The 72,089-nt window shown below is 40.2% G+C and overlaps 1 long non-coding RNA gene across 2 annotated transcripts; it reads left to right on the top strand.

Moving 5' to 3' along the window:
* The first annotated feature begins 20,995 nt into the window (after positions 1-20,995).
* LOC129151007 (uncharacterized) lies at positions 20,996-59,690 on the top strand. Of its 2 annotated transcripts, none has more exons than XR_008557808.1 (3): positions 20,996-21,081; positions 26,631-26,712; positions 59,681-59,690. It is a non-coding gene; the product is annotated as an uncharacterized LOC129151007 (long non-coding RNA). The 2 variants fall into 2 exon arrangements; XR_008557809.1 differs by lacking the exon at positions 59,681-59,690 and adding an exon at positions 27,863-28,003.
* Positions 59,691-72,089: the final 12,399 nt, after the last annotated feature.

The following is a 72,089-nucleotide window of genomic DNA, read 5'->3' as shown; positions in this document are numbered from 1 at the left end:
CCAAATTTTCCTACATAGCATTTTGTATTTCTACTAGCAGGTATGAAACTGCCTTGTTGTCCAACTTGCGAATTATTGCTATATAATGAATAAAAGCATATCTCACTATAGTTTTAATTTACATTTTAGTTTTCATGAGAACATGTATACAAATACCTAGTTTAAAGACCACTTCCAGTTCTTTTATTCTGTGAACTATTATTTATCTGTTCATATCTTTGACTACTTTTCTGTTAATTGCTAGCTTTTATTTTTTATTTTTTTATTTATTTCAGAGAGAGGAAAGGAAACGGAGAGGGAGATAGAAACATCAATTATGAGAATCATGGATGGATTGCTTCCTGCATGCCCCCTACTGGGGATAGAGCCCATAACTCGGGCATGTGCCCTGACCAGGAATTGAACCATGACATCCGGGTTCATGGGTCAGTGCTCAACAACTGAGCCATGCAGGCTGGGTTGGATTGTTAAATAAGTTAAATAAGTTTTTATAAGTTTTTATAATATCTTTATATATTCAGATATAAATTCTTTATCTTCTTTATGAGTTATTTTTATATTTTTAAAATATATTTTTATTGGTTTCAGAGAGAAAGGGAGAGATAGAAACAACAATGATGAGAGAGAATTATTGATTGGCTGCCTCCTGATGCCCCCTACTGGGGATTGAGCCCACAACCTGGGCATGTGCCCTGACCAGGAATCAACCGCGATTCTCACATATATTTATGGGAGGTCTCATAGAAGGCCAAAGTCACATGTTGGCAGGAGTCAGTAAATCTTGAGTTGTTCCCACTTAAGAGACAAGTGCCTTAGTACACAGGCTGGTATTGGGGCTCATAAAAAGAGCCCACAACCTGTTTACATTTTGGCATTAATTTTCTTTGAAACTAGTACATAACTTTTTATAAATAATTCATAGATATTTGGAGAAAATGTAACCTCATTTCTTTTTACTCAAGTCATCTATATCCTTGCGTATTTTAGTGTCAGAAACTGTCAAAAGTTAGAGAAGTATAATAAATCCTCCCAAATCTATTGTTTCTATGTGTACCTCTGCTTCCTCAGTTGAGGCTATATCTATTTTGATGTCTTCTTTTCCAGCAAATATAGCCTCATGGGAATTATAACTTATATAAAACAACTCTTCTTGTGCTGTTTTTATGCTTTCTGTCTTGAATTTGACTTTGTCTAATACTAACATTGTCATCCCTACCTTAACTTAGATTCTATTTTCCTCATTAACTTTGCACATGACCTTTTTTGAATCTTTTTTATTATTATTATTATTTTTTTATTAGTTGTAGGGGGGAAGAAGTTGGGTTTTTGCTTTATGGTCTACCTCTGAATGTCTTCATTTTAATATAGGAGCTTGATCATTTGTGTTTATTGTCAAAATTGATACATGTATTATATTTGAAAGTTTTTTTTTCTACTTATTTTTATGCTTCATTATGGTTTCATTTGTTTTCTCTTGTTTGCTATATGGCAATGTTTTGTTTGATTTTATCTTTTATTTTTCTTTCAAATATGCATCTATATGATATCCTTCTGGTTACATTTCAAATTTTCAAAAATGCTTTTAAATTTAAATTCTTTGTGCATCAAAGTTAATAACAAAATAATAAACTCTGATTTCCTTTTATGCAAGAAAAGGAATTTCACACTTTTACAATTGTCTGCTTGCTTTCTCTCAAATTCATGTGACAAATTCAAAATTGACATTCAACTTTGTGTCCACATTTTTTTACAACTTTATAAGCAATGTCATTTTAACTTAGCTCATGCTCATCACCTGTAAGTGTATACCACGACTTCTCCATGTGTGTGTTGTTTATCCTTATTTCTCTCCCAGCTATTTGGAGCCATATTCAAGTCGTTTTTTTTAAGAAGGGCACATAGGCATTATGGTATCTGAACCCTTGAAAAAGTAAGAACATCTTTTTTTTAAATAAATTTTTATTGATTTCAGAGAGGAAGGGAGAGGGAAGAGAGATAGAAACATCAATTGAGAGAGGATCATTGATTGGTTGCCTCCTACACGCCCCCTACTGGGGATCGAGCCTGCAACCCAGGCATGTGCCCTTGACCGAAATTGAACCTGGGACCCTTCAGTCCGCAGGCTGACTCTCTATCCACTAAGCAAAACCAGCTAGGGCAAGAACATCTTTTTGTGTGTCTTATATGCATTAAATAGAGTAGCTGTCAAATATAAATTGGATAACAAACCTTCCCCCACAAAACTTGATAGATGTGAATTCATTTTTTGTCATTAAGTGTTGCACAAAAGGAAGTCCATCTAGCCTGGTATTTGTTTCTTTGTAGGAAACTGTTATTTCTGTTTGGATGTCAGTAAAAATATTTTTCATAGAATTTAGTTAATTTTTCTGTTTTTATCAACATTGACCTAAAATATCTCAACATATTGCAATGTTTTTAAAGCAAGTTTGTTTTGTGGTCAGGGAAGATTTTTTAATATATTATAGGGTGTCTCCCCCAAAACACATACACTCTTTAACAGCTAATAGCTCAATTTAGAAAATGAAAAGTATTTTAATAAACATTGCCTTCATAATTATTCAAAATGTGTGTATAATTTTAGAAACATCTACTTGTATTTTAATTGGTATGGTTTTATCCTCAGTGACACCTTAAAGTCTTAGGCTTATTATCCTAAATTCTGTCACTTTTTTGTCTTTACATTGTAATCTATTTTTCCTCTACCTTAAAAAGAATTTCAAGTTTATTTTCCATATTACTAGGTTTTTACATTTTAGTCTGCATTGAAGTTATTTGTGAAATGATTTAAAATTGTGATGTCTACTGACATCCTGAAAACAAGAAATGTAAAATACACCCAATATTCTAATTCAGCCACAAGCCCTTTCATCTCCAACATATTCTGTATCCCATAGCAACAGGTAGAGACATAATCAGAAAAAGTAAATGAGAAGAGCTTTCATGTTTATTTGGGGGAATTTTGTACTAAATATGGACAGTGCTCTCCCCCTTGACTATTATTTGCTTTCCGCAGGTTAAGTTATCCTTAGCAAACCTCAGTCAGGAAACATTACATAAAAATGCCAGAAATAAGCAATTAATTAAGTTTTAAATTGCATGCCGTTCTGAGTAGCATGATGAAGTCTCCTGATGTCCTGCTGTTCTGCCCGGGATAAGAATCATGCCTTTGTCCAGTGTCTCCACCCTGTAGGTTCTACCTGCCCCTTAATCACTTAGCAGCTGTCTGGGTTATCAGATTGACTGTCATGGTATCACAGTGCTTGTGTTCAAGTAACTTACTTTTTAACCCCAAAGTGCAAGAGTAGTAATGTGGCAATTAGGATATGCAAACAGAAGCCATATAGTTCTTCCTTTTCTAATAAGGAAAGAAAAAAAAATTGTATACTGAGGTTGCTGACATCTATGGTAGGAAAAAAATGTTTTGAAATAGCCTAATTTATAAATTATACTTCCTTATAGTATATATTGGGTCCAGTATTATCTGAGGTTTCAGGTACCCACTAAGGGTCTTGGAATGTATCCCCCTGGAAAAGAAGTGACTACTGTATACCTTTGAGTCACCCAACATCTTGTAATATATGCACCTGAACACAGATCCTTAGCAACCACACAGCACACTTGGCTGTATCCGACATTTAGTCTAATATAACATTATCCATGAATCCTCCGTGAACCAGCACTCACACTTCAATGAAAGATAGGCACCGGTATTGCACGCCTTTAGATAGCAGAGTAGAGTGTAAGTGGCAGATCCCATTGTCCATTAAGCAAATCTCAGTCACAAAAGCACCACAAGGCAGGGGCGCAGAGAGTATCTTCAGAGTCCTATCTCTAAGTGAGAAAATGCAATACCAGTACATGACAAAAGATGCTGTCTACGACAAAGCTGTCAGGACTCTCCATACCATCTTGGTCCTTACTCCTACACACCAAAGGCAGCTTGCAGTGAACACCTGTGACTTTTTGCCTGCCTGACTGCAGGAGCACACTTGACCCAAACGCTAGGCAAGCCTTGTATGGCTTTAAGAATTGACCCCACAAGTAGTCTTTCACCAATGATGGATGAGGATTTGGTGGATAAATAACCCAGCTTCCTCACCCTTGGGAAAGAAACCCAGTTCGTGGACACTTCACTGTCTCCCAGGCAGGGCTCCCCAGAAGGATGGATGATATTAAGGTTCCTCAGTGGTAAAGTCTTTGCTGATCCCTTGATATGGATTGTTTGGGAAAATAATTAAATTTTTGTGATTTTGAAGTTTTATATTCAGGAACATGGTACAAATTTGATTTATTAATTCTTCTTAAATATCTATACTAATAAAAAGGTAATATGCTAATTAGACCAGATGTCTTCCAGATGTCCTTCTGGACAAAGCCACAATGGTGGGGGGTCGAGGCAGAGGTGGTTAGGGGCGATCAGGTCAGCAGGGGAGGGAAGTTAGGAGTAATCAGGCTGGCAAGGGAGGGCAGTTAGGGGCATCAGGCTGGCAGGCAGAGGCGGTCAGGGGTGATCAGGCCAGCAGACATGCGAGCAGTTAGGAGCCAGCGGTCCTAGATTGCGAGAGGGATGTCTGAGGGGTCCCGGATTAGAGAGGGTGCAGGCCAGGCTGAGGACCCTGCCCCCCATCCTTCCCCCATGTATGAATTTCATGCACCAGGCCTCTAGTTTCTTAATAAAGATTTATAGTTCACCACAATCAAAGCCTTACACATATTTTGTTAGATTTATTATCAGGTACTTTATATTTTCTTCTACTAATTATTTATTATATCTTTTACAAATTATAACCTTCAACAGTTTGTTTCTGGTGAATAGAAATGCAATTGTCTTTTGTGTAATGATGCATATTGATTTTGTAGCCAGAGAATTTGCTAAACTGACTTATTAATTTTAATAAGTCAACTATATCATTTATATTTTCTAAATTCACATATCAACTATGAGTAATGATTGCTCTGTTTCTTCCTTATCTAATCTACATACAATTGTAATATATTTTACTTGTTTTAGAGAACAAACTGGGATCTCCAGAACAATATAAAAAAAAGTAATGATAAAGTCCATCTCCCTTCCGTTGTAAAAGGAAATGCTGTAAATTTTCAATATTAACTAATGTGTGTGATAGATATTTTGTAGGTAAACCTAACAGATTAAGGAGTTCTCTTCTGGAACTCATTTACAATAATTTTTTTTTATCATGAATAGATATGAAAATTTAGCAGAAATATTTCCTGTGTCTGTTGAAATTTCATCAGGCTTTTTAATATTATCTTTTAATTTGTCAATGAGTAGAATTGGGGGAGAGGTTGTTTATTCATTTCATTTTTGTTCTCTTCACTAGGTTGGAAGGTAAAGCATTTATTTATATCCTTTTAGTAGGTACCCTAGGTATTTTATCATGGTTATCTTAAGAATTTCTAAAATTAATCAATATTTTTACCCAGTTCTCAAAAACATAAAGACCTTGGAATATTTTAATTTGAATGAGCCATCATTTCAACTTATATGCTATTGTCAGAACTAAAATATTGAATGACTTATTTTGTGTTTTTATAGATTGAGGTATAGTCATTAGTATTTTTGACATATAGTATTTGATTATACTTATCACATCTGGAACTATTTATTGGCTCATCACTTCTTGCATGTTCTTTTGTCCTAAAGGTAATCTTTTAAAAAATTCTTTAGTTCAGGTCTTTTAGTAATATATTCAATATTTGTTGGCTTTTCAAATGTCTTTATTTTTCCATTATTCTTAAAAAGGTAATTTCACCATGTACAGAATTCATAGTTATTTTTCTCTCACAATGATGTCTTAAAAATACTATAATTCACTCTATCTGGCTTCCACTGTTAATGTTGAACAATTAGCTGCCACTTAATATCTATTACTTACCTTTTTTCTGAAATTGCTCTTTATTATTTTTCTCTTTTTTCCCCCTGCAATTTTAATGTTACAGATCCAGGTGACAATGTGTTTTGTTTTTAATTACTCATTTTACTTGGGATTCACTGTGTCTTAAATTTAAGACTACTGGGCTTCTATTAATTCTGGAAAATTGTCTGATATATCCTAAATATAATATTCCACTATACTATAGTCTCTTCTTTTTTTAAAAATATATTCTCACCATATCCTCTATATTGACTTACTGCTTAACTTCTCTGAATCTCTGCTGTTTTCTGGAAATTTTTTTCAGAGCTACATTCTAATTCAACAATCCCTATTCAGCAGTATCTAAATCTATGGTTTCCAAATTGAGGAACCCTGTGACACCGACTTACCTCATTGAATTCACAGGTCACAGAATATTTTAAATATTTGAGGAGCACCCAGCAAAACAACATTGTGTGGTAGTAACACATTGTGCTGTTACCTTGAAATAGCTCAGTGTCAATATTCTTTTTGATGAGGTCATGTCTTTTGTGGTTACTGTGATCAAAAGCAAACAGCACACACACTCAATGTGAAATAGGAAATGCGGTTGGTCATAACCAATCTGAATCAACAGTTTGAACAGTTATGCAATGCCCATCAGGTGCACATATTTTGTTTGTTACAAATGGCTTTTTAAGAATGAAATAAAATTGTTACTTTTTATTTAACTTATTCTTATTAATTTTCAAGTGGCTCCTAAGTTTATATGACAAATACTTATTGTTTGAACCTAACCTAACTACTCCATAGATGGAACTGTAGGGCATGTCATTGGGCCTAGAAGAAACTTGGATAAATCACTGAGCTAAAGTCACCATGAAATACGGAAGTTTGAAAATCTCTTGTTTAATAGGCTGTTTAACCTTTAGCTTTCAAGCATTATATCTTTCTTTACATCGGTATAAGTTTGATTAGGTTATTTTATTCAAACTATTTGGCCATTTATATAGTCTCTTGCTTCTTCTCATATTTATTCATTCTTTTATTTTTAATAAATTATATGTATACATGCCAATATGTGTGTGTGTATGTGTGTGTGTGTGTGTGTGTGTGTATATATATATATATATATATATATATATATATATACACATATATATATTTTTTTTTTTTTATTTTTTTCTAATAATTGCATTTTTAGGTAGTTATTATGTGTTTGGGAGTGTATTTTAAAAACTGGTTCTCAAGCATAGTGCCCCATTTCCTGAGTGTGGTTGAGTTTGCTTCACTATAAATCAATGGCTTGGGATTTTTTTCTGTGATAGTTGTTTGAGGCCTGGTTTTATTCCTGCCTGGCTCAAAGGAGAATTACCACCCCTGTATCCTATTAAAGTAAATTCTTAGCTTGATATTTTTTCAGACAACATAGAGAGTATGAGTTTGGCCCACAAACTAGTGAGGAATAGCATATAGTTAGGCTTTCTCAGATTTATTTTATTTTTTTTTAACTTGGAAACAAGTTTAAAACAGGCGAATTGCCAGTACTTTATATGGAAATATTTTAATAATAATAATAATTCAGTCTTCAAATGATGGCAGAGGTCTTTGGAGTTCTGGCCTTATTCTGGTGTGGGTGGTCTTTAGGTATATCCTCATTCCCATGTTGACATTAAAATGAAAACTTGAGGTAAGTGGGGGGTCAGGTTAAAACTTCAGAGCACTCATGCGCACCACTCCTCACTTATCCCTTAGGATTTCTACTTTTATTGTCTTGGCCAATAAGGATTTCCCTTATTTCCTTCATAACATAGAAATACATCTTTAACTTTTTAAACTGGCTTTGCATGAGAAGACATTCATTGTATGAATAAATTTTGGTCACCATACTCCTGGGAGAACAAGTTGACTCTTCCTTGAATGAAGAGAGATCCAACGTGCACTGGTGATGTTTAGATTCCCTTTGCTAATCTCTACATTCCACACGGGAGTGGATAGACTGCCACTGGCAGTTCCTACATTTCCCTATGCATAATTCGTAGCCAAATTCCAGAATCTAGTAGGCATTCACCTGGGCTGGTATTGCTGGACTCCTGGCAATCTCAGGAAGCAATTGCATGTAATAGGGGTGACAATCACATGTCCACAAATCATATATATGCACCCTGCTTCTCTAAGCTCAAGATGGGAAAAGGTACAGATGGAGATTCTTGTTAAGTCAACCACTGGTAATTTTTAAACTGAATTACATTTAACTCTTTCCTCAGTTAGTGGAATCCCCCAACACTGGAAAAATATCAGAATCTTGTAATGCAACTGTAATTTTATTCCATTTTTTTTTTCCTTTGGGAAGGGCTATTCTAAAGATGTTTGATAAAGAATTCTGGAGAGAACCCATAAAGGACTTGACATAAACTCAGGAGTGTTTGAATGCTAGTCAATGGGGCAAAAAGAGAGCTGACATTAGTCTCTTAGTACATTTCTCTCTTGGCCAAGAATTTGGACCTTGTGAATTGTTGGTGCTGACAGACAGTGTTCTAGCACCATGAGGCTTGGTATGAGAGATGGTCTTTAGTCCCATGTTTTTCTACATACACCAAGCCAGAGCATGAAAGAGACCAGCTTCAGAAATTATTTTTCCTCCCATTCCTAGTGCAACTGGATTGCCCATGTAATAGGACACTAATTCCTGCTGAAATAATGGCCTGCCAGAGTGACCCGAATCCCTGTGGATCTGGGGCATATCAATTGGCAAATAGTTTCAATTTCCCCTAAACAGCTGAGCTTAACTAAATGTGAAACAACTGGAGTATATTAAGTAAGTCTATTATTGCAGAAAAATAAATGATAAATAACTGTGAAGGTTGCTATCTAGTACAAATTTCCTCCAAAGGATTATTAGATACAACACTCCCACCCACAAAGGTTAATATTAATCATAAATGCTGCATTCTCATTATTATTAAGACATAGATAAAGCAAGAAAAAATTATATCCAAGGTTAGGTTGAAGGAATAACAAAGTTTTAGCAAAATAATGGTTTAAGATTTTACCCATCTGCAGAAAAATATTCAGATTGCAAAAAAGACACTGTGTATGAAAAAGCCAAACTAAACAAGTATATTTCAGGCAGCTTGAGTTGGGAAGAAGGACAAAAGGCTCTATTACAGGAGGAAAGCTGACATATATGTGAAGGATAGGATTTAACCCACAGTATGACCATATTTATGGTATGGTGTAAAATCACTGAATGTTAGGTTTAGCACCCATTTTCAGAAGAGGAATTTGAGGTCCATAGCTATTATGTGTTTTCTCCAATTCTATCACATGTCAAGGCACTTTAAAGAATGGTTGTGAATCCTTCTGCTAGAAACTAAGATGATTCAGATGACAGTGCTTGATTGGCCCACTCTTTCTATGCCTCCTGGTGAATAATCAAGAAATTAGCTTGTTGGCTAATCATGAGCTTGTTTTCTCTAATGAATTCGATTTGGTACAATGAAATGCTCTCTTGGGAAGGAAGCCAGTTCTGAAGCAGCTAAAGTTGGGTGTGAAATAATAAAATAATATGAGAGTCATTTTGAAGGCTATATAGCCAAGGCTCCAGATGATTTATTTGCTGGAAAAAGCAAGAAGGAAGGGCACACAGGGGAATGGTTCACACCCAATACAGATCCCAGTTCTGAACCGAATTCTCCCAAAAAGATACATATTTAGAATTTGGATAACACATATTTGAACAAATGCTATTAGTGCCCTCAAAAACCTTATATTCTAGTCTAATTGATACTAAATTCTTAATAAACTTGAATAGTTTCCCATTTGTATGAGTTGGATAATACTTCTAAAATGTTTTAAAGACAGCTGAGACAGTTGTGCCTCAGGAAGTAAGAATAGCAATTTGAAAATAGCTCCACATCACATCATTTCCTATATGTCTTTGTACTTTTGCAGGGCTAGACACATGGTAAATGACTTCTTTCTTCCTCAGTGGCTAAAGGGAGAACAGCCAAATACAAATTCAATGAAGCTAAACAACTAATTTTACCTCATATTCTTACACCTACTTCGTTTTACTCTCAAGTGATAATGGAACTTATCACTTCCCACCTAAGTGCTTTGACAAGCACTCTATCTAAATATTTAGATCAGTGTGAGAACACACACACACACACATACATAGTTAGGATGGAAGATTTCTTATCATACCACTCTATTTTATTCTCTGCAATTATATGGCAAAAAATGAATTATAAATAAAAGTTATAGGATAAAGAAGGAGAAAGACTTTTTTTTCTCTTGCTGGGGGTGGAGGTGGGGTAATGGAGAAGATATTCACTACACTTCTAGCTGCAATTTCTCTTTGCCATTGGGATTTTAATTCCCTGACTAATGGCAATAAGAATTACTTAATTCCTCAAGGCCCATTCATATTCTGCCTCATCAATAAAGCTTTACCCAAGTCATTCTCACCCTTACTCATCTCTCATTCTTTGAACCCCCTTATTAACAACAGCAACGACAAAACCTATGCCAACCACTTTATTAAAGTTCAAATTCTGTTCTTCTCCATTCTTTTTTTTAAAAAAAACATTTTATTGATTTTTTTACGGAGAGGACGGGAGAGGGATAGAGAGTTAGAAACATCGATGAGACAGAAACATCGATCAGCTGCCTCCTATACACCCCTTACTGGGGATATGCCCGCAACCAAGGTACATGCCCTTGACCGGAATCAAACCTGGGACTCTTCAGTCCACAGGCCAATGCTCTATCCACTGAGCAAAACCGGTTAGGGGTCCATTCTTTTTTATTTAGTTTTTTTCACATTATCTGCAACATGGACCACATATTTGTTTGAATACCAACATTTCTTTGGTCACATAGCCAAGCCAAAATCCAAGGGTCAGGAAAGTCAATTCTCCTTGGGGGTTGGGGAGGGGGCGGGGACTGCAAAGTCACATGGAAAAGTGTTGAGTGCAGGGAAGAGTGAAGAATTCCAGCCTTTTCATTCAAGCCTCTATATTCACCCCTAGTCACATTACCTTGGACAGGTCACTTAATCTCTCCAATTTTCAAATTATTTGTTCATGAAATAAAGTGAACACTACCTCCTTTTTTAGTCACAAGTTTTGCTCAAATAAGATAATGAGATAAAGCACTGAGGCCTGGCTCTTTCCTCTACTGACACCACCTAATATGTAAAGTATATGATTAGTGCTATATTGGACTTCGCGAGACTGAGAGCTCTCCAGCCAAAGAACAAGTGCTTCATGAAGTGTGGAAACAGGAGCTAGAAATATTGAATTGGAGGCTGGGCAGTAGGAGAGGAAAACTGACCTTTGCCACCTCTGTGATGATATGATTCTTTCCATGTCGATTCTGAGCCGCCTCCTATCCTGGGAAGTCAACACATCAGATGTTTATTTTCCCTTTCCCCCTTGAAGCTGGGACTTAGATTTATTAAGAGGCCATGCCAGTCAATCCCACCCCCACCCCCAGTAGGTCTTTGACTATAGAGCTAAAAGGAAGGACCACAAAAAGGTCTCTATAGAAATCCATAGCATCTGTAGCCATTACTAAATCAGCACTGACAGCAATGAGAGCCATGGAAGTGGATGCAAGAAAGTCAAGTTCCTGGGGTTAGCAACAGTAGCTGCCCTGATTGCAGCAGAACATGTATCCATGTCCAGGGCATGGCAGTAGCTGTGTGTTACATAGCTATGTGGTTTGGGTATCATCCTCATCTTCACTGCTTTAAGTGTGATTCTTCATTGTTTCACAAGCTATTCAGCATTCTCTTTAAAATGTATTTTCTACCGTACTAATCCAGATTTTAGCATAGCATGCAACTAAGAACACTTATTGATATGGAAATTAGCAGCAAAAGTAGGCAAGTAGCAGAAATAGGTGGTCAACAGACCCTCTAAGAAATTTGAAACAGATTGTTATTTGGCTTTGCTGGGGCTCTCTGGGGCTCTCAGTTAACATTAAGAAATAGGCTCTGACAGAGCATGAAAAAATTAATTTAATGTTCATACATGGTTACTAGGGATGAATGCATAGCTTTGAGAAATCAGCTGTCTACTTTCCTAAAATAGTATCAATATCTTCAAAGACCAAAGGGTAAAGTATTGCATCTAATGGTATTGGCCTTGAGAAAAAAAGATCAACAAGATCAATTCTTAATTTTCACCTAAAGACGTAAGCTGAAAACCAGGGCTTTCTTTCACTGATAGAATCACTATCACTTTCTATGATTTATTTTCACCTCCTATCTCTTGTAGTCCCAGGTCTTAAAACTAAACAAAAGGTTTGATCTTTGTGGTTCTATGACAATGCCCACTATCTTTGTGATCTCATCAGATCCTTTAGAGCACTGACCAAGGAATATGAGAACTGGAGTGGCAAAATTTAGGAAACTAAGTAATCTTCAAGTTACCAAAAGTTACCAAATCCTCACCCCCAGTTCAGCCTCCCTTGCTGACAGAAAGAACCTTTCACTTCTGTCTGAAAAAGTTATTTAAACAGATTGAAACCCTCCACTGAGGAAGGGTCCTTGCAAGGAGAAATTAGTTCTCCTAACACCTCACCCTACCTTCTCTCATCCTCTCTAGATTTCAGGAAGTGTCAGATTCTCAGGGGCCATTTATGAAGCCAAATATTGAAAGGGATGGCTACCTAATGAAAAAGGTGTAACATTATGCTAATTTACAGCAACAAAATCCGGCTAATGGATGTAAGAATTTATTTTAATGATGTGAGATTAAAGAGAAATAAAAACAATTTGTGGCCTGCCTGCTTTGATCACCATCCATGTTCTGGAGATGCTAGTTCACTGTGCTTATTTAGCTTCCACGGGTGCCCGCAGTGTAAGTGACAGAAATCTGGACTCAAAAGTTAAAGCAGTCCTTGTGGTATGTCTCAGTTGTTTGGAACACACACCCAAAGGTGGTGGGTTCAATTCCAGGTCAGGGCATATACCCAGGTTTGGGGTTCAATTCTTTCCCCCCACCTCCCCAATCAGGGCTTGTGCAGGAGGCAGCAGATTGATGTTTCTCTCTCTCTCTTTTCCTTCCTCTCTCTCTAAAATCATTTTTTTTTAAAAAGTTGAAGCAGATTTATCATATGTGGCCTTTTGAACTTCCCCAAATGATGCCCCTCAAGAGAAGCCTAGAAAGTTTTCCGTTCATTAAAGCTTTGAAACACATTCATGAGGAAAAGAACTACAGTGAATGATCTTGGAGACAGTAAGCTTGTGGAAGTTGCTGCTGTTAAAATAGATTTCCTTTATTCTAATGGAAAAGCCAGGATCCTAGGTGGCAGAGTCTAACTGAGGGACCTGATGGATCAAAAGTCAAATGATTACGCTGGCCGGTGGCCCACCTGCCAGTGGCCTGGGTATCCCTCTGCGGGGCCCCTGACCTATTGCATTGCTCCCGCCTGGCACCAGTGGGTGTCATAGTGTGGTCTTCTGGATGGTCGTTCCACTGTTCAGCTGTTATGTCAATTTGCATTTTACACTTTTATTATATAGGATTTTTGAGAGAGAGAGAGGGAGAGAGAGAGAGAAAGCTAGCTATTAAACAGAATATTTATTTGATCCACTTAAATTCTGAATAAGAAATAGTGTATTTACATTAGTCTTATTGAACTGAGCTTCATTTAACTTAATAAAATCAAATTATCAAAAATCTTTCTCTCCTTCAGATTTCTATCAGTTCAAAGTGAGACCTCACAGTACTTCATCATAGAAACTAGGTTTATAAAGTAGATTCTCTAATTATTTTCCCTTGATAAGCTGTATTTATTCATTTTTTCTTTTTTTAAATTTATATTTCAACTAGAGGCCCGGTGCACGAAATTCATGCACTGGAGGGGGGGTGTCCCTCAGCCCAGCCTGCACCCTCTTCAATCTGGGACCCCTCGGGGGATGTCTGACTGCCCACAGGGGATTGGGCCTAAACCAGCAGTCAGACATCCCTCTCACAATCTGGGACTGCTGGCTCCCAATCACTCGCCTGCATGCCAGCCTGATCACACCTTAACCACTCCCCTGCCAGCCTGATCAATGCCTAACTGCTCCCCTGCTGGCCCAATTGCCCCCAACTACCCTCCCCTGCCAGCCTGATCTCGCCTCCAACTACCCTCCCCTGCCAGCCTGATCTCACCCCCAACTGCCCTCCCCTACTGGCCTGATCTTGCCCCCAACTGCCCTCCCCAGCAGGCCTGGTTGTCCCCAGATTTGGTTCTGATTGGTCGGTTTCTATGCCAGTCAGAATCAAAAGCTTTGCCTCCTAGGCAGCCATTGGTTCCTCACACTTCACCCAGATTTGGTTCTGATTGGTCGGTTTCTATGTTAGTCAGCATCTCTGGGCCTATCAATGGGGCCTGATCAGAAAGGTGGGAGTGATCAGCAGCCCCAGTGGAGGCCTGGAGAGAAATGGAGGCATGGCTGCTGGCTAGACTGGAAGAGAAAGAGAGAGGCAAGTGCGGATCAAAAGCTGCCACAGAGGCAATGGATCAGTCCCTGCCTCTCTTCAGGCCTCTCTCTGGCCCTGATTCACATCCCCCTCAGCAGTCAGTGCTGGGGCACTGCGTCTGCAGCAGAAGCAGTCAGCGCTGGGTTGCCACGGCAACCCAGCACTAACTGCAGGACTGACTTCCGGTTGGTCGAGCCTCCATTGTTACTGGTCATTACAACCCAGGGTTTTTATATATTAGGATGATATAACTCAGGGACAGACAAATGGAAGAGATGCATAGGGCAAGGTATAGGAAAAGGGCAAGTAAGGAGCTTCCATTCCTCTGAGACACCATCCTCCCTAAATTTCCATGTGTTCACCAATTCCAAAACTCTCTGAACCTTCCCCTTTGGGGTTTTTGTGGAGACTTTATTACATGGGCATAGCTGATTAAATTATTGACCATTAGTGATTGAACTCAATAGGCAGCCATTTTCTCCTACCTGAAGGTGGAGGTGGGGTAGGGATAGAAACTGGACCTTTCAACCCTCTAATCATCTGAGTGGTTGTCCAGGCAACCATCCTTCATCCTAGGTTGATTTCCAAAACACACCTAATTAACATGACAAAAGACATCTTTCTGTCTCCCATCACTTAGGAAATTCCAAGGGTTTTAGGAGCTCTGTGCCTGAATCCAGATAAAAACAAACAAAAATATATTTTTTATAAATCACAATATTTCACATGTGGTCTCTGCTGGAGTCCAGCCTGATCACACAAGGAGCTCTAGGTTCCACTCTTGAAGGCAAGAAGGTCATCAGTCTCTGCAGCTGTAATTCCATCAGTCACTGGCTGCAGGGTATCCCAGAGGAGGGTGTTACCTTCAAGCAACAAAGTTCCTATCAGCTAAAGGCAGTTCTCAGCTCCTGAGGCCAGGTCTAAGTCACTGGCAGCCAAAGTTCCCTCAAGCTAGGGAATAGGAGCAGCAGCCCAATAAAGCAAATCTAGGCAGGGCACCAACAGTGTCTCTGCAGAGCCTATCATGATATTGGTTTCTATCAGTTACATAATATTTTTATTTATATTGGCTTTCTCATCTACAAAAATCAATATGTATTTTTCCATACCTATGCTGTTCAAAGCTATATACCCTTTTCTGCTCTTGTACAGATTAGTTTTCTGACCTCAGTGTGAAACATTACATTCCCCACTATTTTGTGTCACCTCATTACATTCTGGATGCTATCATCCAATACTCTCTAAACCCCCCGATTCCATGTGAATCCATGTTTGAGTTCTGGTTAAAAATAGACAGATTCTGTCAGCAACATATAGTATCTGAGTGTTGAATCCCATCTATGCCCCAATATACAGAATGTCAAAACCAGACCCAGCTACTGTCTATCAATTTGAAATCAATGTTTCACTTTCACAGAAATTTCATATCTTTGAGGATAAAAGGGTTCATTGGTTCAAAAACAATGGTTCTGAATTCCTCAGATCAAAAGATTATTAAAGAAATGTTTATGCTGTCTTCACCCAATATTTTTAATTTGGTTTCAAAGCATCCTTTACCTAAAGCCTGCAGAAGTTTTTAGCTGGATTTTTGTTGATCAGATGTCTGATCAACAGCAAAATGAATCAGTCCCTTCATGAAAACCCTAAGTCCTCAGTGCTCGAGAAGTTAATGCAGACTGTGTCTGGTTGCCCCAGGTCTAAGCTGTACTTTCCTGCCACATGGGTGGTTAATGCAATCAAGGATGAGATTAATTAAATTAAAAGTCTGCTTTTATTGCTCAAAAATGCACCAAATTCAATGCTCTTTGACAGCCTGGAGCTGGAGGCCTGGCTCTAATGCGATCATTGCTAGCTCAGTACAGCCAGACAGCACGTCAATTAGGGGGGCAGACTGCCTCTGTGCTGGCTATGCCTCTGCCTTGCATGTAGAAGCCTTTATTAAATATAGAGGAAGAAGAAACTTTCCTCTATGCTCCTCGGTTCTTCAGGCTGGTCTAATAATTAAATTGACATGAATCGAATTAACAGGGAAGATAACCAAATTTAATACATACATGAGAGAGTCAGGGGGAATATAGGGAAATGTGTATATGGTAGGCAGTCAGACAGGTATGAGCACAGCAGGATAATAGGCCAGGTGCAAAATATCACCTGGGCGGCAGAAAGCCCCAGGTGCCTAGCAAGGAGCAAAACTGGGAAAACAAAGATCTCGCCCCCAGGGTAATGTTTCCTCTCCTAGCATATAGCTCATCATGCAGTTTAGACTCCCTGACCTTTCATGGTCATGTGGTTTGGACAGCCCCCAACTCCTCCCACCCCCACCTATTCTCTCCTGGCATGTTTCTAGTCATGTGGGTTAGACCCCCTTAGAGGGGAACAATCAAGGGGGCCAGAGAACAGTCCTTAAGCATTAAGCCCCAGGACAATGCAGTTCTGACCCCCATCAAATACATCTAGGCCTCAGTTGTGTTTCACCTGTGGTACTCAGGAAAGCAGCTAAGCTAGATAAGGACAGCATGGTTGACCTCAGGACTAATGACTCATGCCCTGGGGCTGACCAATCAGTGGAGACCACAACCCAAATAGCATACACCTGGAGAGCTGATGAATATCCTATTGAGATCTCTGCCTGGGGCCTCCCCTAGCATCTCCACCCTTAAAAGTCCTTATGACAAAGAACCCAGCATGCTCTCCCTCTTCTCCTATCCCACTTCTTTTCCCCTTAGGCATGTTATTTTTACCCTTCTCTCTCCTACACTCCAAGGGCCCCCTCTTTTGCCTCTGTAACTTATTTCCTGAGCCCATTCCTTCTACATCTCACTTCTTCTACCTCTAACTTTCTAAATAAACTTTCTCTTATAGTTGGAGTCTTGACTCTGAATTCTTTCTTAGCCATAGTTCAAGTACTGAGGTGGCTGAACCAAGGTCCAGTCTGACTCCATGGATGTAACATCTAGTGCCATTTTCATCACTGCCAACAGGTAAACCTGCCATGCTGAGCTAAGGATCACCATGGGGCTTCAAAGAGGAGGAAGTCATTTATGGGACAATAAGAAGAGCAGATGCTCAGTAATTAGTAGTTTGCCCTGACCTATAGATAGGTCATAAAAATTATTTCCAGTGATAGTCCTTATTATATGCAAAGCCTCTAATTTAAATTCTTTAAGGACAGTGTGAAAGTTTCTTGTGAGCCCACAGGATATATATATATTTTAAATAATGCTTTATTGTTGAATGTATTACATATGTCCCTTTCTCCCCTCCCCCCCCCACTGACCCCCTCCAGCTTGCCCCAGCCCCTGCCCCAGGCCCTCACCACCCCATTGTCTGTGTAGCCCACAGGATCTTAATTTCCTTCAGCTCAAAATAATTCATAGGCCAAAGTAACACATTTTGGGAAGGCCTGTGCTGAACCCCTACATAAGTAATCAACAGAATTCACATTCGATTCCCAGGATCTTTTTTCTTCTAAATACACTGTTCAGTTAACTAGCCATTCTCCCCAGTTAGCTTACAGCTCCTGTTGCTCTGTTGTGCTTGGAAAATCTTAGGCGCCTGCTCCTTTCATCTCCCCAGCCATCTCCCACTGTGTCCTACTTTAGGAATTGCTTTCACATACATCTAATTGCATGAGTGTAAATGACCTTCCCTTTGGAGTATTGAAGGAGACCAATTTGTTCAGCACCTATTATGAGGCTGACACAATATATGCCTTTGCCATTATCCTTTGAATTAGAACCTTCGGTGTGGGAAAGTGGGTGGATAAAATATAGACTTTAGACAGAGATATAGTTTTGCTTTCTGCCTTTCTAATTTACTCATTACAAGTTCTTGACCAATTATTTAATCTCTCTATGCTTATAAATGGGGTTCAAACCCCTTTAAGATTATTTGAAGGTTAAAAATTACAAAACATGCAGTGTAGCATTTATTGAAATTCTGCTAGGTTTTCTTATTTTTGTTGGTATCATCATCATTAACCCAAGTTACTGAGGCTCATCAGGATCAAGTGACCATGCTCCATCCTTACCTTTTCCCTATAAAAAAATCCTCTTATAAAAATAGAAAAAAAATATTTTATTGATTTTTATAGAAAGAGGAAGGGAGAGTGACAAAGAGAGAAATATTGATGTGAGAGTATAACATCAATCAGTCTTGGCCTCCTTTAGGAGTAGCTGCCTTTTCATGAACACTGAAAGGGTGCTCTAAGAGAAAGGTATATGATCTCCAAGGAAGGAAGGGAGCAGGTTAAGAATTATAAAGCCCTCAATGGATGGCTGTGCCTAATGTATGTGACCTTGACCTAAGTGTGCACCTTCCATGGTGCTCAGGAGTATATCAGTTGGCCTCAGGAGGGCCCTCCCTATAGCTCTGGTTGTAATGTATTTTTCTATGCCTGTCTCCCCAGCTAAACTCTGAGTTTTCTGGGGGCCAGGGACATGTTTAGTTTTTCTCAAACATCAAATCAAATTTTGTGACACAGATTTGGGAAATTCCACTGAAATTCAATTAAAAAGTTCTTGACTCTGACAAACTTTAGAGTCTGATTGAAGGTAGGACAGAATAGTGTGAATTTAAACATTTTAAATGAGCACAGGAAGAAGACTTTCTAAATGTATCACCAGTTTTCATCGGACAATGATAACCTTTTGCCTTAAAAGTATAAACAAAGAAATGCTTAGGTCTTGGTAAACAAAATGGAGGAGCAGCTATTAGAGAAATAATTTTATCATGAATTCTTCTGTTACTTTAAATCTTTCTAGATACAGGCAGAAAATAAACTAATTAAATAATGTAGACAGGCAGAGATAGATAAATGAAGTAACAAAACTGATTTTTTTCTTATAACACTGTTTATAAATCATTTAAAAAGTATCCCTCCTTTAAGTGTTTGCAGGATTCCAACTGGCCCCAGCTAGGCTTAAGCAGAATGTCCCTACACCAACTAATTAGAGCTTAACATATAGATATACAGGATAACTATTTTTTACAAAGAGGCATCAAAAAGCATTTTTTTACTAGTATCAGTCAAAAGACTCTTCATTTTAGTTAAATAGAATCTCTCCAACTTCATAGAAATCATGGTATTTTAGAACAAAAAGGGACATTAGAATTTGTGGATTAAATTGCCTCACTTTGTAGATGAGCAGGCTAAAAAGCCCGGATGCTGAGGAACTTGCTCAGGGCTGCCTAGGAATTTACTAACAGAATGGGCCTTTGACTCAAGTCTTCGTGAAACCCTGTTCCTGGCTCACTCTGTGCCACATATTGCAGATTGTTTTTAAGTGTTCTGTCCTTAAAAATGCAGTGGGTTGGGGGAGAGGGAAAGCAGGAGTCCATTTTACATACAGTATGATGATGCCAGGTTATTAAATCACCCTCTCCCAGGTAAACCTCTGAAAACAAAGGACATGAATCCACTCTGCCCAACCTGTGTGGCATCCACCTTTTCTTTTCATTTTTGCCTTGTTATTTATTGCTTCTACCTCCAGAACGTGGGGCAAAGGCCTACAGGAGAAGAATGGGGAGAGAGGTAGCTATAGAATAATGAAGCTGACTATCTCTGAGTGAGCTCAGTGCTAATCTAATTGGTGGGTCTGTGTCATTTCTACCCCTTCTCACCCTGTGTTCATCATTCTCATTGTGTTCCTTCTGGGTATAAGGGCACATGTACTTCAGAGGCAATTCCTCTAACTAAATAGATAGGGGTAGACTGGCCAAGGGCTCTGCAGAAATTGATAGCCCCTCCACCCCCCCCCCCCCCAAATAAGGGGTTAAGCAGCAATGCTGCTTCGGTGCCATCCATCAGCAGTCACTGGGAACAGACAAAATATTTTCCCTGGTGACTTAATCAGAGGGATGCTGTCTAGCTGATTGAGGGAAGCTGGAGAGTGAGCAGTTGTTCCTATTATAACTTGTCATCGGCCATTGGTCTAAACAGAGAAAGTAAGGTCACAGCACTTTGATCAAAGATCAAGGCAGGTGTTTTGTTTAGCCCCGTGGAGAGATGCTGATTCAGGAAAGAGAGATATGAGGGCTTTCTTCACTATGGTCTGTTATTACATTTAATATGAAATTTATATCCTTGCTCTTACAGAGGATCCAGCGCCCTGGAGTTGGGATCAGAAAAAGAAAACACTTTGTCTCTTTATTGAGTGTGAAAGGAGGTAGAAGGCAACCTTGGTCCTTTCCATCCTGTGTCTCCAGTCCTTTCCTGGCACCTCTGCCTGGCAGCCTCCTCTGCTCATCTCCCCCACTGGCCCCCTTCTGCTGGGCAGGAAGTCCTTCCCTAACTACTCTAAGCATGTTACCCTGGCCATAGTCACTGTCTAGCATATTAGCTACCTGTTTTCTTTTCTTTGTAGTATTGCCTGTCACCCCAAATCATCTTATTTTCTATTAATTTATTTACCTGTTTCTACTTCTAGAAAGTTAATGTGCATGGTGAACAAGGTCCCCATCTTGCTCACATGAGTTATCCTTATCAGTTACCACGGTGCGTAGAAGATAATAGGTCCACGATAAATATTTGGTTAATGAAGTAATTATTTCATATGTGGCTACTCACCTCTTTTTAAATAGCTATTATTAGGTTGGGTTGCAGAAGCAAGAGGAGGAGATGTGCAGAACCAGGCAGACCTCAGAGTTCAGGTGACAAGAGGTGCAGAATGCAGGAGAGCCATCTGGATTCAGACACAGAGGTAAGGAGTGGTCAGGAAACAGTGAGAAGTGTGGGAAGCTATGCAGCAACTGATACAGAAAAATCCTAGAAATTAGGCACATTCATGCTTCTTCTCAGACTGTTTCTCTCTTTATCTGTCCTTTGAAAACAAGACTGTATCTCCAGAATTCACTAGTTTGAGGTTTGCCTTTGTTGTTCATTGAAAATACCTGGCAAGAAAGGGAAAGGGGATTGAGAAGGAAGAATAAATTCTAAAAAGTGTATTATTGTTAATCTCCTGGCATTGAATAGGCTTCAAATGCACTCATATGTCCTGGATTCTTGGCCTTTGTGAATGGACACTGAGGAGGATTCAAGATTAAATTTAATTAAAAATGTATAAACCATTGGGATTGCAATGAACTTGCATTCTAGAATAAGGTGTTCAAGCCATTCAGGTAACTACTCAACCATGATGCAGGGCCCTCAAATTAACAGTGGTCTTTCTTTGTATCTTACATGTACCCTCATCACTACCATTTAATAGCCACTTATTGAACATTTAGCATGTGCTCCTTAACCAGAGAAAGTAAATTCTTGGGTGGGTGCATGGTATTCTGGGAGATAGCCAAAGAATAAACATGTATCATCTACTTAGCATTGGTGAATCAGAGCTGAAATTTTGTATTTATTTTATTTTTAAACTCGTGAAAACTTTAACATGAAAGATAAAGCACAAAACTCTTAAGAAGTGTTGTGCTGGTGGCTGGGCTGCTTTGGATTGAGGCTCTGGTCTTCATAACTCTTGCCCCAATACTTTCATTGTTCTATTAGAAACAATCCACATCTTCCATTATCCTTATCCATTTAGCATCTCTATTATCTTATGGATTTGGAATGTCTACATCCATACCAATTGTGAATGAAATATTTAGGTATAACAAATATTCCATATGTTTATTTCCCAGACCTTGCCATTAGGATGGGGCCATGAGACAAATTTTGAAAAATGGATCCTAAGTAGAAGTTATGGATATCACTTCCCAGATGAGCCAGTTAAGAAATGATGTGTCTCGTTCATCCCTTCCTCCTCTCCTCAGTAGCCTTGGAAGCCACATGTTGAGATTGTGGAAATAGTACATGCAAAGGTCCTAGATCCCTGGGTTATAAGATAGAGATTGCCCCCATTGACCTCAGATTTTGCATGAGTCAGAAATAAATTATTTTGCTAACCCCCTGAGATTTCAAGATTTGTTTGTTACCACACATAGCCTATGCTATTCTTATCTAATACTCAACTCATAATCATTTCAGAGTAAGGCATGACTTTGCTTTATTGCACTTCACAGATATTGTGCTTTTTACAAATTTAAGACAAGACCCTCCACCAGAAAAAAAAGATGATGACTTATTTTATTGTGATACACACTTTATTGTGGTGGTCTGGAAACAAACCTGCAATATCTCTGAGGTGTCTGTACGGGTGTCAGCAGAGGGTGGTGTATATTTGGTCATGGAGATTTTGGATGTTAGTTTGTGGAGTTAAATTTGTAAGGTTCTGGCTCTAGAAATAGGAGACCAGTCTGGTTAGCTAAAATACCCTCATAGAAGTTTTAATAGGTCCTCAAACTAAACTGTAAGCTTTTCTTTGCTTAACTTCTCAAAGTAGGACTGGCAATTCTTAAGTGCTAGTTTGGGATTCTCTGGGCATTAAAGTCCTGGAGCTTTAGGACAAAAGGAGTTAACTGAGCGTGTCAGAACCACAGTCACTGTTTGAAAGTCGTCGTCTCAATAGAGCTGAAAGAACACGCAGACCTTCCTGAATAACAAGGGGACCTAAATCATACTAACATTGGCTAGAGCTTCAATCCATTCTATTGAACTGCTCCTATCCCCAACAAAGAGATTATATCGCCTCTCATGGTAAATTGTATTGCAGGAGGCTGGCAAGTACTTCACTGTACAAATCAAGTTCAGATGAACACACTTGATAGAATAGAACTGAAATGGGGCAAAGGTCAGGAGTTGTAAGTGTGCAGCCATGTTTGGAAACTGAAGACCCTCAGTATTTCACCAGGTGATAATGCTAAATTATACATGTTAGGAAATGAACACAATGAGCTAAGCTTCTATTGAGAAGTGAATTACTTGCTCACCTTTGGATGTTGTAGTCATTCTCTCCAGACATAAGAATTCCCTTATAAGCAAGGGCTGTGTCTTAAAATGTATCTTTGTGGATAGATTTCACCCAATACCAGAACTATATTAATAATAACTGATATTTATAACTAAATATCTGCACATTAAACCTGTGTGCTATCTCCTTCCCTGGATTTCTTCCTTTAAGGCCTCCCTGGTTTTTCTTTTAATTGGATATTTCCTCCATAAACAGCATTTGGAGAACCTAGGGTTTTGCCTTCCCTGTTTTCCCCAAGGATTCAGAAAAAGCACCTTTAATATATTAGTTCAGGTTGTTTCAGAGTAGGATTGCACACCCCTCAGGACAGAGGTATAGATATTTAACTTTTTTAATGAGAAAGGTTTCTATACTTAATATCCAGGCCCTTTGGTTCCCAATTTAATCCTCTCTCCACCACCTGATGTCAGGTGTTGAATAAGCAATACTTTAAAAGAATGATATAGTATAGACATCATGCACATGTGTTGAGAGATTTGTAGGTAAGAAGGAAACAGACTATGTGTTCCTTACAAAGTAAAGCTGCTTAGGTTAATTACGTTGTGTATTAAAGGACAGCTATAATGACAAATGTAATGACCGAATGGACATCCAAGGATCAGTAGATATACTGTGACTGCCAGAGTGGAATGATTACCTTTCTTACTGTGGCCCTTTGTAGACTCCCAGCATGGAGAGTCTTAGGTTGTGCTCTCCCAGAAACAGACTCTGAGACAAGTACTCAAGTACCAATCGAATATTTCAGATATTACCATGAAACACTGCTGGGAGGTAAGTGAAGTGAGATGGGGAAGAGAAGGAAGCCAATGAAGTTAAGGTATCAATTAACTTCTACTATGGGGGACTGGAGCTTAAGCCCTGGAGAATTGGAAAACCTGTGTAGATAGATACGCACCCAGGGATGTCCACCTGAGGGGCACAGGAACTGGTGTTTTTATAGACCAATTTCCTTAGGCATTGCTTAAAGGCTGCTTGGTGGAAATGGTGCATAGCTTCTAGCACTTTCTGTGTGTGGCATAGGTGCCAGGGTAGGCTCCAACAGTCAGAGAAAGGCCCTAGGCAAAGAAGTGCAGGTGCTGGGGTGATATTTAGACTGGCCTGCCCTGTTGTAAAGGAAGGCTATAGGGGTAAGACAATGAGTAATACAGTCAGGGATTGCCCAAGGTCATTCAGGACCAAACCAAGAAGAGGGATAATTCAAACTTTTATTTCCATAGTGCTTTGAAGCAGTTAATCTTAGTAAAGTTTTAGCACAGCACTACTAGTATAAGCCCTATATTATTAAATCCATTTTAAACATATGGAGACTGTGTCTTCAACAGATTAGTTTGCTTGTCTCAAATCACATCACTGCAAAGTGCTGGGGTCAAAACTATGACTTAAATCTTCTGCATTTGCATTCAGGACTCTTTATATTATACTAGAGGCCTGGTGCATGAAATTCATGCTCTTGGGGGTTGGTTGGGGGGAGTCCCTCAGCCCAACCTGTGCCCTCTCACAGCCCAGGAGCCCTTGGGGGATGTCGGACTGACAGCTTAGGCCCGCTCCCAGCGGGGAGCGGGTCTAAGCTGGCAGTTGGACATCCTTAGCACTGCCGCAGAGGCGGGAGAGGCTCCTGCCACCTCCTCTGTGTTCACCAGCCATGAGCTCGGCTTCTGGCTGAGCAGTGCTCCCCCTGTGGGAGCGCACTGACCACCCGGGGGCAGCTCCTGCGTTGAGCATCTGCCCCCTGGTGGTCAGTGCGTGTCATAGCGACTAGTTGTTCTGCCGTTTGGTCAATTTGCATATTAGCCTTTTATTATATAGGATTTTATACTGTCTCCATGTCAAAGTCAAATGGGAAGGCAGGCCAGAGCTTTCTGCCCTTATTAGTACTCTAAATCTGAATATGGAAAATGAAGGAGAGTGCTAACCTAGATTTCCTAGTGTTTGCTGGGATGAGGCCAGGTGAGGCTGTGGTGCTGCTGTTCAGGGTTGGTCCATCTCAGTAACTGATTTACCACCTCTTAGTACAGCATCCTCTTACACCTCTGAGCTCTTTGGGGGAACTATTTAATTTCGGTTTACATTTTAGGTAGAAAGGCAAATAAAAAGGCTGTGAAATTGAGACATGAGCCATCTACAGCTATTTATCTGGTATATTTCTGAACTTTGAGCAGGGCAGCTAACAGAATATAAGTGATATGGGAACTTGGGCACAGGATCATGGGAATGAAACTGAAGATAAAAGCTGCTAGAAAGTGGCCAATACTAACATTCTTGTTCCGTCTTCACCACTCAGGGCCATCTCCTAGATAGTCTATCCAGGCCTCCCTGTCTACTTGCAAACCCTCCTCCAAACACATCTGTAGATTTTCTTTCTTGCTCTTTGTGTGATAACTGGAGCCCCAGTTATATGCATCCCTCACTTCTTGGTTTCCCTTCCCAAGTATTCCTTAGCCTCACCTGACACCTTCTAGAGGTACCATGGCTACACACCAAACAAGGAGCTGGTAGAGATGTCAGGTGCACGAGAGAGAGCTTTGTGAGAACAGGTAACTTTTGTCATTTTGAAAACAAATCACCTCCCAGAGTATAGAAGCTCACTGTTTACAGCAAAATAATTTCTTGTCCCCAAATTCCCACAAAATTCCAAATCTTATATAATTGTATTGTTTTCAATAAAGATGTTTGCTCCGTGTACATTGAATAGATTGATTTTATACTTATGTAAGTTTTCTGATGAAAAAAAAAATACACATCAGAGCATAGTTCTTAACCAGGCTTCATCTTGACTTAGATTTGTAGAAAATCATTCCATATATGTAGGTCAATACAATGGGACATTCTTCCTTCCTCATCTTTCAGATTTAATTACCTGGCTTGGTTTCCCCTTGGCTCACATGTAACAGAAACCATGAAAGTCTGGAAGGGTGGAAAGAAGCCCAACCTGCTGTCTGTCTTGGGCATGGACTGCCAGAAGGCTAATTTTACAGTTTATATATGTTAGATGGGCAAAGTAAACAGTGCTTCTTATGTACACTCTGCAACTAACTACTTAAGAGTAGGACTGATATGTGAGCCATATGTTTCCTTAGCATTTCAAGGAGGAAAGAAGGGGAGATGATAGAAAGATGATAGATAGATAGATAGATAGATAGATAGATAGATAGATAGATAGATAGATAGATAGATAATAGATAGATGATAGATAGATACGTGATAGATAGCCAGATGATAGATTAGATAGATGATAGATAATAGATAAGTAGATATATAGATGATAGATAGACAGGTTAGATAGATAGATCATAGACAAATAGGCAGATAGATGATAGATAGAATGAGCTTTATTCTGGTGGCAGTCTTCATATGACCTCATTAAAAAAAATCCATTTATGTTTTCTTTCTAGAAATCTAACATGAGGAGGATTGTGGTTTCACATTCCACATTGTGACTGCCTGCCAGTTGTCTTGGGTTGAGTTATAACACAGGTGAGCCATGAGGGTCTGACTTGGGGGATGAGGCAGCCATCTGATGTTTGGTTTGCATTCTATTGCTGTAAGACCTTGAATCTGTGACTTCTTCTTTTTTAATTTTTAGTGATTGATTTCAGAGAGAGAGAGAGAGAGAGAGAAAGAGAGAGAGAGAGAGATTTGTTGTTCCACTTATTTATGTATTCATTGGTTGCTTCTTGTATGTGCCTTGACTGGGATGGGACTTGCAACCTTGGTGCATTTCCAGATGATGCTCTAACCTACTGAGCTACCCTGCCAGGGCCTATGACTATTTTCTCTAGGCCACACTTCCCTTAGTGCAGTGGTTCTCAAACTTTCTAATGCCGCGATCCTTTAATACAGTTCCTCATGTTGTGGTGACCCCCAATCATAAAATTATTTTCGTTGCTACTTCATAACTGTAATTTTGCTACTGTTATGAATCGTAATGTAAATATCTGTATTTTGATGGTCTTAGGCGACCCTGCTAGCGGTTCTCAACCTGTGGGGCCAGAACCTATCTTTGGGTATCAGATCCTGTGCTCTGATTGAGAACTGCTCTCAGGTTGAGAACGGCTAGCAGGGTCACCTAAGACCATCAGAAAACACAGATATTTACATTACGATTCATTAACAGTAGCAAAATTACAGTTATGAAGTAGCAATGAAAATAATTTTATGATTGGGGGTCACCACAACATGAGGAACTGTATTAAAGGGTCACAGCATTAGAAAGGTTGAGAACCACTGCCTTAGTGGAGGAGATTGACTGGAAAAGAATGTGCCCATGCAAATCTCAGAGTAACAGGCTTGAGAAATAATCTCTTTAGAGGAATGTGCTTCAATGGTCCTGCTTGGCAATTGTTGTCAGGGGGATAATTCTGATAATGGTCAGAGCCGCTTGTGATGGTTCTCAGCGGATTACAAACAGATCTGCTGTAGGTCCCCTTTCCCTCCTGAAAGCACAGTCTCGGGGATTCTTTGTAAGCGTACAGGTGCCTCCAGTCCAACTTGAAGATCAGAGTGCCTTGGGACAGGTGCTGAAACTAGGTGAGGAGACAGCCATCTTCCTCAGAGACCAGATCCCTGACCTGTCTCATTTCTCTCCCTCTCATCAGAGCACTGGGGACATTTGTGTTTCTTTCAGAAGCAGATGGAAGGAGATGGGTGGAAGCAGGGAAAGAAACCTTGCCAGCTGCAAGGACATCCCACAGAACTCTGGGCCACCATGAAAGGGGACCTGCAGCATCCACAGTGAGGAGGCAGCAGCCTGGTTCTGTTTCTATAATTCCAGACACCATATTTTTCTGTGTATAAGACGCCCCCATGTATAAGATGCCCCTCACTTTTCCAACCCAAAATTAAGATATTAATATTTTAAACATTTTGCTGGTTTTCTTCTTAAGGCCTTCTTTTTTGTCATCTTAAGGAGTTGTTCTTCCTGTTTTCTCCACTGTCTGATCATACACTCAGTGGGAAGAGGTCCAAATTGTCTCTCTGCAGCTCTATTTCCATGCTCTTTTGCATAACAGATTACATTCAGATTAAGTTTTGCAGAGTAAGACAATCGCTTACAGGTATTTACCTTTTTACTTTTTGACATCTTTATGGGCTCAGAATGCTCCAGTCCCTGTTGCATCTACGCACTCTCCACTTCCATCTCCAATTACGGCATCAGCTGACATCAGTAACAATAAGGCTCATGATTAGAGGAAGCCTGTTTGACAAGGTATGGGCAGCTATGTACCCACGAGGCTCCCTCCTCAGCTGACTTCCCTGTATAAGATGCCCCTTGATTTTCAGTCCAACAATTTTAGAAAAAAAGAATAACATCTTATACACGGAAAAGAAAAGTACGGTATATTAGTGAATAAGAAGACATGACAGAGGACCAGAGGTAAGTGGGAGAAAGATGCCAGTTAAGTACTCCCACACAGACTATTGAAAAAAATAGAATATAGTACTTTCTCTTTATCCTCTTCCTCATAAAAGCAGCAGAGCTAAAGTAGTGAGGATGGCATGGGAAGTAGGGAAAGGCAAGGACGGTGATTAGTTCAGTTTACAGCTTGAACCATCAGGGGAAGTTGGGATGTCTAGACCCCACAAACTGCAAAGGCCACTGCTCTTCATCTTCCATTTGAAATGCAGCGGGAACATGATAGACATTGAAATGACCCTTGAGTTGATTAAGACATTGACCACCAACTGAGAGTCCACTTCAAATTTACCTACCCCTCAAGCAATTTTGGTAAACTGAGGGCCCTTGAAAAAGGAGTATGATTTTTGTGAGAAAATAAAAAATAAAGGTTTATGGCCAGTTTGGGGTTATTAAAAGCCCCATGGCATTTGACAAGAGTTGGGGTTGTATTCCATTTACTATCTTTCTATTGGCATTTAGGAGTTAACATAAAGGTTCTTTGAAATCCACTATATAAGCAACGCAGACTGCCTAAAAAGTGATACAAGTGCCAATATTTTAAACATGCGTGTTATACTTGCCTTTGCCCTGGAGTGGATTAGGTAACGAGGGCAAACGAAATCACCAGGTTGACATTCCAATTCAGGGAATGTGGGTGAAGGGCTGACCCCGTGAGTTCCAGAACCTACAGCTGCTCTCATTATCTGATCGGCCTTATGTCCTTCGGTGGATATTTGCCCAAACTCATAAAGATTTCTCTGCAAGGTCTATCGAATGTCACTGGTATTTGTAACTTAATAATCAAAATGAATTGTCGTTCTGGTGGTAGAATGAATGCATAAGGGCTGATTAATCTACTTGCAGAAACCCTGAAATGAAGATGAAAAACATAACAGCCAACCCTTAATATTAACCCTGTGGGGACTCTGTTATTAATTGATCTGGATGTGAGCACAGCTTTTAATCAACTTGCAGGGTTTTAAGCTTACCCACCCCCTTCCTCCCCAGAACTGCTCATTCATCTCTGAGCACTGTGAAATAAATGTCGAACAAATGTCAGGGAAGGTCCTTTTAAGCTCATCTTAGGGCATTTTTATCTACATCTGTATCTTGTAATAGCGCTGTGAAGCTGTGCTCCTGTGAGTCCATGCCTGAAAAGAATCTGCCTGCGATTTTTCACAGAAGGATGAAGGGAGAGCTCTATGCTGCAGAGTAAACAGGCTTTCGAGTCCATACTTGGCTAATTCAGGCCAAAGTAAGCATTCTTAGGGGAGAATGGGGAGAGAAAATCTTTAAATGAAAATAATAAACTCAAACATTGGGATAATAAACTGGCCTGTAACATTAATCTCCACAGGGTCCTTAAATATTTGGATTGCAAACTAAAATTTGAAAACTATCACTCCAGAACTATGAAGATATGAATATATATGTTTCTCAAATGTAAATAAAGTCCAGGGGGTTTATTTACCTCCTAATGTCTATCTTCTAACGCATAGGGAAGAATCCCGATTTAGATGCTTTTTACAGTAACTAGTGACTCCTCTTTTGTAACGTTCTCTACACCTGCTATGATTGATTGGTTTGTTGACTGTCTTTCCTGGTTCTGTTCCTTGAAGGTAGGAGCCATGGAGACCTTTATTGCTGAACCCCCAGCATATAAAGCAAGGCCTGGGACACAGAACTCAATACATATTTATAAAATTAAACAGGGAGAATCCTCATCTACTGAATGTTTAATGTTCTTGTCCAAGTCTAGATAATGCTAAGTAAAAAAAGTGGAGAAAATTTTCCAAAATTAGGAGAATACTGATCGTTCCCTGTCTTCTTGTCTGGATGGCTAACTTTTCATTGGACATGATTAACTTAATAATAATGAATTGATAGAAAGCAGTGTCTGCAATTACATTTGATTCATTTCATTTTCTAAAGCAGTGCTGCTCAAGCCGAAACCGGTTTGGCTCAGTGGATAGAGTATCGGCCTGCGGACTCAAGGGTCCCAGGTTCGATTCCGGTCAAGGGCATGTACCTTGGTTGTGGGCACATCCCCAGTAGGGAGTGTGCAAGAGGCAGCTGATCGATGTTTCTAACTCTCTATCCCTCTCTCTTCCTCTCTGTAAAAAATCAATAAAATATATTTTAAAAAAATAAAATAAAAAATAAAGCAGTGCTGCTCAAACTTTAACATATATGGTAGTTACAGGAAGAGGTTGTGAAAACACAGATTGCTAGGCTCCACCCTCAGATACTCTGATTCTGGGGGACTGGTTTGGAGCCTGACATTTTGCATTTCTAATAAGCTTTGGGTGATGCTGACTCTGCTGGTCCGTGGACCAACCATACTTTGAGGAATAGGACTCTTAATACCCTGAAATGTGATTCTAATGATCGCATTTTCCATATGTGGAATCTTGAGAGTCAGATCAACAGAGTAGAATTTTGAAGGCAGATCTTTAGACCCTCATTTCTTTATATAATGATGCCACTCCACACACATGCCAGAATAACTTATCACATTTCTACCTCACAGTCCCCATAAGATTCTGCTTCAGGAGATATGACTACAAAGTCATTAAGCTCTTAATTTGTTTTATTATACAAACACTATTATTACTGTGCTCATAAAAATTTTCAGGAAGAAAGAGAAATCTTTAATTTTTCCATTTTATTGGAAATTCCTTTTTGCATTTCTGTATGATCATGCTTAATTTTTACATAGCTGTAATCATGATGAATGTGAAATGTGTTCATTTTTTACTTAACATGTTGAGCATTTTTTCATTAAATTGCATTGCTTGTATTATTTTTATGATGATTGAATGACTACGAAAATGTACATGTGCAACTGAGTGTTGTTTCTTTAAGGTAGTCTTGGTGAGAAGCTTTAAGTTTGCTCCATTGCAAGAGAATTGCCCAATATACTTATGATGCCTCTTTTGGAAAAATTTTATGAACTGTTTTTAAGAGAGTCACAATGAGTAGCCAGTGTCATTCAGCCTCAATCTAGTTTTGATATGTAAAATGTTACCCAACATCATCCCTTACTAATGACCCTGCCTGACTCTCTAAAATATTTCTTATTTCCAGAAAAGCAAATGTGTCTTTAAAGGATCTATTTTGGCTGCCACTGGGGCATATGAAGACTTACAGGTACTGGTGATGAGGCTTGCTGGTTTGTGATGTCATTCAATTCCTCCTAAAATGACCTATAACTCCTATAAAGATATACGTTATTGCAATAAGTAGTCTTAACTTATTATGGAACTATAAATATGAGAGAATAATAAATATAATTTTGAGGAGAAAATGAGTAACTATGTCTAGCAGATTTTATGATGCTACAGTTAAATCAATTTAGTCCAGTAGCATGAAGAGAAGTGATAATGAAAGAGAAAAGAGTACAAAAATAGGTTTGAATTCAGTATTCCATAAGAGCATAATTTCAAATTAATGTAAATTGATGAATTTTTCAATGCATGGAATTGAGACAAATCAGTTGATATTTGAAAACATAATTTAGTGGATCTGTAAATTGTTCCTCCATTTAGATTTTTAATGTAACAAAACTTTAAGTAGTTTGTAGACATGTATAAAGTTGTGTACCATTATTCCTATTAAGTAAAGTTATATTGAAATAAAAATGAGACACCATTTTTCATTTATCAGAATAGAAGCTACCAAAATATTTAATAATTTATAATATTATTAACGTTGGTTAAAAGAATCAGGCAGTCTCATATACTCATGAGGAGAGCATAAAGTGCTGCATCCTATTGAATGCCAATGTAATAGGTAAAAATCTATCACAAAATAAAATGCACATGCACCTTAAACCAGGATTTTTAATTCTAGAAATTAACGCACAATTATACTCACAAATGTGTAGTAAAATATATGTATAAATGTATTCATTATAAAATGATCTGTAACAGTTTAAAAAATGAGAAGCAACCTAAAGCCCATAGGCAGGGGAATGGCCACATAAATTATGAAACATCCATTCAGCAGAATACTAGATAATTACATAGAATGAGGTAGAGCTCTGTGTGCTGACAAGAAAAAATCCCCAAGAGATATATTGTCAAATTAAAAAAGAAGAGCAAAGAAAAGGTGAATTGTAGAATTGCATAGAGAGTGTATATATCATGCTTCTGTCTTTTTAAAAACTGAATGCTCAGAGTTAAAAATAATATCTAATATTTATTTAGCTCTTCCTATGAGCAAGTACATATTTCACAAGAATGTTATGAAGATGAAATGAGATAATGTAGGTAACTACCCATGAGACATGTGCCAGTTATCTATTGCCACATAACAAAACACCCTAATACTTAGTGGTTTAAAACAAGGATTCTTTTATCACAATAAGAAAAAAAATAGTTCATACAATAGTTCATTGTATGAATATGCTACAATTTGTTTACACAATCACCTGTTAATGGGCATTTGTATTCTTTCTAGTTTTTGGCTTTTACAAATGAAACTGCTGTGAACATTCCCATACAGGTTAAAAGAATAAAAAGTCAAGACATAGATGAAGAAAAAACAATTGCATAATATCTGTAAAAGGACTTGTATCAGAATATATAAGGGGCCCTTAAAACTCAATAATGGAGAAAGAAACAACCCAATTAAGAAATGGGAAAAATATTTGAACAAACACTTTACAGAAGGTATGAGGATGACAAATAAGCACATGCAAAGATGTTCATCAGTCATTTGTGAAAATTAGAATGAGATATCACAAGATACCTATTTATAAAATTATTTGGGAGTTTCTTAAAAAAATAAACATATACCTACCATATAAGTCAACTATTCCACTCCTAGGTATTTATGCAAACTGAATTTTGATTTCTGATTATTTGAATGTTTCCTTTCTTAGAGTGTAAGTGTAAGCACCTTGAGCTTAGGGACACTGTTCTTCACTCTTATTTTATCTTATATTTTTATTTAATGTGGATATAGCCAGAATCAAGTATCAAGTCTGGAACATAATACTTGTCCAGTAGATGTAATCTGATAAATGACAGGTGAGCAATAGAAAATATTCCTGAATTGGATTGTCAGTGGAAGAGGATAAAACACAACACAACAAAACAAAAACATTCATTCCCATAATTCTGTGGGTTGACTGAGTTGGTTTCTTACTACTCCCATTAGGGCTCACTCATGCAGCTACTTTCAGCTGGCAAGTTGGCCAAAGGATGCACTCAGTGGGGAAGACTGGAATGGCTGGGCCTCTCCCTCGCATGACCTTTCAAATGGGCTTCCTCCGGGTGGGCTTCTCCATATCATGACAGTCTCAGGACAGCATTGCAAGAGAAAGGCCTTCAGTGTTCAAGAACTTAGCAGGATTCTGTTGTATCACATTTGCAAGGCACAGGCTAAGTAGCAGAGTCCAATATAAAGACAAGGAAAGCAGGAGCAGAGATTCTTTGGGAGCTGTTACTATAAGAAACTACTACAATCACTCCCATTTTTACCAATGAAGAACTGGGGTTTAGGAAGAATTAAATGACTAGCCAGAAGTCACACTGCTAGTAAGCAGCAGGATAGAAAGTTCTCTCGTGTTCCCAGACTCCAGAGCCTATACCCTGGACCACCACCCTATGTGGAATACGGTTGTTTTTTCTTACCTCAACCCATTTTCTACATTCTCATCATAGCTTTCAGTTTACCTTCACTTCTTCCTCTTGCACCATTGTAAAATAGTTTCAAAGCATACTCCAACTTCTGCTTCTTCTCACATTTGGTCAGTCCAGTTAGATTTCCATAGAGCCTTTTTTGGATATACCCTACCTTTCCCCAACTCTCTGCATTGAACTGCCTTCTGGAATGTCTTCTCACTTTAGAACTGCCCCTCAGAATCCCAGAAACACTTCAAAATCATACCGCCAACTAAACTTTCCTCATTCAAACCAAACTAAGACTGTTATTTATTGCTAATGACTTAACACTTTATCTTAACATCTTCATCATGTACTGCAATATTTAGGTAAAAAGCTTCTCTGTGACTTTCAGACTATAATTTCCCAGTCCCCTGGGTATAGAAGGCCTAGAATAATACATCTCTATATGCACCACTTTGCAGACCATAGCATCTTATAAATGTGAGGCATTGACTGAATAACCTAAGCTGCCTTTTTTCTAACTTGTATTTTATCTTAAATGTTCCATAACAGTGCTTCTCAGCTTTAATGAGTACAGTAATCACCCAGGGACCTTATTAAAATGCTAGCAGCTTCTAATTCCTTAGGGCTACTTTAGGGTTCAAGATTATGTACCTTTGGAAAGCTTCCAAGTGATACTGATGTTCTTTTTCAGGGATCATACTAATACGTTGAGTAGTAAACCCTATTCAGGGTATTACTGAGGTCTCCACACTTAAAATAATAGAGCAAGGGGTTTGTAGAGCAAAATAATACCTACAAAACAACAAAAAAATTGTTAAAATCAGAGTACCCAGTATAACTTGATGCATTTCCTGTTACTAATTTTACATTGATGTATTTGGCCTTTGAACCCTTCATATTCCTGGTTTTTGTTTTGTTAAACTGAAATAAAAAATAATAATGTAGGTTGGGATGGCTCTATAGCTTATATATTTTCTTAGTTTATTGTGAACATTTATAGGTGATTCTGTCCCCTTTCTCCTCCCCCCACCTAATCTTCTTTACATTTGCCTCAGCATCAGTCTTATTTTTTTATTTTTTAAATTCTTTATTGTTGAAAGTATTATATATGTCCCCATTTATTTTCCCATTGACCTCTTCTAGCCAGTCTCCATGCCCCCCATCCCAGGCCTTCACCACCCTATTGTCTGTGTACATGGATTATGCACACAGATTCTTTGATTGATCTCTTCCTCCCCCCACCACCTTCTCTCAGTCTTATTTATTCCAATCTACTACCTAATTGAAACCACATAATCACATTAAAATACAAATGTGTTTGTCTCTCCCACTTGAAAATGATATATAGATAAAGTCTTAACTTTTTAAGTGACTCATATGGTCCCCGTCTATCTCTCCGGTTCTTTATAGTCTATAGAATCCAGACATGCCATGTGCAATAGTTTAGATTTATGTTTACTAAATATTCACATATCCCTCTCCAATGAGGGCAGAGTGCATTCCTCCATCCCATCGCTTTGGGCTTGGCCATGTCACTTGCTTTGGTCAATGGGATGTCAGTACTCATAACATGAGCAAGGCCTTAAAATGTGGTTGGGTAATTTGACTTGATTTTCTGCTCCAGTGATCTGCCATGAGAAGCAGCTTCCCCTTCAGTATGATCCTCAGCATGAATACATTGAAGAATACATAAACCTAATCCACAGCTTGGATCTACCCCCAGTTTAACCGCAACCTGAAACTGAGCTATCCTTCTGAGCTGATTGTAAGTCAGCCACACGATAGTCAGTCCATAGACTCGTGAGTATGGGAACACATATTTATGGTAAAAGTCACTGAATTTTGAGGTGGCTTATCACACAGCATTTTTATAGAAATAGCTGACTGATACATCATAAATCTTTCAATTCCTCTGATTTTCCCTTCTCTGTTTCTCTTCTGGGCTTTTGCAGATTGTCATTTCAATCTGAGTCACACTCTTCCTCCTCATCCCTCCTGGTTTGGCTATCCTCCTCTTATCTTCACGGTCCAGAAAAGAAGAAACGTCCCCCAATGAAAAGACTTCTGACTCTGGGATTTGGACAGTATACTCTCATATGTATTTCAGCATCATAGTGCATTTGCCTGGTAGTGCTTATTAATAATTATAATTGCACAATTAGTTCTATTTCTCTCCCACTTAGCTTGAAGCTCCCAGAGATCAGGAAGAATATCTGTTTGGTTAATTTTGGAGCCTAAGTATTTAGCACAGCGCTGGGACAATTTGGAACTCTTAATGAAATTTTGTTGAAACAATTCAGTTCAGGGTATCAGCATTTCATTGTGTGAGCTTATTAATGTTTCATGATGCCTTTTCTCTTACTCGTGGTTAAATCCAGATTGATAACTATTAGAGAGCAGAACGGTTTGAACTGGAACAAAACAAAAAACAAGTAATGCATTTGAATAATTCCTTACTGTGTGCCTTGTACTTTGACATGAGCTGGGAAGGAGGAGAGCTACCAGCTACACTGTAAATGAATAGCAGGGTGGCTGTGTTGGAGAAACTCATATTTCATGACTGTTGAGAGGTGCGTTTTGAGCAATGAGGTTCATAGAGACAAGAGTTAATTTAATTCCTGTCAAAAATGGTAGGATGAGAATATTACCATGTCTAGCAAGAAAGATGGTGACACTTTTAAAGGAGACAGCAATGAATTGGAACATCCCATATTTGGTTGAGAGAATCTTTACTTTAGATGTTCACTTTTCCCTGGAACTTGCATTATTATATGATTACATGATACATCAAGAATCTTGGACATTTTCTGTGCTCCAATTTTAGAGCTGTTCTTTGTGTTGTTTTTTTTTTTTTTTTCTCTGAAGTCCCTTTGAAGTTGTAATCATACCCATGAAACATGACATATAACCAATAATAAAAACACCTTGTGGTTTTTTCAAAAAATGTCATTGTTACAAAAGACAAAGAAAAGAAAGACTGAACAGCTGTCCCAGATTAAAATCTAAAGAGAAAACCAAAAACTGTGCATGGTGCCTAACTTTATCTTATACAAAAAAAAATGAATAAACAAAAATGTTTAATAAAGGATATTGCTAGGAAAATTACTAAAATTAGGTATGTACTTTAGATTATATGAGATTATTATACCTAATGTTAAATGCCCTGATTTTGATAACTGCTTAGTAGCTATATTAGAAACCATTTATGATTTTAGGAAGTATGCTACATATTCAATTACTAGAGAATATATCACAACCAACATACTATGTAATAGTTCAGAAAATAATAGAGAATGATAACAAAAAAAATAGAAAAATATTAAAAGTCAATGAATTTGGGTCAAGAGCACATGGAAAGTCTTTGCACTATTCTTATAAAGTTTCTAAAACTTAAAATTGTTATGAAATTTTTAAAGAGTTTTAAAAAATCAAATTATAGGATTTGTTAACAGGTCTCATAGGGCCCATCACAGTGGGTCTCATGCATTTAGAAACCTCTAGACCACAAGGGGGCACAAAAGCCTATGTTCCAACAACTCCGAACTCCAGGGGCTCATGTCAATATCATCTATGAAGAACTTCAACAAGCACACATCTGCTCCACTACTGGGTTATTCTCACCAACAGGAAGCACTGCAGGACAGTTGCTGTGGGTCCCAGAGTTTATGCTGGAACCACAGAGAATAAAGCAGTGGTTCCAGATATTCTGTGGGATGGGGAGTTAGGAGCTACACTCTGGCTGGGGAGGCAGGAGCGGGCTGGTGTTGATCTGTGGTCACATGCACTGCTTTTACTTCAGTAGGCAGTTATTTAGGAACTAGAGGCCCAGTACATGGATTCGTGCATGGGTGGGGTCCCTCAGCCTGGCCCCCACCCTCTCTCAATCCGAGACCCCTTGGGGGATGTCAGACTGCAGGTTCAGGGGGATTAGGCCTAAACTGGCAGTCCGACATCCTCCAAGGGATGTAGCAGTATGCGAAGCAGCAGGCTACCGGGGAGGAGCCCCAGCCAGAGCTGGGTGCCACACCGCTTCCACTCATCCCGGCCCTGCTGTGCCTACCGCCACCGCAGCTCTGTTCAGTAGTGCTGCCATGGACACGGGAGAGGCTCCTACAGCCCCAGCTGTGCTTGCCAGCCACAAGCCTGGCTTCTGGCTGAGCGGCGCTCCTGCTCCTGCTGTGGGAGCGCACTGACCACCAGGGGGCAGCTCCTGCATTGAGCACCTGCTCCCGCCACCCCCCCCTCCCTGTGGTCAGTGCATGAATTCATGCATGGGTGGGGTCCGGCCAGCCCTCCCCGATCAGGGCTGATTGGGCCAGGCCAGCCGGAGTAAGGCCCTCAGGCAGTTGGCTGGTTGGCCCTACGCCCGATTGGGGTTGGGGGGGCCAATCGGGGGTAGGACTGGCTGGGGGAGGGGCTGCGGGCAGTTGGTGGGCCTGCCCTACCCCCTGGTCAAACTCCTAGTCAAACTCCCAGGAGAGGGACAATTTGCATATTAGCCTTTTATTATATAGGATACCTTGGAAGGTAAGGAGATAGTAAGGAGAATAAAGCCCCTGCAGATGACGTCTTAGTGCTGCCACCGGTACATACATCAGACTGGATGTTATTTCCTCTGCTCAGATGTTATTGCAAGGCCCAAAACAAAGAACAGGTGCAGCACAATGTTCAGAGTAAGGGACAAGCTGAGACTCTGAAATAGAGTTAGCATCTCAAGTAACTTCATAAAATGAAACCACTAGAACAAAACATAGGTCCTAAATGAATAATAAAATACCAAATAACTTTAGTTCTCATTTTTATATATGCAAACACTCCCGCCAAATATGACTCTAAAAGCTGCATGGAAACCTGTTAGTGGGTAATTTCCTTTCTTGTGTGAAACTGATCTGAAAAATTATTTAGCTCTCAACCTTAACTGTTTGCTTCCCCTAGGGCCTTTCTGCAAATAAGCATTTTTCTTTAGTGCACTTGGCCTGCAACTTTAGGGATACATTATATATTAACATACAAAGGTTCTATGTTGTCTTTATACATTGTTCATTTTATTTTTTCTTTCAGATGAATGATTTATGTATCCATTCAACATTTACTCAATACCTGTCCTATTAGGTATGTTAGTCCCATGTCCCCGTGGCCTTCCTGGGGGTCATCTGAAGCTTCATTAAACAATTCTCACTTAAACATCTGGGACTCTCTGCCTAAAGGCTTCCTCATGCTGCTGGCATAGGGTTAAGGATAGACCAGAAGCGCTTAGGAGTTTATGTTCTCTACAAGAAATTTTAGCCAGTGAGAAATGGGAACTAGTGCATACCCCAGCTTCTTTCTGTCCTCCGTGGGATAATTCTGGGGTGGGCTCCACGTAGTCTCAGAGGGTTTCCCGTGGGGTAAAGCTCTAGTTGCACCCACTGGTAACCTGCTGAATGGCACAGCCTTGATTGGCCTTCTTCTCTTCCCTGTCTTTCTCATTCCCTCACCTGTATCTCCTGAAAGACAGCCAAAGAAATTGCTTGAACCAATATTCTTGTCTCTGTGTATTCACACTAAGACAGCTTCTCTGCCTGAGGCGCTGGTCTGTGCAAGGGGGAGACAGTGGTAACAAGGCAGGAAAAGTTTCTCCTCTGGTGGAGCTTACCTTCTAGTGGGAGCAGCAGAGATGAAACAAGAAAAATTCAGAAATCAGATATATCAGGACTACTGTGGAGTCAATATGTGGAAAGAGGATAACTGGATAGAACATGAGTATGGAGAGACTATGGCAATAAATGTTTGAGCAAAAGTAGAATGTAGAGAAGGGGTGAGCTTTGCTGAGATCTTTGGGAAAGCAGGACTGGAGTGAGAGCAAAATCCTGAGGCAGAAAGAAGGTGGGGCATCCAAGGAGCACAAAGAAGGTCAGTTTGGCTGGAGAGTGAAAAACAAGAAGGGAAATTAAATGAGCTTAGAGACAGAAATACTAAAAGCACTGACATACAGAAACATTTTATCTTTAATATTTAGATTTACATTTTGTTTGGTTTGTATGTGTTTCTACACACTGCAATATTAACTCACTGGGGAATAAATATTCATTTATTCAACAAACATTTCTTGAACAATTAACTAGGCACAGGCACCATTTTACAAATATAAGAAACAGAACTAAGTGAAATAAAATCACTGTGCTCATGGAGCTGACACTCTAGAGTCTGGAAAACATAAAAACCCTTCCCGTTTATTTTATTTAATTTTTTTATGTTTTATTGATTTTTAGAGAGAGAGGAAGAGAGAGATAAAAACATTGATGAGAGAGAAGGAGCAACATCAATTGGCTGTCTCCTACATGGCCCCCATTGGGGATCAAGCCCACAACCAGGGCATGTACCCTGACTGGGAATCAAACCAGTGACCTCTTGGTGCATGGGTGGATGCTAAACCACTGAACATCAGCTAGGCCCTTCCTTTTTATTTTAAACTAGAGGCCCGGTGCACAAAATTTGTGCATGGGGGGGGGTCCCTCTGCCCAGCCTGCACCCTCTCCAATCTGGGACCCCTCGAGGGATGTCTGACTGCCCATTTAGGCTCGATCCCAGTAGGATCAGACCTAAACAGGCAGTCGGACATCCCTCTCACAATCCAGGACTGCTGGCTCCCACTGCTTGCCTGCCTGCCTTCCTGAATGCCCCTAACCGCTTCTGCCTGCTAGCCTGATCACCCTTTAACCACTCCCCTGCCAGCCTGATTGATGCCTAACTTCTCCCCTGCCAGCCTGTTTGCCCCTAACTTCCCTCCTCTGCAGGCCTGGGTCCCCCCGAACTGCCCTCCCCTGCTGGCCATCTTGTGGTGGCCATCTTGTGTCCACATGGGGCAGCCATCTTTTACCACAAGGGGGCAGCAATCTTGTGTGTTAGAGTGACGGTCAATTTGCACATTACTCTTTTATTAGCTAGGATAGAGGTCTGGTGCACAGGTGGGGGCCAGCTGGTTTGCTCTGAAGGGTGTCCAGGATCAGGGTGGGGGTTCCCTTGGGGCATGGGGTGGCTTGGGCGAGGGGCTTGTGGTGGTTTGCAGGCCCTCCACATCCCCCAGTGACCCAAGCAGAGGCCCTGGTATCTGGGATTTATTTATCTTCTATCATTGAAACTTTGTAGCCTTGAGTGGAGGCCTAGGCCAGCCAGGGTGTGCGGAAAGCTTGGCTTCCTCCATTACCGGGGAAACCCAAACCTCCTGCTCACTCCATGGCTGCAGCCGTCTTGGTTGGGTTAATTTGCATACTGGCTCCTGATTGGCTGGTGGGCATGGCTTGTGGTGTAGCGGAGGTACGGTCAATTTACATATTACTCTTTTATTAGATAGGACTAGAGGCCTGATGCACGAAAATGCATGCAAAAATAGGCCTTCCTTCCCCCAGCTGCCAGGACTTGCTTCTCTCCGGCACCCGGGACCTGGGCTGCTTCCTTCTCCTCTGGCAGCCTGCAGGCACCCAGGACCTGGGCTGGCTTTCCTTGGGCCACCTTCAGGAACCCAGGACTCTAGCTGGCTTCCCTTGGGCCACCTGCAGGCACCCAGGACCTGGGCTGGCTTTCCTTGGGCCACCTGCAGGAACCCAGGACTCTAGCTGGCTTCCCTTGGGCCACCTGCAGGCACCCGGGACCAGGCTGGCTTCCCTCCGGCCCCGGCTTAATCAGGAAGGATGGCCAGAATGACGTCCAGAAGATGTCCGGTCTAATTAGCATATTATCTTTTAATTATTATAAATTACTACTATTCATCATTATCCTTTAAACAATCTTTCTAATACCAGTGAAATTTTGGCTCAGTTTTATAACTTTTCTAATAAATTTCAATTAGAGAACTAAACACAATCCTGTTTAATACTTTAATTTCGTAACATATCTAAAGCTTTCTCCTTCCCCCAACTCTTCTAGATTCTAATTCTTTCAGTGGAAAAGAAAATAGCAAGTCACTTTACTAAATGGGTACAGTTATTATAATTGTTGGTAGAGATATGTCTCTGTTCTGTTCTCAGTGAATCTATTTCTACCTAATAGAGCTGGTCTTCCATTAGATATCTGTGAGATACTCATCTTTTTCCCTGGATCTTCTGTTGAAGACTCCCCTAGAGAGAGGCAGCTGAGTTTTCCTTTTGCCCCACCTGTGGTCTATGCTCCCAACCCATTTTTTCATATTAGGGAAACCAGTACTTGGTGAGGAGCCCCTCAATTCCTAAGGTCTATTATCTATCCTTGGAACGCCTCACTCTCCAAAGGTTACAGAAAATGACACTATTACACAATGCTTTCCAAGCCTGCTCCATGGTCCACTTTCATGGAATCCCTGCCTTAAGAAATTACTGAATTAAAAGAGGAAACTAGACCCTATGCTCAGTCACAATTCCAAATTCCAGGGAACTTAAGTCAAGAACTTTCAAGCTTCTGACAATATTCTGCTCTAATCAGAAAATGTCTGGGGATTCTAAACCCAAATAAGTATCCATCCGAAAATGAGATTAGCCCCCCTTCTTTATAGTAGCTTTTAAGACTTTATAAGTCCTTTTTATAGAGGACCAGAATACTTGGCCTCAGAGCTCAGGAGATAGCATCTCTCCTCTCCACCAGAGAATTGTAGGTGATGTAAGTGCCCAGTCTCATGCCCTCAGCTACCACCATTCCAATGCACACCCAGAGCATCCTATGCATACACCTGTGACTCATTTGAGGAGCTTTCAGCCTAATGCAGTGCAGAACAGAAATGCTGAGAAGTTGATATCACTGAGGACAGCCCTCAGATGATGGCTAGGAGTCAGTGTATAAACACCCCAGCTTCCACATCCCGCAGATGGTACAACTCTGAGGCATGTTCTATACTGCCTTCTGGTATTCCCAGCAGGACAGAAACTCAATTATCTACACTAATAAAAGAGTAAGATGCAAATTGACCATACCTTCGTGACACCCAGCAGCCAATCAGGAGTGAGTATGCAAATTAACCCAACAAAGGTGGTGGGTTAATTTGCATACACAGGAGCCAAGCAGCCGGGAGCATTCCGTATCACCCCAGCCGCTCCGGGACTCTGGGCAGCATGAAAAAGTGGAAAGGTGGCTCTGGGTCAGAGCAAAAAGGCGGCTCCAGCCAGAGCGAAGGCAGTGCTGGCAGACAGGAGAAGGAAGGCCCATTCTTGCATGAATCTTCATGCATTGGGCTTCTAATCTATAATAATAAAAGTGTAATATGCAAACCAACCGAATGTCTGAACAGCAGAACGACCATCCAGATGACCACGCTATGACACTCACTGGCACCAGGCCAGCCAAGGCAGGTGTGAAGCAATTTGTCAGGGGGCCCCACCATCACTCCACAGAGGGAGGCCCAGGCCACCCTTTGTAGGGCAATCCATCAGGGGGCTCTGCAGAACTGGAAAACTGGGTGAGGGGGGGTGGCAGCAGACGCAGGTAGCGCCAGGCCAAGGCAGGTGTGAGCAGGCGGCAGGGCCGGGGCTGTGAAGCTGGGGCTGCAAAGTGGGAAGGAAGCCCTACCCTTGCACGAATTTTGTGCATTGGGCCTCTAGTTTTCAATAACAACCTTCTTCATAACACACTCTTTATTGGGCTTCCTTCCCTTTTTCACTCCATCACTTCCCCATTGGGTTTTCCTGGAATCACACCCCAAATAAATTGCTTAAATTCAAAATATGCTTCAGGGAGACCCCACAAATATAAGAAGAAAAACACTTCTATTATCAACCCAGTACTTCCCCAAACCCAATGGGGTACTGCATTTTATATGTCCTTCTCAGCTTTGGGAATTAATTATATTTTAGCTCATCAGGAAAGATTCCACTCAATACTATATATTTACTTGTATTTATATTTTTATATTAACATTTATACTTGTATTTACATACTTATGTAAATACTAGAGGCCCAATGCATGAAGATCTGTGCAAGAATGGGCCTTCCTTCCCCTGGCTGCCAGCACCACCTTTGCTCCGGCCAGAGCCGCCTTTTCACTCTGGCCCAGAGCCGCCTTTCTGCCTTCCCATGCTGCCCAGAGGCCCAGAGTGGCTGGGGTGGTGCATCCTGCCTTGGGCCACTAGGCGCCTGCATATGCAAATTAACCCGCTATCTTTGTTGGGTTAATTTGCATACTCACTCCTGATTGGCTGGTGAGTGTGGTGAAGGTAGGCCAATTTGCATCTTTCTCTTTTATTAGTGTAGATATGAATATCGGACACATGACTGGACACTTAGATCAGAGTAAAATATCTTCTAGTTCTATAATCTCAGAGGTCTCATAAGCAGTTGTAGTTTTTCTGCATCATTCTATCCTCATCTCTAACAGACCATGTGGACTTCACCATGCTCAATGCCTCTTCCAAGGGAAGTTCTTCAGTTCTAGAAAAGTTCTGGAACTTTCACCATAAGGGGTGATCAGAGTGTCCCTCTCCTGTAAGGTTCAGTGGGTGAAAGAGCTGGGGTGGGAAGGGAGCTGGATATCCTCTCTCCAGCAAGAGGAACTTTGTGGGACTGGGGGCGGAAGGTTTGGGGGCATTTCTGATGTCAGGAATGGGTAGGCAAATGTTTTTTGTGCCTTGTTTTCCATGTAGGATACAGCCTTAATCTTTGACTTCATAAAGTGAGTTAATGTATCCGTTATAGGGATGGCAACAATTTATAGATTTACTTTAAAGGACTTACATTTGGAAACAAAGGGACACATTCTTTTGGCCCATCAGGACACCAATTGCAATGACTGAGCTATGCCATTCATTTTCTCAACTTTGAAAGGAAACTCAGAAGAGTATCCAATGCTTTCACCTGAAAAGACAAAGCCAAGACACTTGATTTAATTGGAGAAGTCCCAAGATGAAGGGCATCTGCTCATGTCAAGATCAAGGATTCTTGCTTTAACTTCATTCTCACAAACTGATTACTTTTTTCCTGCCTGTGGAGAGCCTTGGCACATGATCAGAATTTCTGACTCTCAAAGCTGTGCATATTCATAGTGCTTTTTTCAGCCAATCTAGCAGGCATGGAAATTATCCACAGGAATCTCACCTGCACCTCATACAATGTGGAGTATCAGAGCAGTGCCCCATGAGCCCAAATCCTTTTTTAATTTCCAGAATCATAGACCACAATCTTACCATCTTGTACTGATTGTATTTCATATTTAATATTTGTTCTAATGGAAATTTCCAAAATGTATCTGCTTCATAGCAAATGACTTTGATTTGGGACCAAGTATTTAACCAAAACAACCAAGAAACCATGATTCTATTAAGAAAATTTGAGAGAATTGAGAAAGAGAGAGAGAGAGAGAGAGAGAGAGGTGAGAGTCACTCTTTCAACCAGATGACATAGCAGTTATATTTCCCTTTAGTTTTTGAGTGGCTCATTTTCTTTGGCTTAGAACAGAGGTGGGAAACCTTTTTTCTGCCAAGGGCCATTTGGATATTTATAACATTATTTGCAGACCATACAAAATTATCAACTTAAAAATTATGTTGCAATGAAAAAAGCTCCTAGATTTATTGAATTTCAAGTCCAGCCTGTGGTTACCTTGGCAGGGCCAGACCAAATGATACAGCCCATGGGCCGGATGTTTCCCAGCCCTGGCTTAGATAGAGGCAAATTAGAATTTTAAAAATCTCATACGTTCTTAGATAGTGAGGACAGATGAAAATATCTTAAAGATCTTCAACCCCAGGGTTTCAGAAGTACAGATTCCAGTTCCCAGAAATAGTGAAGCTTGAAGCTGTTGATGAGGAACACACAAATAGGCAAACAACCTCCCCACCCCCCTCCCCAAACCCTATCAACCAGATGGAAAAATATCTAAGGGGCCAGGAGGGAAAAGGAAGCTAGTGATTTAGTCATCTGCCCTTCTTGTGAAGGTCCTGATATATAGTCCCCAACAGACTATGGCCTATGCCCTATGCCCTTCTGACTTCTTATGACATTAGCATTAGAGCCCCTCATTCAAAGCCTCCTCAGTTAACGCTTTCCATAGTCACTGTTTCCCCTCTATTGGGTCTAGTGTTTCGTTCTGACTCCTCAAAGTCTTCCAGTACCTGATTATAGGAGGTACAAGTTTACTAGATGTTTTACACTGGACATCACATTGCTTAAGTAGTATTGATCCATCAGCATCAAAACCCAGTCTTCTTGCTCTCAGTTGATACGTCATAGCAGCAGCATCTGAAGTAGGAAAGGTTGATCCATCAAACATGCTGGCAAAGCCCCGTTTCTAGCATTGCAATCCCAGCTGTGTCTTTCTCAAGACTGACCCAGGCAACAGTATCCTTGAGTTTAGAAATGGCTCCAGGCTGGAAATACCAGGATGTAAAAGTGGAATGCAGTTAGTTTTCACTAAACATGATGCTCTTCTCCCAGAGAAAAACTCTTTTTTTTTAATTTTTTTGAATTCTGAGTAGCTCAAACTGAAATAAACAGTTTAGGGTCATATCAGACAGGAAATAGAATCCCTATGGGTTTTGGCAAGTGCTAGATTGGCCTTGGGTTTTGATTGGATGTCCCATCTGGTACCATTTTGGCTTGGAGAAGGTCATCTCAGAGAACTCAACAGTCCCTCTAAAAGCTGGCTGGGGTTCAGATAAGTGGCAGTAGCTCTTAGAGTGATTCTTGCATGGAGAAAAGGGAAAACTAAAAACTGAGGACACTCAAAAGGGCTATTTAGGTGGAGGTAGTAGGCTCATTACCAAGGATGTGTCATATACAGCAAATAACTTTAGTCATCAAACAAACAATAGAGCTGAGTAGAGAGCAATACAGTCTCCATCAATAAAGTGAAACAAAAGAGCCATAAAGCCCAGGGAAATAGACCCTTGAGTTGACATCCAACAGAGGAGGCACCTGGTAGGCCACCACTTCCCCATTTTGGTGAATGTTGCTCTTAATACCTCTGTATGTCCTTTGTCAAAGGATAAACCCTGTCCAGATTGTGACCCTATAGCAATTGGAAATTCCAGAATAGAATTGGGGCCATCAACAAACTGCCTAAGCTCCTGTGTTAACCTGATTCTACCAGTTAGAATTACAGCAGTACCCATTATCTATGGTTTGACTTTCCACAGTCAACTGTAGTCTAAAAATATCACCTGGAAAATTCCACATAGTTAGAGAGAAAGGAATTATATTCACATAACTTCTAGTATAGTATATTGTTATAATTGTTCTATTTTATTATTAGTTATTGTTGTTAACCTCTTACTGTGCCCAATTTTTAAATTAAACTGTATCATAGCTGTATATGCATAAGAAAAAGCATAGCCTATATGGAGTCTGGTACTATTTGTAGTTTCAAGCACCCTGTGGGCTGATTAGAACTAAAAGTGCCCCAGTTTTGCTAAGGGTTTAGATTAGAGAAAACCCCTCCCAATGCCTCAGACCTCCATCCCATCGACAGACATTAATTTGGGTTTAGGGATACTTCAGGAGGGAGAATGAGAAAAGAATTAAAGCTATCTTCTCTGTGGGGGAATTCTTTTTTGTTTCCTAAATTAATTAATGGAGAGCAGAGGGCTGACATTCACCTTAGTAAGAGGAATAAATTATGTTAAGTACTTTGAAAGCCCCTATTGTGACATGTTAATTGTCATTGATTCTTATCTGTTTTCCATAGGACTCACCAAAAAACCAGTGCTTCAATGTCCTAAGTTTATTTTTTGTGGGCACTTGAAACTATATTAAACTCTCTTTCTAGAACAACTTGTCCATAAGTCAGATGTTACTCTGTCAGGTACAACAGCATCTTGTTATAGACTCAATGCAGAGGGACACTGGTTATTTTAGGATCCACCACCCAGCACTCTAACCAGATGGCTCAAGCCTGGACTGTTAGTGGAAATTTTTGAGCATGCTTCCCCCTAGATAACTTGGCCATTAAATCCCAGCTGCAACTAACAAAATGGCCTTGCAGGATAGATGATTGTTAGTTTTCTTGAGAACAGGATATCAGTAAGCCTTACAAGATAGACCACCTGTTAACTTTCCTGATAACAGGATGCAGTTACTTACTCCACCAGGCTCCGGGACCCCGAAATGACATGTTGACTTTACCTAAGAAATATTACTTTGCTTTAATTGTTTCAAATTGTTTGCTCTGTAAAAAAAAAACAAAACAAAAAACAAAAAAAAACAGGAGGTAGTGAATGGGTATAAATATGGTCGGACACAAAGGGTCCGGACTGCTCTCGGGGCTGGGTGAAGAGAGCAGACAGCTGGCCAGTTAATTAAAAAAGGTTCCCTAAATTCTAATTTGGTCTGGACTCCAGTGGTCATTTACTCACGTTCGCTCCACAACATGGACAAATATAAAATTTACCAAAAAATGGGCCAATGCCTCCCTCCCTTACCAGCAGTTTAAAATGAGTCCCACTCCCTACTGTTCTTTGTTCTGGCAGGAAAACAAAAGACAAAAATAAATTAAAAAATCTATGGGTGAGGCTCCTCAGTGTTTCAAGATTAGACAGTTATAGAAAATAAGAATCAAGTTCATTAAATATTTCCTCCAGTGTATAAGGTCTACTATCTATCTGTCCCAAAGCAAAGAAGCAATATTTGAGGTTATAGGGAATGTAAATACTAACCGTGGTGTGAAGAAGCCTTACCGCCCACACAGGCTCTAAAGGGGTTGGAGATGAGCTGGTGTTATTGTTCCCGTTGCCTGTGCAAGATTACAACTAATAACTATGATTACATTCAAAAAGCCCTTGTCGGGAAATGACAGGCAAGCATGCCCCCTGAATTGACATTATTGCATTCCACACTCGGCTCCCAGAGCTGATTCTTTTTTAAGGCCTGTCGGTTAGAAAAATCTATACTTCTCTATGGAGGCCCACGTTTTACTAAACGAATACATTTTCTTTGATAAAATACCTGTGTAGTTTTCCAGATAGACTCTGATTTTTTTTTTTTTTTATGTGAGTCAACATCCTGCAGCCTTTCTCATTGCCTCAGTTCTTTTCTTCTGATCACTCTTTTAAAATAAAGGTTAGAAATGGCAAACTATAAAGACAGCGTTTCCCCCACTGCTAAGGAGCATGCCTTTTTGTTTATAGCTGGTAGTGGTACATTTTGTATAAGATTCTACAAAGGCATGTGGAAAATTACAGATCCAGAAACTCCTGTTTCCCTAGCTGTAAAATGAGATGGGCTAAACTAAAATAAACTTGAAAAGCACTTGCAAGTTTTCTTGTTTAAAAATGACCTTTGGGAAGGCAAAATGCTACTCTGTCCTCCAATCATTATGCATATCCTTGCTAATCTAACGCAAGATGAATGAAGAGTTCTTCAAAAGAACTTGATTCCATAGCCCTGCTCAGAAACCCTCTCCAATAACCTTATCAAGGAATCCACCCTTCTGAACTAGTTTCAGGCTAAATGTTTTTGGTTTGTTTGTTTTTGTTAGGTTATTAGAGAGGAAGATGGAAAACAAAGGAGAATCTTAATAAATTTCTCTTAGAAATGGAAACATGAAAATTCAAAAGCGTAAGCGCATTTCTTTTACACAGCTAGGGAACAGCGGCGCTGGAGCTTTGGATTATACAGCTACTTCTTTTTTAAAAAAATCTGTATTGCTGAAAGTATTACAAGTGTCCTCTTTTTTCCTCCCTTGACCCTCCCCCTACTTCCCCCCCCCCCCCCCCAGGTCTTTACCACACTATTGTCTGTGTCCATGGGTTATGCATATATGCATATAAGTTTTTTGGTTAATCTCTCTCCACCCACCCACCCATCCACCCACCTATTCCCACCTTCCCTCTGAGACTCATCAGTCTGTTCCATGCTTCTATGTCTCTGGATCTTTTTGTTCTTCAGTTTATTTTATTCATTAGATTTCACATATGAGTGTGATCATGTGGTATTTTCTTTCTCTAATTGGCTTATCTTGCCTATCATAATACTCTCCAGGTCCCTTCTTGGCTGTCTCAAAACTCAAAAGGTAAGAGATTCTTTCTTTCTTTCTTTCTTTCTTTCTTTCTTTCTTTCTTTCTTCTTTCTTTCTTTCTTTCTTTCTTTCTTTCTTTCTTTTTTTACAGCTGCATAGTATACAGCTACTGCTTAATGAATTATGTTTTGAATCCCTATCTTATGGTAGGCACTGTACATAGTTATAGGAATCCTAGGGATATAGAATATAAGATCCTGCTCTTAATGAATCATGGTACAGGTGAAAGGACTTACAACAACAACAAAATAATGGACAACTATCATAGAGTGTTAAGTGTCTTAAAAGTGTATTGGAATAGGTGACCCTAAGGTACAGTGAGGCATATTATAGGGGCAACTAAGATGGCCAGTGGTAATTGGGAAAGACTTGTCAGAGGGTGTAAGATCTGAGCTGAGCCCTGAAGGAAAAAGAGAAATTAAGGAACTGAAGACAAAGATTCCAAGCAGATAGCACAGAAGTCTAAGGGAAGCCAAAGCCATGTCAGGTCCTGCAGAGAAGAACAATGCCAGCAGATGGACTGCTGTGTTTACAGAATGAAGGGGTTGGCACATGACACATCCAGAGAGGTAGACACAGCTCAGACCATGAGTTGTCCTTGTACCAGATGTGCTGGGACACACGTCATCCCCTGAACACAACCTCACCTCCGCCTACCCTTGGTATCTCTCTCCATTTATATCTGTGGCCTCAACAAGGGGGTTGGCAACAGTAGGTACATTCCAGAGATTCTAAGGACAGATTTCCCAGGCCTGGGTGAATGATTAGAAAAAAGATATGAGGAATAGGAGAGTGCAATGGAGGAGATCATTAGAGCTGACACAGGAAGGTAAGATACCTTTGCTTCCCCACCCTCTTCAGTTTTCTCATTGAAGTGGGTTGGAAACTTCTCTGGAATTAACGTGGGTGCTGAGAGAGAAAGAAGGCTAAAATAGCTAATTTGGGATGAGCTAGAGAGAACTGAGTGGAGAAAGGAAACACTGACCAGCCTAATTAGTGTGAGAGTGATGAATATAAATCCTGAGACAGTGTTTCAGGGGAGGTCATTGGTATTCATCCATTAAAAGTGTCATAAGAGGACAGACAAGCAGACAAGAACAGTGTTCATGCCCATATGCAAGGATTGGCTAACCTCAGTTCCAGACCATGAAGGTAATGATGCTTGCACTACCTGACAGGGTGATGAGAAATTAGGAGTGCCATTGTTCAGCGGGGACTGTTTTGTTTGCTTATTTTTATGTGAATCAACATCCTGCAGCCTTTCTCATTGCCTCAGTTCTTTTCTTCTGATCACTCTTTTAAAATAAAGGTTAGAAATGGCAAACTATAAAGACAGCGTTTCCCCCACTGCTAAGGAGCATGCCTTTTTGTTTATAGCTGGTAGTGGTACATTTTGTATAAGATGGTAGACAACAGCTATAGAACCCAGGTCCTTCACACTTCTGCTAGTTACATTTGGGAAACCAGTTCCCACAGTACTTCACCATGCATGAGAAAACTCCTGGGAGAATCTTTACAAGTGACAAGTCTTCCTCTAAGGTGAATAAGCGCTGTGAGTGGCAGAATGTTTACCCAGCAGCATGATAGGGAACGTGGTGTACATTTCCCCAGCAAGTTCAAGCTACAGCATAGACTTCTGGTAGCAAAGCATAACTGACATCCTACTGGGTGGATTTTTTTTTTTTTTGCAGGTTCTATACAAATCAAGCGAACACTGACTATTGCAGTGTTTCTCATCAACAAAGTGATATGCCAGTAATTAGGTTTCAACTGACTCAGATCCCATTCCAAGCATTAATTGGGGGGAAAATGTGCAGATTGCTGGTTAATAATAGAACAGTTTTAGTTCCATAGTTCTTTTCTTTCTGTTCATCAATTTGTTTGATTGCTTGCATGGCAAACACTTGATCTTCCCTGTATGTGTTTAGCTATTTGAGACTTTATTTTTAAGCAGCCACTAATTAATTAGAGATGGCTTTAAAGGACCAGGGTAGCTCCTGATGGACCATGAAAGATTATTTTGAAAATTGAAAGCATCCAGAGGTGACATGTTGTTTTAGAGAACGACAATAATGTGCTTTCCATCTGTGTGAAGGGAGAGGGAATGGGAGACTCAAATTATTGAAATAAAGATTCAGAGCATAATGTGCTCTACTATTCATCTACTTTTAGATAAAATTATCTGCCTAGCGGTTTACAAAAAACTGCTAGGCAGATAATTCCCATATACCTCTTCATTTCACATTTGTAGTTCTGATTAATTGTATTCAATGGGGTTCCCCCTTCTAACTTTCTGGCACTTCCAAAGAGAGTTCAAATGGGCCTTTACTTCTTCCTGGAATTATATGACTTGATCTATGAGTCTTAGCTGGATTGGGTCTATTTTTATACCTGGCTTTGTGCTAAAGATACTATACAGGAGATAAGTGACAGATTTGTGAACAGAACACAGGAAATGTAGGAATAAAAATTACTCACAGGTTCATAGTCTAAACCATGTGTTATAAAGTCAACTGCTTATGGATGACATGAGATAGAGAAACGGAGTGTCAAAGAATAGGAGGTGTAATAATAGAATGAGAAAGGGCTGTGGTTATCAAATATAAGTTTGCATCACCTGGCACCTCTGGTAGCACCCAGGTCCGGGACCTACCCTCAGAGATTCTGCTCCAGGTGTGGAGTGGGCCAAGAATTTGACTTCCTCCAAGTTTCAGGAGATTCTGATGCAGCTGGTTCTTGAACTACCCTTTGCATGGACGTAAACTCAAGAGCACAAGCTTCACAAAAACATTCAATTAATGAAACTAAAGTTTTAAACAAAATGCAGTTATGAAAGACACCCATACCCACAAAATCTGCAGGGAAAAGTAGATCCATTCACTTCTGTTTACAAGTATTAATGTAAACAGAATTAGGGAAGAGGAGTTATAAAGAACCAGGCAGTGAGCCTAACACAAATCAAGGTTACTTTGGAATTGTCTTGTTTTAGCCTTTCATTGATTCCCATCAAGGCCCATGGAGAGATTTAAGAGTTGGTGCTGTTAGGCCTGTATCACCAAGGAGGCATAGACTAGGGCAAGGAACACTGTGATACCTTCTCAGGCCCCCGTGTTTTTACAGGGATGACATCAAGTCACTCCCCAATACTTTTACAAAGATGACATCAAGCCCAGACAACTATTTATCATAAAGAGAAGTTGCCAAAGGCAAATCCTAAGAGCTTAAAGAAAAAAAGAAGGGGAGGAGCCCATCTTTGCCTGGAAATGAAAGACTAACAGACTAATCCTAGCAAAAACACCTCTTGTTCAGGAAATACATTTTGATTTTGTAAAGCCACAGTTGCAATATCAAATGTATGTTATGGACCAAGTATCTAATCTAATAAAAGAGTAATATGCAAATTGACCATACCTCCACTACACCATCAAGCCAGGCCCACAAGCCATGCCCACAAGCCAATTAGAAGCGAATATGCAAATAAACCCAACCAAGATGGCTGTGGCCATGGAGAGCAGGAGGGAGACTTGGGTTTCCCCGGCAATGGAGGAAGCCAAGCTTTCCGCCTGCCTATGCCGGCCTAGGCCTCCACTCAATGCTACAAAGTTTCAATGATAGAAGATAAATAAATCCCAACAAAAATGGGGGAAGCCATGGAGCTGGAGAGAGCAGGAGGCTAGGGTTACCCCCGGCGATGGAGGAAGCCAAGCTTCTGCAGCCCTGTCCAGCCCAGGCCTCCACTCCAGGCTACAAAGTTTCAATTGTAGAAGCTAAATAAATCCCAACAGAAATGGCTGTTGCCATGGAGAAAGCGGGAGGCTTGGCTCCGCTCCAGGCTACAAAGTTTCAATTGTAGAAAATAAATAAATCCCATATACCAGGGCCTCCACTTGGGTCGCCGGGGGGCATGGCCGGCCTGCAAACCACCACAGGCCCCTCGCTCAGGCCACCCCACGCCCCAAGGGAACCCCCACCCTGATTCGGGACACCCTTCAGGGAAAACCAGCTGGCTCCCACCCATGCACTAGGCCTCTATCCTACCTAATAAAAGAGTAATATGCAGATTGACCATCACTCCAACATAAAGATGGCTGCCCCCATGTGGACACAAGATGGCCACCACAAGATGGCCATCAGGGGAGGGCAGCTGGGATACCAGGCCTGGAAGGTAGGGCAGTTGGGGATAATCAAGCCTGCAGGGGAGGGCAGTTAGGGGTGACCAGACTGGCAGAGGAGGGAAGTTGGGTGTGACCAGGCCTGCAGGGGAGGTCAGTTAGGGGCAAACAGGCTGGCAGGGGAGTGGTTAGGGGGTGATCAGACTGGCAGGCAGAAGCAGTTAGGGGCAATCAGGAAGGCAGGCAGGCGAGCAGTTGGGAGCCAGCAGTCCTGGATTATGAGAGGGATGTCCAACTGCCTGTTTAGATCGGGCCTAAACGGATAGTCGGACATCCCTCAAGGGGTCCCAGATTGGAGAGGGTGCAGGCTGGGCTGAGGGATAATCCCCCGTGCATGAATTTCGTGCACCGGGCCTCTAGTTATATTAATAAAATTATTTCATGTAATTCTTACAATAATAAAATAATATATGCATTGCTACTATTTCCACTTTACAGAAGAGAAATTGAGGCTTCAGGAGGTAAAGAAAAATTTTCTGAGATCAAAAAGATAGTGTGTGACATCACTGGAATTAAAATCTTGGTTTCTCTCCTACCATCTCAACTACTTAAGCACTGTGCTCCAGTCCCCATTGCTCTCAGATGTTTACAATGATTTTGAGATTTTTTTGGCAGTATCTTTCCCTTGTGCCTCATTTTCCATCTTCTAGCAACATAACTAGCCCCACAAAATGGCTAAAAAGTGATGGGCTCTATTAATGTATCCTGAGAAAAAATATGCACACTAAAGTTTTGCAGTATAGGGCAATTGCCCTGGAGTAAAGATGGTGCTATAAGAACTCATGTAGGTTTGGGGTGCCTTATATTCTGTGAAAACCTATAGGGGCCATATAATTTTGAAATATAACTCTTACTCATATTTCTTGAATATTAATTTCACTGATAAACTTTAATTTTTTTTACTGAGAGTAATATTATGTCCCTGAGGATGTGGTGTACCACAATAAGTAGCATTGGACTTGACTGAAAGTGGCTTACAATAAGAAATCAGGAAGTGGAAACAAGTTATCTGGAGGTGAATGGTCCAGGGAAGATTCAGTAGCTCACTGATGCCATCCAGTATCTGGGCTCTTTCTGACTTTCTATGTTCCTCATCCCCATTGCCATCACTTCATAGGCTCTCTTCACATAGGTTCTCTTCATTGTGGCAACATGCCAAGAAGGAAGGAAGAACTGTGTTGGGAGAAGTGAATAGAATCTTATCTGGATGCCTTTTTATCTCTGGAGGGTAGAATCATTCCTAGATGCCCTCTTATATTGGTAGTTTTAATGGAGAAAAGGAAAGAGGTAGAGGATAACCAAGATTGGCTCTAATCAATCAAGATCATAACCATATATAGGATTCAATACTATCCAAGATTCCAGGCATCTACTGAGGGCCTTAGAATATATCCCTAGTGGATAAGGGGGCGGGGGGGGGGGGGAGGTATTGGGCACATAGTTAATTTAGAAACAGATTTGCATTATATTGCAAGATGAAGGAAGTACCTCTGTGGGTAGATGATGTGGGTAGAAGTACCTCTGGTTTTACCATCACCACTCCCGCACCCCAATATCAAGCCCCTTCCCACATAAGGTCCTTGGCTGAGAGCTGTAGAGAATACATTGAATAGGATAGCACTTGCTTTCTAGGATTTCACAATTTAATCCAATTCAAATGGCACAGGTGATTTTGGAAGAGACCAGAAATCATAATTAAGGGAAAGTTTAAAAAAAACTGCATAAATTATAGAAAGAAAATGCCTATTCCCTCTTCCCCGATTTCATCTTGCGGTATATGCTAATTTGTGAGAAGGCTTTGATTTGTCAGATGAATATCTGGAAGCAGAATTAGAATGTGGGCAAGCTACACATTTGCATCTGTTTTAATCTTTGAGAGTTGCTCTACTAAATGAGAGAAAGAACTTAATTTTATTCTAGCCCTGAAAATTATTATGAGTGACTCACAATGAATGTTGCATTCTTTGATACTAATCATTTTTTAAAAATAGACTTGCAGGCTGGATTTCTTTCTATTGGATTCTCTTCCCGTGCTATTCAAAGTTATTAAGAATGTCGGCTTAAGATAAAAGGACGTTCATGAGTGATTGTTTATGTGCCACATGGATTCTCTGGGATTTGAACACTTAGATTTAATTCAGTCTATTCTATCATTCTGTTGTATTCCTGACTGCTTCTCTGGTTCTGGGGCTTTCGATGACCTTCTTAGGCACTTCTATTCTGCATTATTTTAAGTAGGCTTCAAAATTCATGACTAGGAAAAAGTAATTTTTCTAGCCTATCTCTTTTCCCCAAATAAAGTTCATTTCAAGCCACTGGACTCATTTATACTCCTAGCCATCCAGCCAGCCTACATTGTCTATTAAGACAATTCATTTAAAGCTCTTAGTATAACATCTGGCAGAGAGACTGGGTAAATGCTAAATAAATGCTGGTTATTGTTAGTGTTGGAATTAAGATTCCTACTACCTCCAAGCCTTAACTCAGGTATTCATGTTGTTAATGTGCAGACTCCGAAGCCAGACCAGCTGGAGCCTTATCCTGTCTCCAGCACTCACAGGTATTTGGGACAAGCTCTTTCATCTGTTTGCACTTAATTTTCCCCTCTGTGAAATGAAGATAACAAAAGCATCATCCTCACTTTTATTTTTTAAGGATTAGTTAAAAGACTACATCTAAGATGATTAGATTAGTGTAACTACTTACTAATTCTACTATCAATGCTACTACAATACCTCCCTCCCCTCCCTTTACCCACTAGGGATATATTCTAAGGCCCTCAGTAGATGCCTGAAATCTTGGATAGTATTGAATCCTATATATGGTTATGGTAAAGTTTGATTTATTATTTAGGCATAGTAAGAGATTAACAGCAATAACCAAGAATAAAATAAGAAGTTATAACAATTCTAGAGGCCCGGTGCACAAATTTGTGCACCTGTGGGGGTCCCTCAGCCTGGCCTGCAGGATCGGGCTAAAATCGGCTCTCCAACATCCCCAAGGGGTCCTGGATTGTGAGAGGGTGCAGGCCAGACTGTGGGATGCCACTGGTGCAGTCGGGGCTGGGGAGGAATGCGGGAGGTTGGCCAGCCAGGGAGGGACTGCGGAAAGGCTCCAGGGAATGTCCAGCCTGTGTACTAAGTCCCTATCAGTCAGATCCCAGCAGCAAGTGTCTGCCCCCTTGTGGTCAGTGCACATCATAGCGAGCAGTTGAGTTGCCTTAGCATATCATTAGCATATTACGCTTTGATTGGTTGAACGGATGACCATTTAGCATATTAGGCTCTTATTATATAGGATACTGTAAGAAAAGCTATATAAATGTGGCATTATAGTAAAATACTAGTAAGACTAACTTGAACATAAGCACTGCAGTGATAGTTGATCTGACAACTGAAAAGCCTATTAAGTGATTAATCGGTGGGGAGTATATACAACCTAGATACACTGGACAAAGGTATGGATTTTGTCCTGGGTGAAACAGAGGATGGCCTAAGATTTTTCACACTGCTCAGAATAGCATGCAATTTCAAACTTATGAATTGTTTATTTCTGGATTTTTTCATTTAATATTTTCAGACAATGGTTGAATCTGGGTAACTGCAAAACCGCAGATATGAGGGGACTATTGTACTACTGAAACCACCTGATAGTACAACTTCTATCAATGTCATTTAATACTAGAGGCCCGGTGCATGAAATTCATGCATGGGGGGTGGGGGGGGGTCCCTTCAGCCCAGCCTGCATCCTCTCCAATCCAGGACCCCTCGAGGGATGTCCGGCAATCGGACATCCCTCTCACAGTCCAGGACCACTGGCTCCTAACTGCTCACCTGCCTGCCTGACTGATCACCACTAACTGGCCCTCCTGTGAGCCTGATCACCCCTAACTGCCTCTGCCTGCCGATCTGATCACCCCTAACTGCCCCCCCTAACAGCCTGGTTGCCCCCAACTGCCCCCCCGCCAACCTGGTCACCCCCAACTGCCCCCCCCGCCGGCCTGGTCACCCCTAACTTCCCCCCCTGCCAGCCTGGTTGCCCCCAACTGCCCCCCCTGCTGGCCTGGTCACCCCTCACTGCCCCCCTCTGCTGGCCTGATCACCCCTCACTGCCCCCCTGCCAGTCTGGTTGCCCCACACAGGCTGCTGTTCAGTTGTTTGGTTGCCCCTCACCAAGCCCCCTACCAGCTGGGTTGCCCCACGCAGCCTGGTGTTCAGTTGTTTGGTCATCCCTCACTAACCCCTCTACTGGCATAGTCGTCCCACACAGCCTGCTGCTCAGTCATTTGGTTGTCCCTCACCAACCACCCCCTGCCGGCTTTGTTGCCTCACTTAGCCTGTTCAGTGCTCCGTTCAGTTGTTTCAGATGCGACAGCCCCTGGCTCTTTACATATATAGATTACTCCCACTTTTGTAGACATATATTTCCATCTTTTTTATAACCTGGATTCTCCTTATAGCCTCAAAATCTTTAAAGGCTGTATAACTTATTATCCAAAACACTTAGTGGTGTAAACACAATTTTAACAATTTCATGAATTCTATGTATCAGCACTGTAAGGACAGCTCATTTCTGCTCAACAGTGTCTGAGTCCTGAGCTAGAAGAATGGAAGAATGGCTCCATGGGGCATCAGCTGGGTCATCCCAAAGCTGGGGCTGGAATCACCCAGGCTCACTTACTCCCAGACTGAGGAGACTTAAACACTTGAGGGTTCACATAGCTGGGCATCTATCTTAAAACGTATGGTCTGCCATGCGGTCTCACCAGTATGGCAGCTTCAGGCAGGTAGACTTTTTACATGACAACTTGGGGATTCCAAAGTGAATGTTCCAGGAGGGAGAGGGCAAGGCAGAACTTACATTGCCTTTTACGATCTTTCTTCAGAAGTCATACAGTGCCAATTCTGTCATAGTCACACGTCCACCAGTTTTAGGGAGAGAGAGCATGGATCCCACCTCTTCAAGGAGGAAGGTGGTCAACTTCTCATTGTAAGAAAAGTCTATGAGATGGGAGCAAAAGTGTAAGCATAGGTGTGGGCATAGGTGTGGACACAGGCACACAGTTTAGGGCATCTTTATAAACTGAAGTCCATCGTGCCCAATCAAACCTAACCTTTAATATGAAGAACATCCGCTCTTTCCCTTTGCAGATTTCATTGTTCTCTCACACAGGACATTAACTTAGGGAACAGAGGGTCTTTGGCTTAGTTGTTGGTCTCTTTGCCTGCCCCTCCCTTGAGAAGAGGAGAGGCTGTATTTTCTGGAGTGTCCCATAGGGTCCTGAGCTAAGAGCACTGGAGGAGCTCAGTGTTATTTTCTGGTTGTTCGATGCCACTTGTTTTCTGCTTCATGACTCAGGGACACTTACTTTTCTAAGTCACATACTTAAAGAAAGTCTTCGTTTTCCTCACTAACTGAATTTTAGCACTATCTCTTAGGCTTCTAGTTTTCTGGAACTTTCCATCATCCATCTGGTATATTGATCTGACATTTTTATGAAATCATTCCTAACCCCACAAATGACTCGTTCTTGCCTATCATCTACAACCCAGATTTTTTAGCCTCATTGTAAGAGGAGCCATTTATTTACTTGCCCCTCCTCATTATCCTAGATTCTTGTTACTTCCACAATAAGATATTTTACAATCAATAAAATAAGTTCAAATGATGGACACCACACACACAAAAAAAACGATGTTCTACAATAATTTCCCTTATTTTTACTCCCATATACTGTAATGCTCCACTTAGTTGCTTCCTTTACATTTTCAACTTCTTTGTCATTTTTAACCTTTTGCACTCGGATGTCGAGTGTGACTCGACACAGTTAACATTAGAATAAAGGAATCGAGAAAAAAGCAAGTGAGTGCAAAGGGTTAAACCAAGTTTAAAGCTCTTACTCTCCTGAGAAAATCCTTTCATTCCTTCATATATTCATTGACACTAACAAAACACACACACACACACACACACACACACACACACACACACAGTACCTACAAAATAATTTTATAAAATTTTTAAATTACTAAAGTGTTGCATCATTACTGGGATTATGTTATCTGTATATCCTCATCATGTTCAGCCTAAATACAGGATTCTTGATTTCTAATGTGGTCTTCGCATTTTCATGCTACAAGCCCCTCAGATTGCATCCTATGTGATACATCAAATATATTTACTGACTAATGGGTTAAATTGTCTGACAGAGAGTCTGGATTATGAATGGGCAGTGTGAAAATAAAGAAAAGACTGCATACCACATGATATATTTTGCTAGAGGAGGAAACCAGAACCTCTAGAAGAAAAATGCGTAATGTTTGAAAATGTCACTAAAGAAAAAGAACTGCTAACATGTCTCAGAGAACTTGGATATGTTTTTTCTCCCCCTGTTTTTTTATATTGACCCACTTTGTGTATGCCTGACAATGGCTAAAGGTGTGTCTCTTTCCCTTGCATTTTGAGAAAACTGAAGAAGCATCCATGAGAAGAGGAAGCATGATGGATCTTAACAGCAATTGTGTAGAGCTGGTTGCCTGGTGAAACTGTGAGTCTATCTTTATATTTGGCCATGTAACCTACCTTGGGTCGTCATTAGAATGACTTCCTCTTGTTTTTCTGTGGCTCAGCCCCTATTTTTATAGTATACTTTAGAGTAAGAGTGCTGTCATGATGGTACCAGTAGATGTGATGGCTTTGTAATGTATCAAGGTGGCTAGCCAGAACTGTACTTCTCAGAATTCCCTTTTTGTGTGTTTCTTGTTACGATGGGCCATCAGAGATATTTTCATAGGAGGTTTGGTGGCTGGAGGTGACATATCAGCCATATGCTTTTACTTTTGGTTGGTGGGGAAGATGCTCTAGTCATTTAACCTTGTCATTGATCTAGTAATTCCCCTTGTTGCTGCAGGGCAGCAGCTAGGCCTGCATCTGTCCCACCTTCCCATCGATCTGCCTTCAACTTCTCTGATTCTTGAGCCAGGTGTATGTTTATTTCATGACAAAGAGCTCTGGCTTCTGCAGGACATCCACAACACCAAAATGAGAGGCAACAAGACTGCCATGAATTCCAGTTCCTCCTTGTGGGCTCCTGCTGGTCTTTGACCTCCCCAACTTTACCTCTATTTTCTTTCCTAACTGCCTTCCCTGGGGACTTCAGGTTTCAGCATTAGATGCAAAAACAAGTCTTATAGAGGCAATTTAATGAGTTGTTGCAATATGAGTTGTTACAGATCAAATCCCTGCAATGAATCGATACAAACATGGATGTATAAACTGAGTGGTTCTGCTTCTGTGAATAAACCTTGACTGATACAGTAGATTTTATGTATTATTTTTCATAAAATGAAACACATATAAGTTTCAAGAATAATGTGTTATTTTTAAGTGGAGAAAGGATGATGTAGAGTTTGGTTCAAATGTTGAGGGCTCTAGACCTCCAAGGTATAGATCACCCTTTCAATATATTCCATTTCTCGCTACTGTATGTGGTAAGAAAAAAAGTCCAAGCTAAGACAAGCAGTGTACTACATTATGGTGATTCTCTTTATACTTGATCTTCAGGAGATGAAACTATTATTTTAATGTTTTTATTGATTCAGAGAGGAAGGGAGAGGGAGAGAGAGATAGGAACATCAATGATGAGAGAATCATTGATTGGCTGCCTCCTGCATGCCCCCTACTGGGGATTAAGCCTGCAACCTGGACATGTGCCCTTGGCAGGAATCAAACCGGGACCCTTCAGTCTGTAGGCTGAAGCTCTATCCACTGAGCCAAACCAGGGCAAGATGAAACTATTTTTTACTGGGATTTTTTCCCCTAAAGGATTCACTCTTTGTTGCCATTCCTCTCATACCAGAGAGTTTCCCAAGCTCTGCCTTATTTCTTCTCATATCAAACTGCACATAAAAGAGACCCCATCTATGTATTTATTTACTCAGACCTTTGCTTTGGAATTGAACATTTTTTCAGTTTGAAAATAAATTTACTGTTCTGCACCTTGAAGCGAGAAATCAATCTCAGCTTCCAATAGAAACAGGGAATTTTTTGCTAAACTGGTAGCCCTGAGAGCAGAACTATGCATATTGTAGGAGTGTTTGACTCTATTTGGTTCCCCCTGCGAAAGAGCATTGCAGAAACACTTAATAATAAATCCGCCATCTTTCCAAATCTACTTACAATTCACTATAACAATGAAGTCAATCACACAAAGGCAAATGTTCCTTGCCACATTCTCATTCAATGACTGGTGACTGGAAAGTCACTTACTGTGCCCTTCTGCTAGAATCTCCTTACATATGCTCAATTCTTATAGTCTTTGACTCCCACAGATATCAAATCATCATTTCCTCCTATCATGTTGACAAACATTAACTATTTCTAACCCAAGTCATGGTAGTTCACTGTATACCCATCACACTTCCATTAAATTCGTTTGGAGTCTATTGGTTATATGGAATAAAGCAGTAGATAGAATCATGTTTTGGGGTTTTGTTTGTTTGTTTGTTTGTTTTTGCTTATTCATGTGTTGCTCTGGCTTCTGTTCCTTGAGCTTATAGAGCTGTCACAGCAGCCGCTGTGGTGGGGAAGGCGAGGCAGAGTCATTGCTATAAGCAGCGAATATTCAGGATCCCTCCTAGAATCTTGAAACTGGAAGGGGTCAGGGAGAGCTCCTTCATCCTTTTGCACCCCTCTTGATTTGCATATTGATATAAAATCCAATATGATGGGGAGATGGTTATACTGATATGGAATCAATTAGAAGTCACATATGGGTGTACGTGGAATCTAAGCATTAACATCCTTCATCCTCAAGATAGCCATATTGGACCTAAATGGCATTTCTGAGGCCACTTTGAATTTTGGAAAAAGCACCAACTTTGTAATTGGCCTGACCTGGCTCAGATCATTGCTTCAAATACTTGTGATATTTTCATTGGGTAAAAAAATTGGCCTCAGTTTATTAATTTATACAACTCAGATAGTAATGCCCACCTTTCAGGGATGTTGTAAAGATAAAAAAAAAAAAATCTAAGAAAATCATCTGACTCAAGTTCCATACATCCTAGGTCATGTTGTAGAATTTTTGGGAACTTAGCAGAGTGTTAGCTTATTGTGATCATAACTTGGTGAGGACCTGCAGACTGAATGGGAAAAGATGACAAGGAGCACTTGACAAAAGTTTCTATGAGTTATAAACAAGAATCAGTATTATGAAGCAGCAATAGATAGGTCATTATTCACAACATTCCCTATGGTGTATATTTGGTATTCCCTGACCTTTGACATGTTAATCTGTCTCTCTAAACTGTTGAGACTGGTCAGATGTCATTTCTTGGAGAAATGACTTCCCTTAGATTATGGTGGTGACGAGTAAGCCAGATATCTATCTCAGATTGGGGAAGTCTCCTTGCCCTTTTTGACACATGGCTTAGGTAATTTATTTTCAGCAGTCACTTGGTAATCCTCCCTTGTGCATAGTGCAGCGGTCATCTATGAGTGAATGGAGTGGGATTTGGATATCAAACCCCTATGGCTTGAGGTGGGTATCTCACCCTTCCACAAATCCATCTTCATCATTTTTAGACAGTGGAGGAAGGAGTTCAACCATTTATTTATAAACTCAAACTCAAGAAGAAAGAACGTATGTCTTTGAATAGCCATAAACTGCTTTTGCTTTGTTGAAAATTGCTATTTATTTCTTGCCTGTGGCTTGGTAATACAGCAAAGCATTTTATACTGACTATTGGGTCCTTGATAAGCACATCTGTTATAGCTTCAAATTTAGTATTTTTGGAATCCGGTGGAATACGTTTGATTGATTTAATTCATTGATGCATTTATTCATTATTGAGAATATTGGCACCTGATTGGTGATCTTAACCCCTGCCCCAACTCTTTCTTGCGTCAGGGATGATATGGATGTCAGGATTTTTCAGTTCTGCAACTTCCTTAATTCCAATGACCTTCACCTGCACTGAACTTCAGTGATGCACTTCTTTGACAATACCTAGAACCTGAAGCTGAGCCACCGCTAAAATCTTATTCCTAGGCTACAAAATTAAAGCTTATTGTCCCTGACCCTTTCCACATCAGTTCTTTAGCCTCATTAGCATACTAGCCTTTGACACCTATCTATTTCCTGCCTATCCTCCTGAGACCCCTTGTACATCACTTCAGCTATCTTCCTTATCTTCATTGTCATCAATGCATTCCAAATCTCGATTCTTCTAAATTTTTTTTTTCTTCTCAAGGTGCTATTGGACACCATTGGAGAAAGTTACACAGTTATTTTTATTCATGCCACTCAGCAGGACATGTTAAAGAAATTAAACACCAACTTAATTTTGTGTAGAATAATTTGACTCTGCACCTAAGTCTTATGAGGTTGAACAGTAAAAGTACATTTACAACATAAGTTGCAGGAGGATATTGGCAGCTTTTATTTTCTCTATTGAGGAGTGGATCTGGGATTTCAGTGCTAATAACTGTATAGTACCACTAGCTCATGACCTCAAAGTACCTTTCTTTGTAGGTTTGCCAATGGCTCTATGAAGATAAATGCTATGTGTCTGTGCTCTTAGGAGGCAATTTCTTTGAAAAGCAAAATTAGTAGTTTCCCCACTGGCCTCTATGCTCAATTCCTTCCATTTGGGATGACTTTATAGATAGACCTGTAGCTTCTGCTAAATCTTATAAGCTGGAAATGGGAAACTGGCACAATCAATTATTCCTTTAGCTTTCTCTATGACCTATACACTGAAAATGTCATCTGATTTTATCTGGAACAGTATCTACTAGAAGGTCTCTACTCCTGAAAGCTTTCTGAGTTTGTCTACCCACTGCTTATCTAAACAGCAACAACAACAAAATAAACACTGTTCTTCAAATAAATGACCAGAAAACTCTAATTCAAAAGACTCTATGAAATATAATTTTTTTTCATGGATGTACATAAATGTTATATGTAATGTGCCCAGAAGACCAACCTTAAACAATATTTTTGCAAGTAGTGAGATGTGGCTTCCATTATTTTGACTCTTTTATAATTCTTCTCTTCATTTAATCTTCTATATCAGTTTGTTATTGCCATGTAACAAACTGCCCCAAAACTTAGTGGGTTGAAACAACAACCAATTTTTATTTCTTATTATTCTATGGGTTGGCTAGGTGGTTTTTGCTGACCCGAGCTGACTATTAATGCACCTGCTGTGTTCTGTGGGTTGTCCAGGAGACATTGATCTTGGCTAAGATCTCTCATGTGTCTGTGGCTTCAGTTAAGATATTTAGACAGATTTAACTTTGTTCCTTATGGCTCATACTCTTTCAGGCTAACCTAAAATCTTTTCATTAATAAATCAGAAGAGCAAAAGAGAGAACAGAAGTGTGCAAGGACTTTGGGGAATCCAGATTCAGAACTTGCTCCCAATCATTTGCATCATACTCTATTGGTCAAAGCAAATCACATGGCAGTCCAGATCACAGGGGTGGCAGAAAGACCCCTCGTCTTGATGGGGACAACTGCACAGTCACACTGCAAAGACTGTGAACACAGGGAAAGATAATGTGTTGGGATCGCATTTAAAAGCAGTCTCTTTCAGTTTTTAGGTGTGCTGTAACTTTAAAACTTTCAACCTATAAACTCCCAAACACAGCTTTTTGTCCTTCAACTTGTTTTTGGAAAATCATCTGAGAAAAATATTGATAGAAAGTTGAATGTCTCAAAGCTGAATGCGCTATCTTTCTACATGGAACATAGTACTGAAGAACTACCCACCTCCCCAAACACATACTCACAACATAGAACCTCTACACCACAGAACATTATGCATAAGCAAGTAGTTCCAAGAGCATTCTGCATGGCAAGGAAAAATTATCAGAAAAATTCCTTATATAATAACAATAGTAATAATTACAAATGATATAACAATAATGTCCATGTACATTTATTGAGCACTTACTATGCTCTAGGCTCTGAGCCAAAAGCTTTAATTCATGATTTTATTTCTCTGTGGAAATTATTATTGGTATAATACCCATTTTATAGATGAAAATATGGAGACACAGATGGATTAAGTAATGTACACCCAGTCCCCCAGTTATTTGATGGATGTGCCAGGATTTGCACCTGCACTTCCCTACTGTAAAGTGAATGCTCTCCACTATTGCATGTATGAACCTACAGATGGCTTTATCTACCAATTAAGGGAAGCTTGATCCCATATTACTCTCCACCACTGCTTCTTAACCTTAGTACTGACATTACCTGCTTAAAAAAATACTGATGCCTTGATCCTACTCCTAGATATGCTGATACTTGTATTGAGCATGGAGATTTTAAAATCTCCCCATGAGATTCAAATATGCAGTTTTGCCAAGGAAAATGTGATTTCCAAGCCAGCATCACATGAGCTTTTCAGAAATGTAAATTGAGTCAGAATGTTTGGGGTGAGACTCAGGAATCTGCATTTTTAACATTTCTCTAAGTGAGTTTGATGGACATGGATGTTTGAGAATTACCACTTTACACCAATGATAGTCAACCTTATACATCAGAATCCCCTGGAGAGCTTTATTGAAACTGGAGATGCCCAGTCCCTGCCCCAGAACTACTGAAAGTGTATTTTCATATAAGACTCCAGCCAGTTCTGATGTACTCAGGATTGAAAACCACATCTTTATATTCAATAGATTGTCCTGCTTTATACATTTCCACTGTGTGGACATTAAGATATATTAAGCTGACACCGTTTTTCTCCCTCTCACAAGAGGCATAAACATAAGGAACACAAATCTCTATTCCAAAAGAAAGGTCTGGTGCTTAAAGAATCACACTCTTTGATGAGAACAGAGCCTGATCCTGCAGGATTAAAGAAATGACAGATTGATTGGTATCTCAGCTATAATTAGTAGGCTATAATGTCAAAGAAATGGCCAAACTGTGAGCACTGAAATGAAGCCACCCATGACCCCAGGACCTGTAATGCACATCCCAGTAGAAGCCTGGCTATAGCCATTATCCTTTCTAGAAATAAATCAAATGCCCAGGCATAACTGACTTTAAGATTAAACTCAGAAGCTGATGTCTGGCATGGACATTGGATTTCCCATGGCAAATAAGAAATCACATTCTACTTCTTCCCAAAATTGCCATGTTCAATTTCTGTTGGCATATCTGAAAAATACTGGCCCATTACTAATTGGCCCCTTAGCTCTCAATCCAGAACAGAAGAAATGAGGTTCAGAAAATATTTCTATTGCAGGTTAGCTAGAAACTTTTAAAAAATGTCTCCTCTAGTAACTTTACTGAGAGCCCTCCATGTAGGACAAAGAATTTATATATCTTTAGGGAACATACATTTTTTTTAAATCAGCTTTTTTTTTTCAATCAAAATACCTTCAATTTTCACATTTTTCAATTAGTTTATTACCAAATAACAAACAATTACTAAGTTTTTATTGGTTAGAAATGCTGTGGGGGATTTAAAATAATTTGTGCATAGTAGAAAATGCTATTCAAAGGGTGATTTCCAGATCAGTAGCATTAGCATCACCTGGGGTTTTGTTAGAAATGAAAATCTCAGGTACCCACTCAGCCCTACTTTTAATAACATCTCCGGGAGATCTGTATGAGATTGCAATAGAAGATGCAGTCTTCTCAAGGCAGTTGAAAAACCACTATATATTGTACATCCATGAAGAGTTAAATTATATTAAAAATCAAGGGCCAAAGCATGATTCATTCTCTCAAGATTCTTAAAGATTAGAGATAAATTAATGTGGCAAGTTGAATAATAATCTTAGGACAGTCCCATAGGAGCAGAGCCTGAGAAAGGGATTTGGAACAGGTGACTTATTCTGAAGGTTTCTCTGAAGAAAGAAAATGAGAGAATCAGGATGGGCCAGAAGAAGAAGCTAAGTAAAGATGTGGTCCTAGCTGAAGTCAGCTTTTCCTAAACTGTGTGAGCGAGTAGTTGGCTGTGGACTGCCCTTGGGTTGGGAGGACATAAACTTTTGGCCAAGTGGCTTGAATTGAACTATGAGCAATTCTCTGAAGAAGATCAACTGTGAGATGTTGGTAGCCAACACAGCAGACGGAGGATGGGTACACTGGCCATTAAAGGGAATCTGGACAGGGTACCAACAACATCCATTGGAAAAATATAAAAACAATACAAAGAATTCAGGTAATGACTGTCAGGACAAAGTAGCTCACTTGTAATTATCTTTTATGTGTTGAGAGGAAGAAACAGTCACTGTGTAATCGTGGTCTGAGAAGATGTCACAGAGAAAGTAGATTTTAAACTAGGCATCAGAGAACCTAGTCATCTTTCCCTTTCCAACAACAGCATTTGATTTTTTTCTGCAGAACTCTCACCTCCTCCACCATCTCCACATATAGTTTGTGATCGTCACAACACCTCAAACTGTAGGGTTGGCTGTAAGACTCAGGTGTATCCATACAGTACATCATATCCCTTTGGCTGTAGGGATTGGTTCTGGGATGGGGACTTAACCAAAAATAATACCAAGGAGAGGCCCAATAACACATTCAGCTTTTAGGAAAAAGAATGCTCTCTCTTGTTCTAGGTTGTGGAGCCCAAGAATAAGGTCAACTAAGAAAACAGCAAGAATGAGAGACAGCCGGCCAGTGTTGCTCAGTGGTTAAGCATCAGCCTATGAACCAGGGGGTCACCTTTTGATTCTTGGTCAGGACACATTCCCAGGTTGCAGGCTCTATCCCCAGTGGAGGTGTGTAGAAAGCAGCTGATCAATGATTCTCTCTCATCATTGATGTTTCTAAATTCAATTATATGTATGAGAAAGAGAGAGGACACTTGAGATATGATTATATAGAGCATGAACCCTGACCAATCCCAGGGACTTTTTAGGAAATGTGAGCTAATAAATTAATAAATTGATTTTTTTTTCTTAAGCCATTTTGAGCCTGATTTTCTATGTATTGCCATGAAAAGTATTCTAGGATTTAGATATAAACTCAGCTTCTCCTGTTTTTAATTTTCCTTATGGTCTTAAAAAATGAATTTTCCAGTCCCCTTTCTCTTTCTTATGAATCTTTGCCTTTCATTTATAGGTTGGCAGCAACACTATTTTTAAAAAAATTCTCACCCAAGGAGTGAGGATATTTTTCCATTGATTTTTAGAGAGAGTGGAAGGGTGTGGGGAGGGGAGAGAGAGAAACATTGATGTGAGAGAGACACATCTATTGGTTGCTTCCTGCATGTGCCCAGACCCAGGATGGGATTGAACCTGCAACCCAGGTACATGCCCTTGATCAGGAATTGAACCCTCAACTCTCTGGTGCACAGACCAACACTCTAATCACTGAGCAGAACCAGACAGGGCAGAAACACTATTTTTGATGTAATTATGTTCTATGTTCAGATCACTCCTAAATCTAAATTGAGAATATTTTTTTTTTTACCAGTTACTTCACTACTAACTACATCCTCATTTAGAGCCCATTAACTTTATAATAGATTTAAATAAAATGAAAGCCAATATGTATTAGGGAAAGGTGATCTATTTCTTAATTTGATCTTAACCACTGCAATGCTAACTGAAATGTACCCATGTCAATAACCTGTTGGAAATTTTCTCAGGAGTAGCCACTCAAAAAAGATTCTTCTGAAAATGAGCTGATTTGGGGGCTTCTTCATGTGTCAGAGTTTTTCTGGGTCTCTCTGGTGTGAATCCAGCGTTTGTAAATGTATGAGATCTCCTAGGGTAAAGCTGACATGAGAGGGAGCCCCTACTTTCTGCAAGAACTACACTGAACACAGCCAAAATCTGGTCTCCAAAGATTGCTGCCCTTCAGAAGCGTGAAGAAAGATAATTGGGATAAAAGAGTATGTAGGCTCCGATATTTTCCCGAAACATCCATCAGCTTCCTGAATGCTGCACCACAGCAACCTTTTTAGTCTGGAGGTCTTACATCACAGGAACATTTTCTGTGCCGCTGCAGGTAAATAAGAAGACAGAAGTCCCATCCCTTGTACAGCATCATTCTCTTCCATTAGTTCTCAAACCATAACCTGTCTCTAAATCACCTGGAGGGTGTGTTAAAATACAGAGTCTCTGACTCAATAGGTCTGAAGTGCAGCCCCAAAATGTGCATTCCACCCAGTTCCAGGTGACGCTGCGGACCATGCTTTGAGAACCACTGCTTTATGAGAATACCATTCACAGCATAGGTGACAGTGTTGGGAAAACTGCTAACAATGATGGGGCAAAGTGTGCATTTGAAGACATTTCTATACCAGTAGGATTCACGACTAATAAAAAAGGTGAACTCCATTCCCCCAAGGTGTATTGGTTTAATTATTTCTCTCTTTTTTTGGATATAAAAAATGCATTTATGTACCTTTAACTTTTTTCCTATCTGTGTCAAGTTGCCTAAGCTGTGCATGCCAGTGATTTAAAGCCATCCTGTCATCTTCCTGTCCTTCTGTGGCTTGGGAAGAGTTTGCAATGGCCAAAAAAATCATCAGTCACAGCATGACAGCTTTTGTAAACAGTAGGCCAGACAGCACAGAGTAGGAAATCTCCAAACTGGATAATTAGGAAAAATAAATACTCTTTAGCAAATGCCGTAATAATCACATTGGACTTCCAGCTAATCAATCACTGGGCCATCTGTCTAAGGAAAGTAGGCAGGAATCAGTGCCCACTGGGTGAGTGCAGAGTGCTCACAGGAGACTGGACGGTGATGGGAGCCTCTTCTCCATAAAGGAACCTGGTGGAACAAGTCTTTGACCCACAGTCCTTCCTGCCTGGAGGCTGTTGGGAGCCTCCACTTTCAGAGAACGTCTCTGTGGGGGTTACTGAGCATCAGAGGTGCATCCTCAGACCAGCAGCCTGTTTGCATCTGAGATGGTCTGGGCCTGTTAATCTCAGGATTTTCTATTGTGTCAGCAACCTTTTTTAGTTGAATTTTTATATGTAAAAGTGTTCTTATGATAGTTCATTTTTTAAAAAAAAAATCATACTCTATTGTTAAATTTTAAAATTAATGTGAGTTTATTGTAAGCCAATATTATTTACTTTTAGTCAGTTAACCTCACTGGGGTCCTACTATGTGTAATCCTCCATACACAAGGATTATAAACGAACTGAGAAAATCCTAGCTTTAAGGGACTTGTGGGATGGTTGTGGTGAGAAGACATACAAAGGACATTATCTTCACGAAGCCTCCAGCCTCAGCCCAGCTAGAATTAGATGTCCTCCAACCAGGGGCTCCCATGCATGGACGTCATTTCCTCATCTTTCTATAGCTCACTGGACTGGAAACTTTTAATGGAAGAATAAGGTCTTGTGTGTATGCTCAGTGACAGACACAAGATAGATATCCTATTGGTGTCTAATAACTGAATGAGAATGCACTAAAATACCAGGCAGCATGTAATATCTATATCAGTTCATAGGCAATTCATAAAGAGTGTTCTGGGAAAGCTTCTTAAAACATGAACTCTGTGTACATTTTAATTAAGAAGAGAAAAGATTTTCTATGTTGACGGCACAAAATTAATAAATACACAGGGGCAGGAAGGTGTACCCAGAGCTCTTGGATATAAATAAGACTGCTCATCTTCAGTGATATCTTCATCTTGGAGAAGTGGAAAAAGATGAAGGCAAAAAGTCATGCTAAGCTGTTTGCATGGATTATTTTACTGGGCTCT

This window comes from Eptesicus fuscus, chromosome 12 (assembly GCF_027574615.1).
Source record: "Eptesicus fuscus isolate TK198812 chromosome 12, DD_ASM_mEF_20220401, whole genome shotgun sequence".
Taxonomy (NCBI): domain Eukaryota; kingdom Metazoa; phylum Chordata; class Mammalia; order Chiroptera; family Vespertilionidae; genus Eptesicus; species Eptesicus fuscus.
The sequence above is the reverse complement of the archived record's forward strand: the minus strand, read 5'-3'. Positions and strand labels throughout refer to the sequence as shown.